This window comes from Zosterops lateralis, assembly GCF_965231275.1.
Source record: "Zosterops lateralis genome assembly, chromosome: Z".
Taxonomy (NCBI): Eukaryota; Metazoa; Chordata; class Aves; order Passeriformes; family Zosteropidae; genus Zosterops; species Zosterops lateralis.
In genome coordinates this window covers 69,692,131-69,764,219 of record NC_139800.1, presented here as the reverse complement: position 1 = coordinate 69,764,219, position 72,089 = coordinate 69,692,131, and the positions used below count along the sequence as shown (strand labels likewise).

Genomic DNA, 72,089 nt, shown 5'->3' with positions numbered 1-72,089 from the left:
TGGTACATTAGCTGCTTGTAAGAACATAGAATTAAAAATATGATAGGTTTGTGTGGTACTTTTTGAAAGTGTGAGGTAGATATATAGCAGGTTTAGGTTACTAGAGACAAGACTTCCTGATCATTAACTTTGTCCTGCTGTCCTTCCACCGCTTAATTAGGGAACAATCACTGCAAATCAGAATTTTCAAAACAGACCTTAGACTGTAATCTCAAACCACAGTCCTGTTGCTGATACAGAAAACATCCTTTTCTTGATGTTTTATTAAGGTAATAGGTCTAGACAAAAGACAAGCTGTTTTCTTTCAGAAAATAAGATGGCAGCAAAATGGAGCTCTGTGATGCAGCAAATATTTACAAGCCTTCTCCAAGTCACAGTCTCCTCTCACAAAGTGGGTCAAAGCTACTAAAGAACATACCTGATGATAATTAAAAAATTATAAGCCTACTAATAAAGGCGTATTTGATATGAATGGGCAACTTCCACCTCCAATGTGCTCTGACAGTTCACCCCTTGAAGACAATGTAGTGTCTCATTCCCAGTGAAAAGGCAGATGAAGCTTAAAGCTTTCATGGTTTAGACAACTGGTTCTGCCATCAGTATGGTGAGGGAAGAATATATATATATATATATATAAATCCTAAAATATCCTCTTTTTTTTTCTGCAAACTTGCCTGAAAAACAGGGCATTTTTTAAAAATTGTAACATCAGAACAAGGAATTTGGAGGACACCTGTCCATATAGTTGAAAACAGCATTTTCTCACCATATGTTTTCCAAGCAATATTCTCATATTCTTTAAATGGTCCTTTGTCAGTATCAGGAAAAATTAAATCACAAGGCAGAGGTTCAGCTCTAGATCAGACAAAATTCCATGCCGAGCAAATACCAGTCCAGAAGGTCTGCACATAAATTAAAACAATATGATGTTCTTTTTCTAGAATCATCTTCATCAACACCAGCAACACTCAAGTGCTGGCAGACCAGCACTTGATCTCAGGATTATCTTCTGCTAGCTGTTCCTGAGGAGTGCACACTACAAATCCTGGGCACTTCAGAGCTCAGCCCCTAACAGTCCCTAGGAAGGATGTGAAAACACCTAGTGATAGAAGCAGATACAGGGCAAGACTCAAGAGCTACCAAGTGGTCAGGGATTTATCAGAGCTTTCCCCTAAAAGGTAGTATATATCACTCTTTCCAGAATTTATCAGAATATTGCTGCATACTTAAGGACAGTTTATTTTAATTAAAAAAAAAAAAAAAAAAAAAAAAAAAAAAAAAAACCCTCTCACATCTAAAAAAAAACCCCAAACACACAAAAAACATTAATAATAATAATAAAATAAAAATAATTTAAAAAAACCCTGCAACACCCACACAAAAAACCCCCAACCAAAGAAACAAAAAAAACCCCATTGAAACATTCAAATAAAGCAAAACCTGGTGATAGAATGGAATGTGTGGGGAGCTTGCAGGGAGGAGGGAGGCTCTTGTTTTGTTTCTCTGTTTCATAACTCCTGGCACTGATGTGATGATTTCTGTTGATCTGCTGTCTTCAGATCTTGACTCCTTAGTCATCACAAACACAGTGAAAAGACATCACTGCTTCTGCCCAGAATGCTTCAAGAAATTTATATTGAATGAGGCTGAGAATCTGGTGCATGAATTCAGCCATGCAAACCATTACTAATACAAAGAAGTTATTGTGGTTCTGCTACCATTTTACAAAAGAAACCTATACTCACAGCTGTGACCTGCCAGCTGTAATGTCTGCAACCTATAGACCTCTAACTTGAATGATGAAATAATTGATTTTCAGATGGCAGTGGGGCCTTTAAAAATCCATAAAATGCAAAAACATTTCATGTTACAACCTAACTATTTATATATTATTTGACATACATTATAGCCAACTGCTTTTAAAATGTGCTAAGTACTTATGCTGTAACGTTTATAGAGGAGTTCAGTTAAGTTGTAATTAGGAGCACTGTAACAGCTCTATCTTGAGACGGCCTGAATAAACTGCTTGGAGCTGAGCCAGCTGCCAGCTTGCAGTGGTATCTATTAGACCTAGCTTCATTATTGCATTTCTGTTTAACTGCATGGTAGAGAATGCAGAATAGCTCACAAGACCCATAATTTCACTCAACTACCTGTGCAATCCATCTTCACTAGAGACCTTCCTGTGCTTTAAACTAAATTTTATGGGACCATAGAATCATTTAAGTTGCACGAGACCTTTAAATGATCAGGTCGAATTGGTAACCTAGTACACTGTGTTCATCACTAAATAATATGCTCAGGTGCCACATCTACACGCTTTTTTAACACTTCCCAGGATGGTGATTCTACCACTTCTCTAAGCAGCCTGTTCCAATTCCTGACTACCCTTTCAGTGAAGAAACTTCTCCTAATGTATAATCTATACATCTTCTGACACAATTTAAGACCATTTCTTCTCATCATGGAATGCTCTTTTGAGTAACTGCTTAAAAATGTATTTGTTGAGTTCATAAAATACCATTGGCTTCTGCTTATAATTTTTTTTTAAAAAAATAACTCCTCAGACAAATTTTCTATAGTTTTCTATTAGTGTTTCTCCCAACACTTGCTTTATTAATTAAGTTACAAGGTCTTTGGATCATTTCAGGTCAGTAAATGAAACCATTGCCAACAAAAGAGTGATCAGACTCTGCTTAAGCTGTGTTTCAACATTTATTCTGTTATCATTTTATCTTGAGGCCAATTCTGTGTTTTTAATTCAGTGGTTTTATGGTCTCTGGATATGATGGACATGTCAGCTTGCTAGGTTTTGCAGTGTGTTACTTAATAATATATAATTCTGTACAACAAAAATAATAGTATAAACCCTGTTTCTGGGAAGTTTACACACTTAAAAACATAAAAACCATGCATCATTGCCCTTTTAAAAATTAATTTACTTCTGTGCATTTGTACAAGACTTCAGCCTATAAATCTAGTCTCAGTTTGATGCCAAATTGATTGTTGCCTTTTTTGCTTTTATATATTCTCCATATTCTTTACACATACATTTGTAGCTCTGTGGCCTATGGCTGTATTCATTGCTAGCCCCAGTACTTTTCCCTAGCTTCCCCCTCCCCTGATTGGCAGAAGGACAAAACACAGTCCAGAGGCTCCAAGCTGGAGGTCCAAAGCCCCTATCCTGCCTAGGTTCTTCCTGGAAGCCAAAGTTGAAACCAGCTCTTCAAGACACATATCCATAAAAAGTTTAGTTCCTTTCTGAGGGGTGAGGATTTAGAAGAGGGTTGAACTGGGTCAACATACCACTTATGTCTCTAACTGGGGATTTTTGTCAGTTATGCTAATTCGCTAAATTTATAAAACCGTATTCACCCTGTGCAGGGGTGGGCATTTTCCATATCTGCCCCTTGGAGGCCTCCAATAAAGACCAGCCTTAATATTAGCTCCTATATTAATATTATCTTGAAGGTGTGTTGTTTCATTCCTAGGTTCTTTAAGGCATCAAGTTACTCTAAAAAGCCACTCCCTCAATAGACTGCAAAAACTATTTCAGTATATAAATTATGGCTAAACCCTAAATGTGGAAGTTCATTCTTTATTGGTACTGCCTGAAAATGAAAACTTTATTATAAAATTTTCCTTTTTAGAGAAAGCCAAGACAATTATGGCATAGCTTTTTTTTTCCAGAACAGACATGCAGTCACTCTGCTGCTATGGACTGAATGAAGAGTGGAAATCCAGGCTTCTCTACAATTCTTTTTTTCTAAGTAAAAAGGACTAAAGGATTAGTTTAATTTATTTAGGAGTGAATAAGGGAATTTTATTTCCATTTTCTGTGGAAATATCAGTGTGTTATATCACAATATAACAGATGAACATCTAAAGTCTTGTAACACTGGAAGGATAAAGAGTTTAAAAACTAAAACTAATTTTCTTATTAAAACCAAAGGCAGATGAACAAAGGTAAAAAAATGCTGATATTTCTCTTCTGCCTGGAAGCAAGAGAAAATTTATGGATTGTGCAGTTTTTCTCTCAACAGAAACAATGTTTTCTTTTCCCAGTGAGTGAACACTAGCTAGAAATTGCAGATTTAAAATTGCCAAGGAAACAAATGGGAAAACAAAACTCCAAAGGATAAAAAGTCAATCTGGTTCCATTATCGTGTTCAAAAATACAATTTAAAATAGACTTCAAAGATAGATTGCTTTACCAATACAGGCATCTAAGGTGAACAGCCTGATGCTTTCCAGAACAGCAATAAACCATGGGAAAATTCTGTCAAACTTTGAATCAGAATTTTGTTTAATTATAATTTAATATAATGTAATTATAATAATACAAGCTGCATTTGTATTTACAATAATAAAAGGCAGAGAAGCAAATGGGCAGGAAACCTTTCTCCCATTGGATGTTCATAGAATCATAGGATGGTTTGGGTTTGAAGAGACCTTAAATACTATCTTGCTCCAACCCACTGCCACTGGCCACTGGCCAGGTTGCTCAAAGCACCACCCAACTCAGCGCTGAGCATTTCCAGGGATGGGACTGCCACGGGCTCTCTAGGCAGCCTATGCCAGGGCCTCATCACCCTCACGGGGAAGAACTTCTTCCCAGTATCTAAAGCTACTCTTTTTCAGTTTGAAGCCATTTCCCCTTGTCCTGTCACTGTGTACTCCTATAAAAAGCCCCTCTCCATGTTTTCTGTAGGCTTCTGTCATGTATTGCCAGGCTGCAGTTAGGTCATCCAGAAGCATTCTCCAGGCTGAACATCCAAATTCTCTCAGTCTTTCCTCCCTCAGAGGAGCTCCATCCCTCTGATCACCTTGGTGTCCCTCCTCTGGCCTCTCCCCAACAGCTCCATGTCCCTGCAGTGCTGGGAGCCCAGGGCTGGAGGCAGCTCTGCAGGTGGGGTCTCACCAGAGCGGGGCAGAGGGGCAGAATCCCCTCCCTCCCCTGCTGCCCACGGGGCTTTGGATGCAGCCCAGGACACACTTGGCTTTCTGGGCTGGCAGTGCCCATGGCTGGCTCATGTCCAGCTCTCAGCCCCAGCACCCCCAAGTCCTTCTGGGCAGGGCTGCTCTGGCTCTGTCCATGCCCAGCCTGGGCTGGCACTGGGGGTTTCTCTGATCCATGTGCAGCACTAGTACTTGGCCTTGTTTAATCTCATGAGATTCAAGGAAAAAATAAAGTGGTATATCTACCTTACAAAACTCTGCCCAATAACTTATCCTAACCACAGGGAATATCCTCCTCCAGCTCAGATGGTAAACATGTCATAGTGGCAAGAGCTGCTTTGCAAGATACATTTATAGGTATTAACAGCTATGTAAACACATACATAAATAGAAAGCAAAACTTATCAGCCTGTTAACATTTTGGTTGAAGTAGTAATATTCTGTATTATTAAACTTTTCCCCAAAATGCTACTTGTTACTTTCTCATAGAATATAGCAGCTCTCCTTGATGCATAGTGTTCTTTAGAAGACAGGGTCTGTGAGATATGTGCTCCAGCACTGCAGTTACAGTCCAGAAAACTGAAAACAGATCTAAATTTTCCTACACCAAAATAAGGTATTTGTATTTCAATTATTTCAAAAATTATTTCAATTATTCCAAAATCTTGGAAATTGTTCTTTAAAGTGTTATTGATAGGAAAAAGTGAATGCTGTAGAGAAGCTTAAGTTTACTTTTGATGTGTAAAGTCCTGTATACAAGATATATACATTAACTTAATGCATTATATGTAAAAAAAACCAAAGCTCTGTGAACATAACACATTTGAAATGTATTTGTGGTCACATTACAGAAATAATATTTTTCAGTACAGCCCAGGGTACAACAATCTGAGCTTATATAGTGTACACAAATTACTTATTTTACAGAAGTATCTCCAGTAGTGCCATTTGAGTGTTTACTTATTAAATTCCATGCTATGTAATAAAATTAAGCACCAGTTCTAGTGGATAAACACCATGGTACCACAAGTGGGTTTGGAGAATTAACAGTCCATTGCTGGGTTTTTATTATCATCTTAGTGTCTTATCTCCATAAGTCTTGTATACTTAGTGTGAACATGAAACTAGCAAAGTTTATAGAATGTATAAAATATAAAACATAATATGGTCATTATGTTTTATTATAATTAATTTTAAAAATAAGTAAAAAAAAATCTAACAGGAAACACTAATTCTAGAACTGAAGTCAGATAATCTGACAGGCAATAATTAACATTTTATCCCTTTAAAGGATATAAAGGTCAGTCTGAATTACCTCAGTGCCAGGGAAGGCTATGGAGATTATCTCAAGTGCTATCATACAGTGCATAGAGAACAGCCAGGAGATCAGGATTTGTGGAAAGCACATTCTGTTTGATTGGCCTGGTCCTATGACAAGAGGACCCATTTGGTGGATGAGGGAAAGGCTGTGGGTGTTTTTTGCCTGGACTTAATAAACTCTTCGACACTCATCAAAGCAGTAAAAAAAAATCCAACACTTTAAAGTGTATATATAGAGATATAGATATAGATATAGATGATATAGATATAGATATAGATATAGATATATAGATATAGATATAGATAGATATAGATAGATAGATATGGATATATATGGATATGTCCACACACATGTCTGGGTCCTGGCTGATGGCAAGTTGAACATGAGTCACGAGTGCATTGAGCCCAGCATTGCTCACCAAGTGAGGGAGGGGATTGTCCTGCTCTGCTCTGCACTGGTGCAGCCTCACCTCGAGTGCTGGGGGAAGTCTTGGGTGCCACATATGAGATGTACATCAAACTCTTAGAGTGTGCCCAGAGGAGGGAGATCAAGATGGCAAAAGGTCTTAGAGGCAGAGCTTACAAGGGTGAGATCACTTGGTTTGTTCTTCCTGGACAGGAGAAGGCTGAGGGTGACCCCACCATGGACTACACAGCAGAGGTACTGGTATCCTCTCTCTAGGAGCACGCAAGGATAGGGAATGAAGAGCACACAGAGAAAGGGAAGGAAGTTTAGAGTGGATGTTGGGAAATGGTCTTCACTGAGTCAGTGGTAGGTCACTGGAACACATTTCCCACTAAAGTGGTCATGGCATCAAGCCTGTAAGAGCTAGAGTGTCTGGATGATGGCCTTAGTCATAAGGTGCAGTTTTAGGTAGTCCTGTGAGGAGCAGGGAATTGCACTGAGTGATTCTTATGGGTCCCTTCCAATGTAAGATGTTCTATGACTCTCTCTATATATAGCCTAATATTGAAAATGTTTTATTAAAATCAGTAACAAACTCAATCTAGTCCTATCAGAAAAGCCTATGACACAAGGTTAGAGATTGTTAGAGACACAGGGTAAAAGTAGCAACTCATGCAAAAATAATTTAGTTTGAAGCAAAATAAAGTGACACAGAGCAAAGAAAAGAGCATTTAGAGATACATATATGAAAAAAATATTTTTTTAAAAAAAGTGGAGGAGGTGAAACATTCTGTTCTATCAGTCATAACATGATAAGAAATCAACATTATCTGAAATTCAAGAATGGTGACTACAGAATTCATTGCCAAAATAGAGGAACCACCCTAGTGAGATTCAAAATAAACTAGGTACTAATACTGAATCATAGATTTATTTAGATTGGAAAAGACCTCTAGGATTATCAGCTTCAACCATTCAGTAGCATGTCCACCAGTAAATTATGCCACTAGATGCCACATCTACATGTCGTTTCAATAAATACGGGGATTAAAAAAAAATCTCAGTTAGAAAATTGCCAGGAACAGTTGATAGGAAGCATTATTGTTGACTGTACTTTGTTTTTCCATTTGTTTTTCCATATGTTGATCCTGTCTAGATTTCCACTCTTAAACCATAACAGAAGAAAGCAGAGGGAACACAGCTGGACCTAGAACGGCTGTCTAAAAATATTTTTTGTGTTCTCTTGCTTACAGACATAATAAGGAAATTAATGATATTACTTCATCATAGCAGTAAAATAAATGTCTTTGAAAAGAGTTGCAATGCCCATGGTATATTCTTAATAAGTTCTTTACTCTGTCCTTCAAATAGCACAATATGGTACATTGTGGTACAATGGGATGAAGTGTCATCAGGTGGGTCCAGGTACAACATATTGGTAAGTCCCTAAACGTCCCACTCCAACCTTTCAGGTCCATTCTGTGACTTTCTGCCTCATTTTCCTTTGAATGTTTGCTATTTAATGAAAGATCACAAAAGAATCTCTTGTGACTGTCTAAATTTCTGTCTCTTTATCTATGGCGGCAGAGAAGTCCATTGATTCACTTAACAGTTCTGAAGCTGTCCTTCAGCAACAATGTGCCTTTCTTTATCAATCTTTTGTTTAGTAGTTCCAATCAATTTTGACATTTTAGCAGAAAATATTAATTCCACCTCCTTCTTTCTAGATTTATCTTTGCTATTTGAACACCAAATACTGCTTGAACACAGTGTTCAGCTTCAACCCCAAATAGCAGAAGCAGAACAGACTGAAGAGATCTTCTCTTAATTTGAAGCAACTCTCTTGAACAGGACTTGTTAGATCTCATAGCAAAAGAAAAGCAATTGCTTTAATTATACCTTCCTCCTAGCCAGGGCAGAAGTGCTCAAAAATATCTTTTCCTCTTTTACATATCGAGCTAGCATAGAATTCCTACTGCAGAGCTGTTGTTCACTGTATTTTGTTTGTCAGAAACCATCATTTGTTCGGGTCATCTATGAAGATTAAGTGAGAAGAATGTACATTTTTGCCATGGAATTTTCAAAATTTACATAAGAAATCTGAAATATGGAAGCTGTTTTCATTAGGAATGCTGCTACAAGTAGACTTAATTGTTATGGGGCAGGAATACTACCTCATGTACTAATAGGAAGAGAAGGGCCGAGGATTTTTAAATCATAATTATGAAAAAAAAAGGATAAAAACATGGGGAATTTCTAGACCATTTGTAATTTCCAGACTCAGTAGCTAGAAATATTAAAGGTAAAAAAGAAAACAAAAAGAATAATAATAATACTAATAAAAGAAAGCATAAAAAATATCTCTCATACTCACTTGTAAAACATAGTTTCCCTAGGAGATATTGAGGATCAGGATATCCTCCTGCATAGGAGGAACACAGACTGCAGGTTGCTCAGAGAACTAGTTAGTGAGGTCCCCAAGAAAATGTTTCAGAAGGTGCTGGGGCCCATCACTGCTGGTCACTTTTTAAGCACCATCTTCTAGTAGCACAGGATTTGGCAATTCCAAAATCCTGGAAGTTAAGCAGGTGACAGAGAAGGTCAGCTTGGCTGAGCAGGGATCATTGGAGCTAAGGTGACTAAAAGGAAAGTGAAAGCTAAGTTGGGTGACATGGGAGGAATACAGAGATGCTGCTCACCACTATAGCAAAAAAATTGTGTATCCAAAGTTCAGTTGGAGTTGAAGTTGGTTAGGTCTGTGGCAACAATAAAGAGAGCTTTTAAAAACATGTTAACAGTAAAGGCAGTGTAGAAATAACTATTAGAAATAAAATTGGCCAGTCACATCATGGGTAGGGTCACCTGATTGGATAGGGACATACACAAAGCCAAGATGTTTAAAGCCTTTTTTGCTTTGGAACCAAGGGAATGACACAAAGCTGTCTCAAGGGAGGGTTAAGCTGTGCAGGACCAGGAGTTAGATTCAATGATCCTTGTGGGTCAATTCCAGTTCAGCATATTCTGTGATTCTGTGATTCTTTAATTCTATGAAAATCACAGTTAAGAACTAAGGATTAAGCAAAGATCATGATTAAGATGAGAATGATAAATGAGTAAGTTTACATCTTGACTCAGTGGGATACAGCATTAATACTCATCAGACTTCCACCCTCCAAGGCAGGGTGGATATCATTCCACTAATGTGTAACTCTGAACTCACACTAAATCCACCAAATACCAGAAGATCATCCCTTCATCCCCCTCCTAACTAAAACCCCTTGCCCACCACCTTTTTTAGAATTCCAACAACCACTTATTTTTGCCAGCATAATATTTTGGTCAGGAAATCAAGCTGGAAAGGTGACCAAGTTAAAGCTATTTCTGAGAGGCAGTTAAAGATTTGAAGAATGTGATGACTGCAGGCTGAAGTTACTGAAAAACTCCAGTTGTGTCCTATATGTCCTGTGTGGGCTGTTCTGCTCTCATCTGGAAGCTTAAACAAAACAAAACAAAACAAAACAAAACAAAACCAAAAACAAAAACAAAAAAAACAACCCCACAACAACAACAACCAAAAAAAAAAAAAAAAAAAAAAAAAAACCACACACACAATAAATGGAATGCCAAGATATCATTTTCATAGAAACATTTTTCCAACTTTGTTTTACATTGTTGTTTTACAGCCATGTTTTAGAATCATGTTTATTGTCTATTTTATTACGAGTTACTGTATGTATTGTATTTTCTCCTACTAGTAAAGTCGCTTCCTCATTTATGGAATACGAAGAGAAAAAATGTAAGAAGGGAAGCTTGCAGCAGATGGTGCATAAACAGCCTTTTCTGTTCAGCACAAGGTATGGAACCATTCAGTATTTGCTGCTCATGGAAATTGCAGATACCAGGACTGTGTCAGGTGCTTCCTGTGTACTGAGCTATGCAGTCACAATTGACATGGTGGTGAACTTGGATTACAAAGTCTTTTCTTTCAGCATTATCAATTTTTGCCTTATTATCACATTCATGTCAGATGTATTTTTTTGTTAAACAGAGCAAGAAAAACAGATCTTATTTCCAGCTGCTTGCTACACAGCATGACAATGCATTCATTAAATCTTTTGTTAGGACCATTAGCTGGAAGGTAGGATGTTTATTCTGACTCCAGTTAGCACAGAAATAATACTAGTTCAAACACAACTAATAAGATTTACCCGGAGACACATCTTTAAGCATCTGTAGAAGCTTACAAACAGAAACTGAGGTTATGCTCTAGACTTTGGGCGTTTCCTGAGATAGACACCAACCACTTGGGGATGTACATATTCTAAAATCTGGACTTCTGTCCCAAACACAACTGTCCCAAACGCAACTTTCTTCCTGTGGGTCCTTCCTCTGTCTCAGTCTTATCAGCCTTGTGATGATACTCTATTCTTCTGAGACTGAGTGTGGCTCCCCCTGTGTTCTCAATCCCTTTATGAAACAGGAATTATGCCATTATGGCATTAGAAATCATTACAGCATTAGAAAAGCTGAACTAGTGTTTTTATTATTTTTCCTTGACGAAAGTGAGTATCTTCATCAACAGCTTCTTCATAGCTGTGATATCTACACCTGGCATGAAAGCATGAAATTAAAACAGACCATCACTGAACAAAGACAAGCACTGACCCATGGCAGCCCCCATCACGTTGGAAGCCCAGATAGTATTTCCAGAAGCAAAACATGAGATGTTTGAATGAGTTGCACTAAAGAATGAAGAAAAGAATACTCAATCAAAACACAAAAATCTCTCCTATAACTTTGTCTTGTAATGTGAAAACATAGTGTGTCTACTGTAAAATGTAGGTACTATAAACTTGTCTGTGGTGAAAGTATAAAATTATGCCTCAATGGATGACTTAAATCAGCCAGAAATTAGGGTGGTCACTAGTGGAAGAAAAAAAGACATCCAAGACCATATCCTTTTCTTTAACCTCAGTCTGCAATCATGTTATTTCACAGGAAAATGCAGGACCAAGCAAAAATGAAAATACTTCCAATAGTACCCAGAGGTTGTTCCAACCTTTCCAAAAAAACTGATAATAATAAAAAAATTGAATACATTTGCAGTAATCTGAAGATAATACTGTGATAATATAAAAGTAATGGGAGGGAAGAACTAAGTGAGGGGAGAAAAGAAAGAACAAATATGATTTCAGCCTAAAGGATAAAGTGGTTCAACTCACTATTTTGAGCATGGTAGGAACAGCTACAGATTGGTATTTTCTTGTCCACTTAAGGCTTGTTATTGGGACTTCAACAATAATTTGAATGGACTGCAACTCTGAATACAAAGGCATATAGTAGCCTATAAAAGGATGTTTATAGCCTGTTCCCAGCAGATTTTTTTTTAATATCTTTTGCATGTGTTTCCAGTGTTCAAACTCATGTTTTTATAAAAGCAGCATTTTTAGAAAGCAGGAGTTTGCTATCTTTTGTCCCAAGACCCGAAACAGGCTTACGAGTTACCTGACATTCTGAAAGATTTGCCCTTCTCTGAAATTAACTCCAATACTATGTAAGAAACAACAACAACAAAACCAACAAAAAACCAAACCAAAAACCCCCCAAAAAACCAAAACACTCCCCCACCCCCTACCCCCGAACATAGCATAGAACTTGTGTTACTTAAACTTTTATACTGCTGGGCCCTTGAAAAATTCATCTTCCCAGTTTCCTCTGTTAATGCAGAACACCAAACCTTTTGAGGCCCTGCCAGGCATGTAGCATTAAGATGTGATGCTTTCCACAGCTCTTCAAGAGCCATTTGGATCTACTACATACACTGTACCCAGCAGCAACTCAGCTTCCTGCTGGGAATGGGGACACGGCTACTGCACGGTACTACACCTGTCAAGAGTTCTGGCACTGGTGAACTGTATGCCACTACAGTGTTTTACTTTATCAAGGAAAAAAAAGTATGCTGACATGCCATGTTTCACATTTTATTGCTTTTTAGCCTGTGAAAACAATAAATCTGATTTGCAAGTAGCTTCATGGAGGGAAAATCTGAGGCTAATACCGTAGAAAGAAAAGTGAATTTTGTTCAAGCACATAATTTTTTTAAAATGAACAGGTAACAGCGTTGAACTGAAAGTATTGAAAGAAGCAGTCTTCATCATCCTTTTCCCTCTGCAGAGAAAACAAGATTTTATGGTTACTGGTATATTGTTCTGCATCAGATGCTGACAGTTATAATTTTGTTTCCATTTTAATTTTCTGCTATGAATATGCTGATCTCAGCAAAAGAATTTACTGCTTGAAGAAATAAATTCCCATTAGGATCATATTTTAAGAGAGCAGCAACTGCATTTCTTGTATTATTAGACCATGAAGTCACTACAGTCTAGTTAATTTAATATTCAGAAGTATATGGAGGGGAAGGGGAAGAAGGGGATCTCAGTGCCCCAGTTTGTCCATCTCAATTACTCTTACTCTCTGAAGTAAGAGAAGAATATCCTTCTTTAAGAATTTACTTACTTAACACAACTAGACCTGGCTCCCTGTGATAATAACAAATAAACACTTCAAATGCCAGATAGAGGAATCACAGAAGACTGTGCTTTTTAATGCAAGTTAAAGGTCAGGATTACCTGAGATCTGCATTGAAGACTTCACCTCAAATTGCCTGAACAAGCGCAAGTTGTTGGATAAATGCAATTACTTCTACCTTGAGTATTTAAAATGGAGCTCAGGAACCTCTACATTGTACTCCAGTTGGACACACACATGGATAGTCCCTTCAGATATCTCATTGAGTGAACTTATTTTTCAGATTGCTGAGGACCTAAGTCTTTCATTAGAAAGACTCTGAAGAATCTCCACAGTAAAACATATGGCTCATGTTGAAAAAAGCAATATGCCATTTTCCTAATAATGTTATTTTACCATCTACAAGTGATATTAAGCACTTTTCTAAAAGGATGTTATTGTTCAGATAAATAATAATGAGCCTAATGAGCACATTTTTCTAATGCTTTTCTTCCTCACCCCAAAAAGTTAATCTTCCTTATTTCTAATTTCATATAACACATTACAAATACCACTTTCTAAGCCAAATCATAAAATAGAAATGCAAGGAAGTACTTTTTCTAACATACATAATTTGAAAAAGTTATGAGATAAAACTAATAGCTAGCACTTTGCTAGTTTCAATAGGAAAGTGAAGAACAACAGAATACATACTGGGTCCACCAGGCAATCCATGCAAACCACTATGGAATTCAGGATAAATGAAATGCCTTCAAAGTAAGTCTAAACTATTCAAAGAGCAGAGTCATATAAACAAGACACTACCTATCACTCACTGTGTATAAGATTTCACACTTTCTCCACAGAGCACAGAATAACAGCATTCAGCCCTGTTGAGCCCAGGTCAGTTCTGCTGCTGTTTTAAAAAACACAGTACTGGAAGACTACATCTAAACAAAGTACACAGACCAACAAATGGAAGAATTAACTACATCACTGTTGTCATTCTGGTTTAGCTGGATAATTTTTCACAATGAAGCAAACCTAGTTACTCTGACCATACCAACTTTAATATTGCTCTCCATGTATGCAAGGGATGCAACCTTGAATTGAGAATTGTTTAAGTCTCAAATGCCATCACAAAACAACGTGCAAAACACAAGCTTCCTCAAACACTGAAATTGTAGAGTAAGTTCCAAAGGACCCATTAATATGCAATTATAAAGATGTAAGGTACTACATAGAATGTCTGCCAAACCTATCACACATTTTTTTCCATGATCAGTCCTGCACCAATTTAATTTCTTCTTTACATGACTTCTCTTGAAATTGACTTTGTGGTACAATCATCTTCATTAGCACATAGCAAATAATAACAATATATTCTAGCAGAATAGGAAAAACGCTAGTGCAAAGCTAATTGAATATAAAAACACCAACTGGAATGTGTAAATAATTTCCCCTTTTTATTCAGTTTTATTATCATGGGAATATACTTCTTGTATTCATGGACACTAAGTACTTTGAGTAAGTAACAATGTAATAAAACTTACCTATGTGTTCCAATTCTCCATTATTTATGTAGATTTTGTATGTAGCTGACAAATATGTCTTAACTCCAGCATTTGGGACAGGTGTTCTACTAGATCAAATTCTATCCAGTCCACATTAATTTCCATCAAAGTTTATTGCCAGCAAACTGTTGCTCTGTACCTTAAGGGCTTCAACATGCATATCAACAATCCCATTATATGATACAATTTCTGGCCCAGTAGTGAAATCTCTGTAAATATTTCATGCAGTGATCATACCAGCTGCTCATTATGGTTCGTGAGATTTACATAAATTTTATTTAGAAGTTACCAGAACACCTGCTTGGTGTTCCAAGCAGTTTTATATTTGTTATTTTAATTAAAAGGGGGAGGGAAATAAGTGAAGTTTTTTTTTTCTCAAGTAATGCATGCAGCCTCCAGCAAAAGGAATCTTTCCTGCTACAAGAATCCTGAAAAAACAAAGCCTCAAAAAGCCCAAACTGAGATAAAAGCCATGCATAGCAAAGAATACAAAAAAAATCATAAAGCTCAGTCACATTAGTAAGTGAAACCATTATTTAACAACATGCATTTGTGCTGAAAACAGTGTTGATAAGATGTTTCAGCTATTACAGAGCAGGGCTTGCACTGAGCCCAGGGTGGTTTGCTTCTCACTCCACCAATGAGCAGCCTGGTGGTGCACAAGGAGTTGGGAGGGGACACAGCAGGACAGGTAACGCCAGATGACCAAAGGGGTATTCCAGACCATATGGCATCATGCTTTACATATAAAGTTTAGGGAAGAAGAAGGAAGGGTAGGATGTTTGGAGTGTTTGGCTTCTCTTCCCAAGTGATTATTACACGTGATGTAAACCTGTTTTCCTGGGGATCGCTGAACAGCTGCCTGCCCATGGGAACCGGGTGAATGAATTCCCTGATTTGCTTTCTTTGCACGTGTAGCTTTTGCTTTGCTTATTAAACAGTAGTTATCTCAATCCTAAGGTTCCAATTTGCTCCACTGTCCCACCAGAAGGGAGTAAAAAAGGGGCCCTATGTGGCTTAGTTGCCAGATGAGGTTAAACCACAACGCCTACTACATACTGCAATGTTCCCGCTACTGGATTTGTTTCCAGGAGATTTTGTGCCTATGCATCAACTGTATGCCCTTGTGTTCTGGTAGACATAAATAACTGATTTATAAAGCTCTTCAAATGTAGGTCATTAACTTGACTAGAATAAAATATATCAGCAGTGTAATCTTCTTTATCTCCTATATGAATTCGTCTGTGTCACATTTTCAGCCTGCATTTGTTTTGTTTCATTTCATATCTCCTGATTTAGCTGTTTAAGCTTGTTTATTTGCCAATATCCTGCATGAACTGCTTCAGCTCACTTATTGCAGGTAATTACTTCAGTTTTGGAGCCTCCATTATCCGTAGCCTGACAGCTTGCCATTTGAGGGAATGGCAACAGATGCTTGAGAAATGTGAAGTGCAAAGGTGGAGATGTGGATTTGCATTAATCAGCAGGCTTTTCCTAATCTTTGAAACCAAACTCTGCATCAAGCCAATTAAAACGTGACAACCAAGACAATTTTAAAAAGTGACAGAGTAGGAAAAAAATTCTGAAAAGCACTGATTTTCTATGTCTAGCTTGCATTTCTATCATAGCCCAGTTATTTTTTACTGGGTGTATTTATAGGTTACCAAATCCTTTCTATTTTGTGTCAGAAACTTTCTCCAACTAGATACACGGTATGCATATCACATATCAAACAACTATTTTGCAGTTTGTCTAAGCACCCTGATTCCCTTTAAATAAACAGCAGAATTTTCACTGACTTCGGACCTCTACTTTATGATTTTAATTCCATACAAATGAAATACTTCCTTAATTTTGTACCTTTAAAGACAATGTCAGAATAAAATATTGGGGGAAAAACAGGTATCAATTGAGCCCAGCAACTTTTTGAGGTATCTGAATAACTTGGAGATAATGATGATTTTTCTGGTTTATAGTTCACCTTTGCTCAAGAACTCCATTTTATACTAAAAATTAAAATATTCATATAGGAAAGCTCAAAGATTAATAATGATCAGAAAGAAACTTTACACGTGCCACTTGTACTTCCATTTTGAGCATTTACTAAGGTATTCTGTAGCCTGGAAAGGCATGGGTGTTACCAGTTACTACCACTCCCATAATGCCGATCTTGAAAGGCATACACATGAGTAGGCTACCCACATTCATAAGACTCCTCTGTATACCAGATCCATTCTTCTGCTATATTTTCCATGGAAGCAGCACACAAATAATTTATTTCCAATTTTTTTCATCATATATTACTGAGATACAGTAACAATTTTCCTCTGTAGTTTTGTAAAGCTTCTTCAACACTGATCTTTTTTGCCCGTGTATTTCTGTCTTTTGGGGGAAAAAAATCTCCACCTATATAAAAACAAAGCTGCATAGTGTGCTTCACAGACATGTCATGAAAAGATAACAAGTCATAAACAAGCATATTCGTTTATTTACCACAAAAACTAAGTCACTGGCACTGCAAAATCAGAAATCAAGCTGACAAAAGGCACTTTCATTAACTGAGTATTTTTGCAAAAGCTGCGTATTCTCTGCTCTGAATTCTAAGAATTGTAATCTTGCATGCAAAACCAACAAAATTAGCTATTTTTTAGCAGAAACAGAACCATCTGCTGAGGAGGGAAAAAAGCACACACACACACACAACCTCCACAACAAATAAATAAAACAAAAAACACCTACAAACAAACAACATAATTCTAAAGTTTTAATGTCTTACTGAATGTTCTAATGTAACCAGAGATTAAGATAGTCTTTTATAGTCATTAATTCATAAAACGAAGTATTACTTAACCTATAGCCCTTTTCAAAGCTTTCAGATTCAGATGTTTTTCAGTAATTTTCTTACAGTAGCTTACACCTGAACCTACCTTTAACAAGGTAACTGCTTTAACAAGTCATCATCTCAGTAATGGTCAGCAACTGACAAACATGTGAAAACAGCTAACAAGCTGCAGCATTGCTAAGGTTCCCATGTTTCTGTCCGTAATCTGTCAGTAGATGTACTTCGGTCTACTCTGTTTACAACCAACATATTTCAGGTTGTTTTGTTCAGATACTTCTAATCACGTGCAAAGACACCTTACAAACCAGGTGTGTATACAAAATACTCTGAAGTTTTAAGTAATGATATTTATGGCAGCTACATGCAAAACAAAATTCCTATGTTCCCCATTTTCTATATTCATGACATCAGAAAGAATGTACTCTTGCCATTGCAAGTAAATTTTGGTGTTATGCCATTAAATTTGGAGAAGTTCTCAAACAAAAATAATTAGCTTTTTTAACAGTGGCTTACTTTCACTGTCCAGACAGAGGTTGAGGTTACCTTATGATCATCATTCCTCTTCAAATGAGAGAAAATGTAGTTTGCAGTCTTGGCTTTGAGATTAAAAAACATACAACAACCAAGAAAGTTTAGATCAGTTTAGCCTCACCAGTAACAGTTAATTACAGTCACTCTCTTCTAAGACTCATGGAATCCTATATATTTACTGGGCAGAAGCTCCAATAAAGTTTTGTATAATACATTTGCACTAGCCATATACAGCAATACATTTAGTTTTAAAAACTTACTTCTGATTCACAGATGAATTACAACATTTGTTCTACTACAACATTTATTCGGACAGTCTTGTTTACAGTAGGGTATGTTTCCAACAGTAATCATGCTTGTTAGAAGACATAACTTTCAAAATGTCTTAAATAATCCTGATTTTGGACAATACTTGAATTTTTTAAACCCAGATCTGTGGTAATTCATGATCATTCAACCTAGAAGATCAGAGTCCATGCATTTAGCAGTCCAACCACTCTAAACAGCAGTTCCTAGAGCATGTAAAAATCACAACTTCTATTTGAAATGTTTTACCACTGTTAGCATGAAAAGAACTATAATCACCCAGTGAGACATACACAGAATATTACTTGCTAAGTATTGTTTAATATTAATATATGAGCTGATATTGAACAAACAAAAACAGCAACAAAACCCAAGAAAAGAAACCAGAAAACACTGTGCAAAACCAGATAGGTCTGCCCTTGTAAGAACACATATAGAAGTTACACATGATGTCCCACTGATGACCATCTCACAGAAACACAGAACCATTTAGGGGGGAACACTTGAGATCATCTAGTTCAAACCCTCTGGTCAAGCAAGGTCAGCCAGAATAGATCATTCAGGATCATGTCCAGTCAGATTTTAAATGCCACAAAGAATAGCTTCACAAATTCCTGAGAAACTTATTCCAATGTCTGACAACCTTCACAGTTCAAAAAAATGTTCTTGTGTTCGAAGGAAATTTCAGGTGTTCACTTTATGTGCACTGCCTCCAAACTGACCAGAAAGTTAAGAATTAATAATGATTAATTATTAATTAGTGTAGTTTCTACCTCTTCAAGGCTCAGAACTCTCTTGAGTCTAATCTGCTGGGCAGAAGGAACTTCCCTAGCTCTTGGAACTCCTGTCACTTAATCTTCTCTGTAGTCCTGCACCAAGTCATTCCAGTGAGTCTGTACACCCTTGTATAGAAGAGCCCAGAACTGTCCCAGCACTTCAGATGTGATCAGACTAGCATTGAGTAAGGACAAGACAGCATCACTTCCCTAGGTCTGTTCACAGTGCTTTGCCTAATGCAGATTAAAGACACTCTCAGCCTTTTTTGCAGAAAGTGTGTATTGCTGCCTTGTGGTCAGCTTGTCCACGGTGAACTCTTGGGCCTTCCCTGAAGGGCTGCTTTCCATCGGGGCGGTCCCCTATATATTATTGGTGCATGGCATTATTTTTCCCCTTGGGTGTGGCATTTATACTTTGTTGAAATTCATGAGGTCTCTGTTAGCCCCTTTCTCAGTCTTGTAAAGGTCTCTCCCAATGGCAGCAACCAGCCACTCTCTCAGCCCCTTGTCCTGAGCACAATATATCCCATTATTCAGGTCATTAAAAAAGGAGTTGAATTTTACTAGCTGTAGTATTGTCTGTGGGGTTCAGCACTAGTGACTTGACTCAGCCTGGACTTAGTGCTTTGACACGGTTATTGGGCCAGTTTTTAGCTTACCCTCCCTGTCCAGATCTATACATGTGCTGGTTTTGCATTGATTGACATTTGGTGAGGAAAGGAGCTACCCACAGAAGTTGCTTTTTCCAAGAAAAGCTGTGATTAAACCAATCAGCGATTAGTTTTGAATATTGACATCTTGTTATACCACTGGAAAGTTGGATACGCCTCTGTGAATACCCATGTTAAAGATCGGGAAACCCTAGGAAAAGTTCTCATTTTTTTCAGCCTGGGAAGAAGAAGCAGCTGGCTCAGCTTCCTCCTTGCTGTGGGGACGAGGAGAGGAGAGGAGAGGAGAGGAGAGGAGAGGAGAGGAGAGGAGAGGAGAGGAGAGGAGAGGAGAGGAGAGGAGAGGAGAGGAGAGGAGAGGAGAGGAGAGGAGAGGAGAGGAGAGGAGAGGAGAGGAGAGGAGAGGAGAGGAGAGGAGAGGAGAGGAGAGGAGAGGAGAGGAGAGGAGAGGAGAGGAGAGGAGAGGAGAGGAGAGGAGAGGAGAGGAGAGGAGAGGAGAGGAGAGGAGAGGAGAGGAGAGGAGAGGAGAGGAGAGGAGAGGAGAGGAGAGGAGAGGAGAGGAGAGGAGAGGAGAGGAGAGGAGAGGCTCCGTGCCAGCCGGGCCAGGCCCCCAGCAGTGGGAAACATCCCGTCACTAAACTGCTTTTTCCCTCCATTGTGGCCGGGCAGAGGGTGAGGGGAGCCCCAGCCACGGGCAGGCTGCTGCTGCTGATGAGATCTGAGCCACTCCTCTCCACCAGGCCCAGCTCTGCAGCCATGCAGACCAACCCCTCAGGTGGAACTGAAAGCAGCCAGAGCCCTGAGATCCTGGCACAGCCTGGTGCAGCCTCCGTACTGTAAACAGCTCCGGCCGCTGCTGCCGAGTTGTCTTGTTGAGAGACCGTTCCAGCACCATGAGAGATCAGAGGCTAAAGACCATCATGACCCTCTGCAGGCCCAGGCGAGAATATTAGCTCTTTCCTTGCTCAGATGAAACTTGCGAAACATTGAATCCTCTCTGAGTGAGAGAAAAGGATAGAGCGAAAACATGTAGAGACAATATGAAGATATTTAAGGTCATGAAGGACAAGTCATGACCTTAGAGAAGAACGAGGAAAGAGAACAAGAAGATGCCTTGGTTTTAGGCTGAAATTCTTTTGTAAAGCCATGGTAATGGACTGTGATATACTAGCATATCCCTTTAAGTTGTGAAAAACATGAATGGGAAGATGAAGTATTCAGAATTGCAGATATGAGCAAAGGCATTTATGGTGAATATTGAAGTACTTGCGATCTTATGAGAAGCTTGAACTCATGAGGAGCTTGAACCTTAGAGAGAGAGATGAGATGAAGATCTGCTGCAAGGAAAAGACAACCTCTGTTCCCAGAGATAAAATTGTCTCAGAGAGAGATAAAGAGAACATTTGCTTTTGAACTGCTCATCCTTAAAATGGTAACTCATGAGTTTATGTGCCCTATAATGCAGCTGTGGGGAGGCTGCATGATATGGGAGGCTGCTATTTGTGAGAATTGAAGGCATAAGAGAACTATTTTTCTTGAGGACAAGTTTCCATGGCATGAAAAAAGAGACTTCTCTCTCCAAAAGAAGTGATTAAAGACTATTTCAGAGGTGATCAACTGACCCAAGTTTTGTCTCTGTATTTGTCAGTGAGAAGAGAAAGAAAAGTTTTGGGGGAGGAGAGGTGTTTTGAAAGTTTTATTCCAATTCCTATTAACTTTTCCTCTCTTGTAGTTTTGTTAATAAAGCCTTCTTTATACCCTTTGAACCTGCTTTTCTTTTTTTTGTAATCCCATCTCACAGCAGAAAAAGAGTAAATAATGCTAGTGGGCACTCAACCCACTACAATACAAAACACTTACCTGTGATGTTTACATTTGTAAAACCTCTGACACAACATCTGCTTGCCTCCACTGTGTATTGCTGTGAAACAAGGTAAATGGATAAACTTATATTTGGGCTATCTTCTAGTCACCGTGATATTCCGAAACCAGCAAGGAAAATCTTTAATGAGTCATAAAGCTAGATTATAAATTACAAGAGCAATTCTTCTTTCCTTCTCCCCCCAGACAGGCATTCCAGTGCAAGAAAGATTGCTGATAACTTCTTCAGAAGAGAAAGCTCTCATCGGTCTGCCCGACAAGTTTTTTAATCTATGCAACCACATTAAGCAGCAGAAACTGTAAACTATGATTTCAGACTCTATAACAGAACAAAAGAAGCAAGTTTACCAGTTGAGCTACAATACTATGTGCCTTTTAGTGATCTGCTGCACCCCACACAAACCATGGCAGAGCTGGAAAATTAATTCAGAGTTTTAGGTCACATTGCCAAACATTATGGAGGATCAGTGTAGTGCATCTAATGCTGGCCAAATGCTGATGCACTTACTAGAATTATTTGCTCATTTTCTGCTGCAAGATAAGACTTAGGAGAGCAAAGCAGGCTCAAACTTTAAAGGGTAAAAAGAAAACTTTACTAACAGAATTAAAAGAAAAATACTAAGAATTAGAATAAAACCTTCAGAACACTTCTCTTCCCACAACTTTCTTTTCTTTTCCACTGAGAACATACAGAGACAAAACCGGGGACTTTCAGTCAGTTTATTACCTCTAGAACAGTCTTTCATCACTTTTAGGGAGAAAAGTCTCTCTTGCCATACTATGGAGACTTCTGCACAAGAAACAGTGCTTTTGTGGCTTCAATGTTATGAACCAGCTGCCTGGGAAAATGGAAATCTGATCACTGTATAAAAGTCCATCCCTTCAACTTACAGCTTTTCCCACAACTGTTTTCAAGAGCTCAATCTTTGACTAATGAGTAAAAGTACACTTTTACTCCTGAGCTGTTCAAGAGCAAAGATTCTCTTAATCTAAGATCATCTTCATCTCTGGTAACAGACGTCTTCTTCCTGTCTGGGGGCAAAGGGTCTTCATCACTCTTGTCTTCCTCTGTTCAAATTATTCATTAGATCACAGCTACTTTAACATCTGCTTGCCTCAAGCATGGGTGCATTTGTTCATATCTACACAGTTTGAACACTCTATCTTCCCATATTTTTTCATTAATTACAGTGATATTCTAGTATATCATAGTGCATCACTATGACCTTGCAAAAGAATTAAGGTATCTCTTCATTTTCTTCCCATCTGAGATTTGATTCCTTCTTTACTGACCTTGGTGTCTTCGTGTTGTTTCTCTACGTGTCTTCACTCTTTCCTTTTCTCCTACTTGAGAACCGATTGATGATTCCAAGTTTCATCTGTGCAGCAAAAGAGTTAATCTTGCTGGGGCTTGCAGACGGCCATGTGATCTCTGCTGGGCGGCAGCCAGAGCTGTCAAAGTGAAGTATTTCAGGCCACACTGGGAGAGGGGCTCTGCCAAAATCTCAGGGGCCAGGCCAGAACCGTGGCTGGAGCTGTTTATGGCAGAAGATTTTTCGGCGGCCGTACTGGGAGAGGGGACAGCCAAGATCTCAGCAGCCAGGCCAGAACTCAGCTGCAGCAGCCCAAGGGCTGATGGCCTCTCCCCTCTCTGCCCGATGGTGGCTGCAGCAGAGTCAAGCTGGACCCCACAGCAGAGCCCATCCAGGCTACGCGGAGGGGAGCAGGCTGGGACAGCTGGTTACCCGTTCCAAGGCCAGAACAGAGATTCCCAGACTTTGTTTGGTTTAAAATATGAATCTCACAGAGGCGTGTTCAGCTCTTTAATTGGCTTATCAGCATGCCTGTTCTCAAAGCCAACCAGCAACTGGTTTTTCCAGGCAAGGGAGACGCTCTTAGCAGCTTCCTCTTAAAAAATTACTTCTGTGGCTGGCTCTTTCCCTCCTCACCAGAAATCAGTTAATGCAAAACTAGCACAATCAGTATTCCATTCCTTCAGGGGTAGTTAATCTCTTGGTATGAGCCCATTCATCAGGAAACAAGCACAGAACTTATCAGGAAACATTTATCTATATGAAGCAAGCAAATCCTGCCCCTTTCCTCCTCTCCCTCAAAAGCCATCAAGTTTTGTGTTTTCACAAGAGGATGTACTCTATTTTGCTTTATTTCCTGAATTGTTATTTACAAATAGAGGATCTTGAGTTGGATACTTATCCTCTACCTAATTTAACAGCTACATTTAAAGAATTAGATGAAGCTTGAGAAACTTAGATGGAAACATATGCCATAATCCTTTGCACTAGTACTTGTTTAAAAATCTTGGCAGAGTCACTGAGCACAGCCCTTGTAACCCAAGGAAGAGGGCACACAGCTTCCTAAGAGTGACATGAATTCTTGAATTTTCTTGAAAGAAAAAAATGCAACAGGAAAAAAAATTATTACCGAAGTGTAGAGGGTATCTTACTCATTAAGATCTTCCTTTCAATATTGAACGATATTTCAGTAGTAGGCAATATAGTTTAATGTCTGATAACAGTGGCTAACTTGTGACCACATGAATTGTGCTATACAAATATGGCTTTAATAACATGACTCATAACATAAGTCAAAAGGAAAATAAAGCTATACTTTAATTCTGATGCTTCCATACACATTCTTGCTAGCGTTCAGCATTGTGTTTCTTGGAGTCAAGAAAAACTCAGTCACATTTGGAAATAACAAAGCATATACAGATGTAGTAAGAAAATAGGTTTTATTTTCAAATATTATAGAAACATTTTAAGAATGCTTAAATAAAACAGCTGGACAGCACGTTTCTGTATATATTCCAGATAGAAACTCAAGTACTTAAATTAACAAGTATTTTGATTTTGCAACCCAGTTATTCCATCATAACTATTTACATTTTCCTACAAATACTAGAAAGTAAACTTACGCCATTAAGATAACATGTAAATATCTTTCTAAACCACAGCGAAACTCACACATTTCCAAGTGTTCCTACAGACATATCCCCAAAGGCACTAGGCCAGATTATGTGCACATTAAAATCCTTTTTAAGCATACACAGTTCCCTTCAATAGACCAAATTACTTGTTTTCTCCCATTACAGTAACATTTAGGGATAAATGGGGCCCAGTCAGATCAGTTTATTTTTCCTGTTTTATGATCAGAGTATTCCATCTTGTTTCAATTAAGTTACATACAAAACTTTTAAAATTAGACTGAAAATTTCAGTGTAACTTCTTTGGATAGCCACAATGGAATACTAAACAATGTTTAGCAAATTAGAGAATAGTACAGATTGAAAATACTTCAGGTTGTTCAAATGTTGAATATGATCATTTATATTTAGGCAACAGTGTACAACAACTTTGGTACGAGTGTTGTAATAATGTTTATTTTTACAGTTTTCTTTCAAAAGTCCCTGATTTGCTAATAATTTATGTGCATATAACAGATACCCGTTCTGAAGTGTTTTGTGGCAGGGCTTTAGGTAATGCTGGAGGCTTGTAGAAATGCACTGCCATGACCACAAAGACGATCGTGATGATTTTGCAAGCAGCACCTGAATGCAAAGAACAGGAGAGTCTTTATCACACTCACTTTCAGTATCAGACACGGTGTTTCACTCCTTTATAAAGCCTCATATGGTGAGCTACATACACCCTGTAAGACCAAAATTCATAGCCTCCATTTAAATGTATTTTACATGAATGGCAAAGGGCAGATAAAGACAGTCATCCAGCTGAACTGACCCCTCACCTGCCTGCCAATTTTTCCGTGCAGCAGCTATTGCTCCAGTTCTGCATTTCTTCACCCCATTCTAGTCTGAAGTGCAAGTCTTTCTTATTTCTTGTTTCAATACTGGCATTCATTGTATCAATATTCTCCAGAAACTAAAACTTGCCACATAGAATGCCTGTTAAATATTCTCTCATCAGCTGTCTTAAAAGGTTATGGAAAGGTATTTGTGCAACTTGGAAGGCCAAGGAGAAGGGCGAAAAAGGAGAGATTTTATCTGATCACAAATATGCCATGAGATCCTTAACCTCAAGTTGTGACTACTGTTTTTTCAGTTTCAGGATTAGACATCATTACTTCAGTTTATGAATTGTAAATATCACAGTTTCTAGAAGACAGGACAATCAAATGCTAGACTGATTTATCTCAGATGCAAGCCTACCCTCTCTCCCACTGGCATATATACCTCATATTTGAAGGGAACAGATTGTTAAACAAGTCAGGAATTTTTCTGACTAGCATTCAGAGACATTTTCAAGAATTTTATATAAGTTATGGAAAAGAACTGAAAAACAAAAAGAGGAAGAAAGCTCCCCAGACCTTAACTGCCAACACACCAACCCAGATAATCACAGAATGGTTTGAGTTGAAAAGGAACCTAAAGACAGTCTACTTCCAACTCTCTGCTGGGGACAGCAACACCTTCCACTAGATCAGATTGCACAGGGCCCCATACCTTGAACCCAGGCATGGGGCATCCATAACTTGTCTGTGCAACCTGTTTCAGTGCTTGGCCACCCTCTCAGTAAACAGCTTCTTCCCAATATCTAACCAAAACCTACCCTTTGAGTTTCAATCTATTACCCCTTGATCCATCACTATTCTCTCCTGTGGAGTCCTCCTCTATCTATCTTGTTTGTAAGCTCCCCTTCAGGTACTGAAAGGCCTCAAAGTCAGCTTAGAGACTTCACTTTCCCAGGCTGAACAAACCAAATTCTCTCAGCCTTTTCCTGATAGGAGAGGTACTCCATCCCTCTAATCTTCTTCACCCCCTAATCATGCTCACTGCCCTGCAGACAGACTGAAGTGTCAGCCAGTCTCTTAAAAAATCTAGTAAATAAAGTGTGAGAATGAAGCAAGATCAAAGACCAAAACTATTTTGTGTTATCATTAAAAGAGTTTTAAAAGTAACCTTTAAGGTTTACTTACTGTGATGATTCTCTTTCCATAATATTTTGCTGATCATTTATGAAAAAAAAGTTAAAAAACACTGCTGCTAAAAATGAAAAGTGCAAGGTTTTATTTCAAAAAATTCCCATGTAGCAGTCAGGGTCAGTGTATATATATATTACCTAGAATATGTATTTAATATAAAAGACTTACTTATGCCCATCAGCAAAAATGCCATTCTTTCATTGTCATATACCCAGCAAGCTCCTTTAATATCACATTCATTAATGTCCCACAGAGTACAACTCTTGTCTATAGCAACACCAAACAAAATTGGTCCAGGAATAGTGCCTAAAAAACAGAGTAACATGTTAGAATGTTTGAGTTACACAGCATACCTGGTTTTCATGCATACAGTGAAATGCCAAGCTGATGGGGCAGATAAAATGGGAGAACAAAACACTAAACACTTTAATCAAATTCATGGGGCTCATATTACATAGTAAGTCTGCACCTAACTACTCTCAGTTAATAGGGAGGATGCAGAGTTAATTCATTATACAGTTTTCACTTTGTTAAGCAAGACATTTATTCAAAGATTTGAGCTTCTTAACTTCCTCAGTCTTCAGTGGGAAAAAAATAACTAAAATCAGTGGTGAAAACAACTAATCAAGCAACCAGGAATTTAACTGAAAGGAAAAAAAGTCCCTTTCTTCTAATCACATACACTAATCTGTTCCAAATTAAGAGAACTAAAACATCATTATGTTAAATGTTCAGTTACTCATTTCTCCCCATTCCTCAGATTCCTCAGCAAAGCTTACAGTAAAAATTTCACCAAAACTCCCAGTGTTTAAAATTATTCTTCCATAGATTTCATTACCTCCGTGTGATTTTTGTGTGTTATAATGCACAAGTGTCTTGCATCCAGGTATAGATAATTTTAGAATAAACACACGAGGTACATCACTGCATGTCTACCCAACCCACCCAATGCCTAAGCTCTCCTAGAGCTAACCAAGTAGCTATGTCCCTCACTAGGTCTTCAGCCTAAAACCCCTAAAGCCTATAGCAAAAATATGTTGCTGGTAAGTAGTTTATTATAATTTAAGCTGTTAATTGCTGCCTTCTTCACTCATAGTATAGGTAGTGCAAAAATTCTATCACTCCACAGTGAATTAGAGGTCTAGCATAAATACCTGAACTCTGAGTTAAGTGAAACAGAGAGAGCCTCATAGAACACTGAGCATAGTCTTCTAGCTAATTTCTGCCTGTGAGAATGTTTGCTTTTATTACAATTTTTCAGTAGAAGGACTTAGATTAATCACAGTTTGAATACAGCAAAGCAGAACTCACACTGTTAGATATGTGATCACAAAGGAGAGAGAAGGGCTGCAGTACTAAATCTTGGTATAAAAGTCCAATCAGCAACAGTGTCTTGTCCCAGCCTTAAATTAAATATGCCATTTCAAAACAGTCTACTACTAAAACAAGAATTTTAATTATGCTTGAGAAAATTCAAATGCACGTGGATCAGAAAATACCTACACTTAGCTTTGTTTTACTTAAGAAGATTCATTTGTCTTACTGAAATGCTGGAGATACTTAGATTCAGAATTTAAGTATTAGATTTCCATATTACACTCTATAATTATTTATGTACAATTATCTGCAATTTCAACAAATGCTACAATTAGACAGCCATTTTAAAGGAAGGAAGAAGAGGAAAGGCTCCACATATTCACTTTTCTTTCAACTTCTGGATTTCAAATTGTACGTGAAACTGTTTTCTATTGATGCCATAAATTTTAGCTTTCATGTGTTCCAGATTCTGTGTTGCCTAGGGCTGTAGCTCTGAGCCTCATATGAATTGCTAGCTAGTAAGCTCTCTTCACAGAGTAGTAGACAAAACAAATCCTTTTCCTGCTGAAGACCAAGGACAATGGGTACAGCTTTCAGGCTCAAAATCATAAACAGCATAAACAGTGGACCGAAGAGGTAAAACAAGAAGGATGAGACCTAACAACCTGAAGCTGTAATTGGACAATTAAACCCCAATATGCAAATGGACCAAAACTTATAAAGGTGTAAGACCTTGTCACTGGTCATCCATTTTTGACCATTCTAAGTCCACCTTGGGTGTAGCCCTGGTCAGGCTCTTGTCCTGCCCAAGGTGCCCCTAAAAGGCCTTTCAATAAAATTCTACTTTATTCTTTAAGCTCTGTCCAGTCTGTGTTTCAGGACAGCCTTTCCAAGGCATCACTATTACATCAGTTTTTTTCTTATCTCAGCTTTCAGAATAGGCCTTCTTCTGGAGAAAGTACCAGCAGATGCCTTTTACTGAAAGAATGACAGTTTACCTGTATTTGGTTTGTGCTCTTAAGAATGAGAGAGGCTACAAAGAGCATGAATGCCCTTTTAACAAGGAATCTGAATCCAGATGCTACCTTACAAGTGTATCCTATAAGCCAGACTGCTTCAAGCTCCTCTGAAAGCTTCTTAATGCATTATTTAAAAGTCTAGAAAAAAAAGTCAAATACATAGATTATTCAGAGGCAAATGTTTCAACAAGGAAGCCATACCCAGTAGTCGCAGAAACACTAACTGTACTCCAAGAGCAAACGAGCGCTGTTTATCTGGAACACACCTGTAAACAAGATGTGCAGTTTAAAAGAGAGTAAACAAGTCCCACTTCTGTACTGTGTCCCTCAGTGAATATGCTTTTTTCTCCATATACTCTTTTAATCTGTTAATTGCTGAGGGGTTTAGAAATCCAGTGTGCAGAACAAGTAATCAATAGAACATAGAAAAAACACTAGTAGTCTATCAAAAAAATTTAGATTTAACTAGTTTAACAAACCAGTTTAAATAAAAAGGAAGCTTGCTTTCAGCACCCTGATATACTGTTGAACATTTTTTTCCATAGAACAATCAAGGAAATTAAAACAGTACTAGGATGCAATCCTGAGCTACTATGCCTAAAGAAGCAATACATGAATTAAGACTAGACTACAGCACAGCATGATGTATTTCCACAAGCTTTGCATATATTCACTTGACCTTATAAATAAACTATGCTGGCCCATGCTAAACAAAAATTAGCAGAATTTACCTCCTTAACTCTTACCTATTTTTTTTAAGATATTGTTCCAGGAACAAACATATTTTCTTGATAGGGTCTTGAAGGTGCTACCTTAAAGGTTAAATACAACCTAACTTGCCTAATTTATACAGTTTTGTTTCAGAACTGTTTTCTTTAATAAACTGTATCATGCCTTTTAATAAACTCCTAGTGTTGAAAAAGATCATATTGACACATTCAGAAGTTATTCTCCCATTCTGGAGTATGTGTGAGAATTAGCCACATCAAAACATCCAAGATGAGCACTTATCAGCAATGACTGTTAGGATTCTATTACCCATAAAGGCAATTAAGAAAAGGACAATGAATTTCACATCATGCAATCTTCTAGTATTAGGAGATTGTCATGAATATATGAGTTTGTTTGAAATTGCAAACAAAATAGGCTCACTGAAAAGATATCAGAATACACTGTAAAATTTACTGACATTTAGCCATTTAAATTAGTTTTTGAAAGATTAAATTACTTACAGTCCTTTTTTCCAGAAAACCTGTTCCACTATTTCAGCTGAATTATGTAAGGATTCAAATATCTAAATGCTACTGCTTACAATTATTAAATAAAACTGTGTCAGCTCAATTTTGAAGAAAATGTAGAACCTCATTTTATTCTGCCTCCCCATTTGTATCACAAGCTGTTAATTCCAGATTTACACAAAGCTTGGACATTAGGCTACCACAAAGCACTGTGGAAGGATGTTACTGATTTCCTCAGCCCCTTGCCAAAGGGCATCTAGCCAAATCCTCACAAAGCAACATGCTTATGCATCATGGTTACCTTTTTACCAGAAGTATGAGAAGTACAAGTCAAACTTCAACACAAAGCAAAACAGCTCTAAATTTAGAATGAGAAGCAGGTCTTTAAAATAAAAATGAAACAAAAAAATCCTCCAAACCCTAGCTTTCACACATGTAGGTTTCAGCAATTTGAAAGACAGCAAAACCACTGGTTAACTTGCTATCCCAATTTATATTAATGACCACCATACATCCGATATCAATATAAGGGGAATTTGTCTACAGTTCTTGACAGACTACAATTTTTCAAGTCAGAACTCTGAACTGAGACAGGAATTTAAGTTTAGAGTACAAGACTAATTGTTATTTTGTCCTTTTCCTGATACAATTTGAAATGCTAACACTATCAACAGACAAGCTAGCCAAGTATTTTCTTCATTAAAGCACACAGCACATTTATTCCTTTTTGCTTTAACTGTCAAGAATGTTCCCACAAAATAGATTTTGCTCTACACATTAAAAAAGATTTGTTTTTAATAGATTCAAAACTTACCTACTAACAAGAGCGCACAGTGGTATGACTGTGCTTTGCTTAAAGTACTGCTTGCTTACTAAAAGTACTGCTTGCTTACTACGAAACCTTGTTTAAAAAATGCCTTCTAAAGCAGAACAAATAAAAGTATTTCACTGACACTAGTTTTCAAAAGAACGTTACCTTTCTTTCAGATCAACAAACATACCTGAGAATGGCCACAGTTGTTGGAGTAGTAGCCATAAATGTAAAAACAACAGCAAAAAAGAAGAAGGTCAGGAATACAGGTAGAACTTGGCATTGTGTTGGACATTTCCCAGGGACAGCTTCAGAGAGAAAGTCTTCTGAACCTTTTTCTCTTTTTGCTTTCCCAATACAGGAACAGTTGTGGTATGTCTACAAATAATTTATAAAACAAAATTTAGCTCCACGAATGACACAAAATGACACCATTTTGGTTAATTTTCATTGCATTTGCATCACACAAGACAAGAATAAACATTGACTTTACCATATGGGAAACAGTCAATTTCCTGATGAGTACATCATACTTAATGCTAATTTATAAACCTGGTTCATCAGAACTTGACAGATCCACCTCACCTGAGCAAAAGGTATTTTTGGCTTTTTAACCAAAAAAAGACAGTGATAGTCTCCATTTTCATATGGAGCAAGATTTTAGCTACGAGTATAAAAAACTTGCAGATGTTAGAGGCAAACCATACGCAAAGAGGCAAGCTCAACTCTCAAGACCTAAGCAGGAAAGAATAGAAGCAGTATAGGATCACTTCTATAAGCAGATGATCAAATGGAATATGCTCTTCATCTAAATCCACATAAGTTTGTTTTCAAAGAAAAATACATGTCAGTGAAGTTTTGACAGCAAGAAGTACTTAGTCTCCTACATTTTCTCGTAGATAATATTTCCACTCATTTTCCAGTATAAAAAGTATAAAGGCCTTTCCTGAGTCAGCTTGCTTTTTGGATCTCTCTATACTGCTCCCACAGCCCTGCTCAAGTGTTTACTGTATTAGTAGAGACAAGCACAGAAAGCCCCTCAGTTCCCAGAAGGCTTGATAATAACCCAGCACTGTCACGGCTTACCATTCCTGCATCAGGGGCTACTGACATTCAAGTTTTCAAAACTCATGGAAGCAGTACTTGGTTGTCATGTGTACAGTAAACATTGCATTTTGCTCGAAGATTTAGATGAGAACTTAAGGTAATGTCAAACAATACCAAATTGATAACTTTTCTGATTGTCAATTCTATTTAAAGTACATTTAGATTTAACTTATTTTCACCATTAGAAAGTCCAGTAGAACTACATTGGCAGAATGCCATCACACAAGGGAGAAACACTATAGCCAACCAGTAAACCCTTACAAGGAAAGAAGGCCCAGAGATGGGAAAGAGGGATGTGCTCAGAAAGCTCACAGAACAATGCAGGCTGTGAATGACCAGAATGGTTGCACAGAAAGCTATACAGAAAAGAAACAACTATACCAGTTCTGTGAATCAGCAGTGGTGTAAACGCATCTCTCTGAGTTCATTAAGAGAGTGGAAACATTTTCCTAAGTTAGCCACACCAGCATCAACAGTGGAGTGAGGGGCAGGGAGTATGGCTCCACCTCAACATGGAGTATAAAAAGCCAGACAACTACCAGAGACATTTCAGAGCAATGAAACCCACGTATGCCTTCCCATCAACTGGGGAAGCCCAGCACTCTGACAGTGAACATGTTAAGAGACCAGCAGCGGGAGTCACACTGTGACATGAGTGAACTGTGCATTGCAATACCCGATTTTGCTAAATACAACCTACATTTGTATTGTAGGGAAGGACATTTTGAAATATAGTGCATTTTACAGGAAACCAGAACAAACCATGCCAGCTATCTTCACTGCATAAAGTACCTTTTTCATGTTGTTAACAATATATGAGGTACATCCAGCAAAACAGGGAGAGAAGTACTGGACTTGATCACTGCCACAAACTGGGTAGTACATGGAGCGCGAACACTTGCAGTTAGCATTGCATGGTGCTGTTAAGTTATATAGAGTGCCTGTTCTGAAAAGCAGAAGTTAATAGGCTTTTAATAAAGCAATTGAAAAACGGAAGATATGTAAGCATAATAATTTTTTAAAACACTCTACTCATGTTATTTATGCACTTAGTTGTTTAAAAATAAGCATAGTAGTTAGAGCTCTAGTTTTTCTATTTTTTATACACTTAGTTATTTTATGCTATTATTCCTTCCAAAGATTATACCTCCAACTTCCACCCTTCCAAAAGAGGTAACAAAATTCTGCATCTCAGCCTAACTCTTTTATTATAGTCTCCCTCCCACTAAAGTATTTGAATTTCTTCAATTTATAATTTCAAGAAAAAACCACAAGATTAAAACCAGTATTTGGAGGTGTTTATTCTACTGATCATACTCCAAGATTTTTCCCCTTTTTTGATTTGAGTCCAGTTGCAAATCCATCTCATTTTTACTATTTCTAACACTGCCATGCAGACATCTAAATTGTATGAGCACTAAGATGACTGCACATGTCTGTGCATGTCTCCTCTGTCTGTTTAAGGAATAGCTAATAACTAACAGAGTTTACTTTAACTCTTGCATACTATATTTACTTTCAATTCAGGCATTTACATTTACTTCCAATACAGGTCATCATATGGTTTTATTTTATTTCATGCTGTATTATTAGCATGAAAAATCACTTTGGTGTGTGTGAGGACTATCCTAAGACATAACTAGAGAGAATAAAAACATCCTTTGATTTTCTAATAGTACTTCATTAATAAGTAAATTTTCACAGGTTAAAAGTTCAGTCAGCTAAAACCAGGTTACTGACACTGCCAGTAGAGTTTAAATATTGTACTGTAAAATTAAAGTTCCACATTCATTATCTAAAAGGTATTTTTCTTCATGAGAATTTGAGATGGCAAAAAATACTAATAGGAGAAATAGTTTATCTAGGAATTAACTTGCATACATTCAAACTTTGAATAGAATATTAGTGGCATCATACTTATATATAAAATCCATTTTGTTGTTGTACAGCAGAATCCCACTAAATTAATTTGTGCTATAAGCCTAAGCAAACTAACTTCAATTCTTTTATATATGAAGAATGAGCCACAGTGCACCCTAAGCAAATCCACTAATCACAGATTTGTACATTAAGAAGTGCCTTGCTAGCCTGTGAGACCTGCAAAGTCTAGAAATATTTAATCATTTATAATAATATTATTATATTAATTAACATAATGTTAATAATTTTAAGCATTTGTCCTGTTTACATGTCCAGCGTCTTTCCCCTGACCTCCAAAGAAAGACTGAACATTTAGTTATGCACAGTCAGATAAAAATAATAGAAAAGATACCCTTGGCTTTTCTAAAACATCTAGCAGACAAGGCCATCAATTTCCCCTTAAAAAACTCTTTAGGAGTTTTTAAAGAAGAGTCCCAGAGACATGCAGAAATTAACAAAGTACGGAAATAGCCACTGAATTTCTGGTCCTTCAAGTTTTCAAGGAAGCACTGGGCAAGAGAGTTTGGCAAAACCCATTCCTTGAAGTGTCTATTAGACAAAATAAACCGTGTTATTTCTCCTGATAGCCTGATTTAGTACTAGTGTTACTAAAAGTAAGATGCTGTTTTCATTAACACAAACAAGTGATCTTGTACTCACGTAATTCTGAGACTAAACCTACAAAAGCTTCCCTCACCTTTCCAGGCTATTTTTCAATAGGAAGATAATGCTTGCCATAAGGATTTTTTGAAATTCTCCACAAAAATCTACATCAAATTCCAAATCAACTCAGAGCAGTCCCATAATTTATTCCTTCAGAAGTAGCATAGGCAGAAGGCAAACACCTGGCTGTTCTTCCACAAGTTTATAAATCTATTATTTTTTTAAAGCTACTGCTATATATTTTATTTCTTCATGGAAAACAAGTTCAAGAACTGGCACTGTATTAGTGCCAATAACTATTCTGATGCACACATCCAGTAAAATATAATCCAACAAGTTACACAGAAAAAGGTAGAACTGAGCCATTTTTTATAATGGATACCGAGGGAAGAGGTATACTTCAGTACTTATTAACTTCAATTTCTGTAGATAAGCAGTCTTCAGCAACAGTTAAGCTACATAACTGATAAAGTTACACAAAACTATAAAATGCAAGTTGGCTGTATTTAACTTAGGATGAAAATCACTTCAGCTGTAACATTTGCCAGTTGCTTGTTATCATAGGACCTGATATAAAAATATAGATAATTTCATAAACCATTTTCTATACTATATCTTCAGCATTTTATTTATGAATACAGATTCTTTCGCTCAATATGTAACTATAAGCTTTCTACAACCAAAATCTGAATTCTGATTCACAGTTCTGAGTTGTCCAAGTCATCTGTCTGCTAGAATCTTTTCAGACACTGAAGCAAAGCCATATTTTAGTCATCAAATTTCAACAATGGCCTTTAAATATACTGTCAATTTATACAGCAAGTTGTAAAGATAAAATTGGAATGAGTGGTAAGTTGGGCTTTAGGGGTTTTTATTTTCTTTCAGTCACCAGTGTATGGAACTTTGCACACCTTCTGGAAAAGGAAATACAAATGAATAGTAAAACTGTATCATAGCAGTAAATTTCTACTTTCCACCAACTTGCATGGGCATTAGAGGCTACAAAACCAATTCCCTCCCTAACCTATCTTCTGCATTTTCATGGTCCATATCATGTGTCAGTAACTGACATATCATTGTGTCAGTAAACTGCACCACTCCTCTTCATCATCTTATTTACCTTCAACTGCCTTTTTATCCATTAGATAAAAACTATCATATCATGCTTTTATAAAAGATAGTGGTACCCAGCCTTAGTATAAAATGGGGGATTTGAGAAAACAAAAGGTATTGGTAAGTTATTTTCCAATTTTCAAAACACGCAATTCATGCCTATAATTTTTTTCAGACAGCACCTAGCAGTCCTAAGGTACCAGCCTACTAGAGTTATTTTGCACAGCACCATCTGGCTCTTTGGCAGACTCTCAAACAGCTGGTGTTGCCTCTGGCTCTGTTAATTCATGGCAGAATAACTGACCACTTGAGAGCAGACTTTTGAAGTAGCTAGTTGCCTTCCTTCCACTTCTAAACACTGCTGGTGTATACTATTTGAAACTATGGGATCAAATGAATATTAACATTAAACCCAAGAGTGCATTAAAATATATTTACCCATTATATGTTTCAGAGACACCTGCAAAAGGTTCATTCCCGCATTTAGCAAATAAAAAGACAGTGTTTAATATTAGGGCCACTGAACAGGTGCTTATCATGAACTTGATTATGCCTTTGCAACTCATTTTGCACTTGGAAACCAAGACACCACTTATGACTTGGCCTAGCGCTGCTCCTGGAATTAGTACAAGTCCTAGAGGAAAACAAGACAAGGAGCAGTTACATAAAAATGCAAGACAGTTGTGAAACAATTAAGAGTGCAGTTTTATGCTAAGAAAAAAATCAAAATAGTTACCTGCAAAACGCAGCTTGCGTGATATTGTTTTCAAACCATACTACTCATCACTGCATGAGTAATTTATTCTACTGTTACATCACCTTTAGCCTTTCCAGAATTTTAACTGGACAGTGTAATTCAGAGTTGTCCAAAACCCAACTTCAACATAGCCAAACTAGATGACTTAGGAGCACTGTGGGGCATGAATCTCTGAACATCATTAGGCATCTCCATGAATATAGAAAAACCTCATTCTTTCAGTTTTTTTGACATGTCTCTATTCTTTATTATACATCTGTTATGAACTTTTTAATAAGAGAAAATTACTACTATTATACAAGAGACAGCACAAGATGCAAGACGACATCTATTGAAAGATTCAAAGAAGTCTAGATTAGCGGGTCAGTTTTGCTGTCATAGTCCATACAGTCCACAATGATTTATCCTCTTTGCACTCCAGATAAGTAACAGGGCTTTTTTTATATGGCTAATCTACAATACAATATAGAACTCAGTATAACTTACACCAACCTGAGAAAGCTAACTTTAGAGACAGTTCAGGTACAGTGACAAAACTGCCCAGGTCACAGACCTGGGCATTCCACAAACCACAATCATAGTTTAAACAGTTTCCACGATCATTGGTAATGCTTAGACTAATTAGCTCAGTTTGGGTGCAGCAAGCTTTCAACACTCAGTTTTCCACTTTCCTTCTAGCTTTTGGTTAAAAACTGAGCATGTATTCCAATGTGTTTTTATGTAAAACTTGCAGATGCTTTGTTTTGATGCAACAATACTATCTAGTATTGCCCAGAGAAGTAATTCAGAAAGTCTTTCCCAAACATATTTCCGTTGTAGAAAGAGCAGCTCAACTAACAGAGTTATACTGCAGCAGTCTTCAGCTTAGCAAGACACTTTCTAGAAATATTAAATCTGCATATTGCAAGCATCTGTTGGCATTATGGACATTTCTACCTTAATCTGGTTGCTGTTCTTCAAGATTAATTGTGTCAAAGTTAATCATGTGAGCCTACTGAGAACAGCTCTTCCATCTGATGTCTTCTGTTTCTCCAATACTCAGTTTTTCACAGCTCTCTCCTGTTCTACCCTATTACTTCTGCATATTAGATATTAAGTAGGTTACAGTAAGCCACCTATAGAACCAGTTAGATAATGGATTTATTACATATTCTGATTAGTCATTTCATTGCAAACTCATTGTAATGTCAGTGTAGAATTAAAGAAGATAAAGGCAAAGTCAACTTACTTTTGATAAGTACTGCTTTTTTTCTAGCTGCCCTTCATCTTGATTGTTTTAGTAGGGACTAAGATACTAATGTTTCTTTAGCCAATTTTAAATAGGGAAAATTAAACATTTTTCACCAAGAATAAGAAAGGATGCAGTTTCATCAGCACACAAAATCCTCAGTCGACTTTGACTATGAGAATCAAGTCAGAATCTACAAACAACAAGTAGAGCTATTCCCTTGATGTATTAAGTACTAGAGTACTTATGGGCAGGCAAGGATAACAAAAATAATGTTCTGATTAGTGCATTCCAGCTAAGTACATTCACAAATATCTCAAATAAAAAAGATACCCATATAATCTCCCACCTCTAATGTTAATGAAGTGTTCAACAGTATATTTAAGATTTAAAAATAAAAAGTCATATTACCTCCAAGAGTTGCTGAAAAACTTGATGTCTTTCCAAACTGATTTTCTATGAACTTTGGTAGAAATGTGGCAAATCCAGTGGCAACTAAAGCTTCTGAGGAACTGGCTACTATTAGACTCATAAGCACTGGATTCCTCAACAGTATCTATGGGGAAAAATCATCATAATGTTCTCAAAATTATTTGATTTTGATACCAACTAAAGTAGAAGTCACTCTATTTTAAAAATAGATTCTCTGAAATGGAACTTCAGTAATATGCTTTTCTAACAATCTCAAGCATCAACAAAATCAATGTGCATTAAATTATCAGTAACATTGCAGTCTTTCCCATCACAACACATTTTTAAAGACCTCTAACATGTAAAAAAGAACTACATTTTTCAGAATATATTCAGTTTCAGCAAGTTTGAGATTTTTCTTACCATGAGAGCCATAGGAAAGTCTTTAAAACTTTGTCCAATATTGTTGGCTTGAACCAGTATCTGGCTTCCATCATCATGAGTTTCAGAGATTTTTTCAGCCTGAATTTTTGCAGTTCCTACAAATGGTCGTATTTATTGACAATGAAAACATTGAATACCTGCATTCTTAGAAAATGTCAAAAAACTACCAAAATTTGTGTTTCCTTTAGTTGGGAAAGCTCTCCCAGATATTACAGGTCTTCTTGCCTGTTTTATTGGTATGTATTTTTAAAGAGATCAATAATGTATTGTTGAAAGAAGATTTTTGGTAAAAGCATCACACTTGAGTTAGAAGGTTTTGGCTGCAGTAAGATATTATCAGGGTCATCCTAAAAACTTCAGAGTATGCTGAAGACTTTTTTTTTTTTAAATCATCCTCAATTTCTCCCGTTTCCTACTTCATTTTTTCTTTTCCTCCATTTCTCCTTCAATATAAGTATAGTATGTCCCTTTGGATGATCATGGAATTTTTACATTACTCTTGATAGGTAACAGAGAAGCTTTAAATATAGTCCTGGGTGCTTATCTACAAGCATCTTTGACCACTGGTCTCCATGCTTAGGTATAAGTCCTACTGTACATCATTATAGAGAATCATAGAATGGTTTGAGATGAAAGAGGACCTTGAAGATCATCTACACCCACCCCCTGTCCATGGGCAAGAGCACCATACACAAGATCCTCCCTCCAGCTGATTTGCCTTGTTTTAAAGGCTGCATATTCGAGGGAGAAACAAAAAAACAAAAATCCCTTGTCCTCAGACTTTAGTCAAAGACAATTAACTGAGAAAAAAAATCAAAGAAGAAACATTCAGTCCAGTCCGCAAATATGAACAAAATTTTCTTCCAAAGTAGCCAAGTATTGCTAAACCTTTACCTGGTAGGTGCTTTGGAAAGCATGAAAACGGTATTACAAGAAGCCAAATTGCAAAAAAGCATGCAAGAAATCCTATCCACCATGCTCCAAGCCAATGTGGGTCATCTTGATCCACCTTTGTACTGGAAAAGTAATTTAGAAAAAGCAGGTTTACCTTTCTGAATTTCAGATTTCACTGACCTAGAATATTTCCTTTTAATACTTATTAAACAGAGAGCCTTGTAATATTGCTATTTTCTTAGTTTTATATGTATTAAGTTTATTTTTGCTTGTTTAAACCAACTCCCCCGGATAATTATAAAAATATTGAATTCTACCAAATTCTTCCCTAGGAGTTAAGGAACAACATCCTAACCCTCATATTCCAAGTCAAGGAAAACAGTTTGACAAGAAATCAGGAGGTGCACCTTAACCCCAAATAAACAACTAAAGGAAATGCATTTTTTGCTACTGAGGTTTAAAATATCTAACATTTAAATGCTAGAACTAACTATCTGCACTACAGAGAAACTTCCACGCACAATGGAGTCACTCTGGGAAATAACTCACTCAAAGCCTTTTTAAGTGCAACTTCAAAACAAGTTAATGAAGCTCTTGAAAATACAGCGTTTTCTGAAAACTTTTCTCCTTACAGGGAGAAAAGCCTAATATTTTAATTAAAAAATATTAGGATAAGAAAATAGGAAGCAATAAACTAAGTCATATCTTGCCTTTTTGGCATCTGGATATCAATATAAATGTTAAGCAGCTGCCCTCCTAAGACATAGCCAATAGCAGGACCCAGCAGAGACATGGCATAGCCAATTCCTAGAAGAGAAAATATATCAAGTTCACCATAACTTCTTTATTTTTTTTTTTGAGCATTCTTGTAATAAAATTCTTAAATCAACTTCAGACCAAAAGGTTTCTGTAAGTCGACCTGTTTTTTCACTCTCACTACTTCAGTTATAGCATACAGAAGACAAAATCTGTAATTATGCCTTAACAAGAAAATCTGCAGCTATCAAAAGCTTCAAATAAGAGGTTCAGCAAAAGGCATTTCACTAACTGCACCTTTAAGAATTATTAGATTGCTTTTTGCCCATTTTGTGCCTTATTTAAAAGATAACGTGAAAAAAATTAATGAAATTATGAACATTGGTTATTAACTGTCTTAACCACAATCTTTAAGAACTTGTTTTATTTGAATCTTAAGTTAGTAAGAGTATTATTTGAATCTTAAGTTACTTTCTAGATCTTTTAAAACCAGAAGACAGCATTACTTTAAAGTATCTCACTGGATAGTATCTGCCTTAAAATGCAAAGCCAAGGCTCTTAACAGCTCCTGACAGCTGAAACAAAAAAAACCCAAACAAACAAAACCCTCTCCCCAAAACAGAAAACATCAACCTGCAAAGTTGCTAGTGTAACCATACCCTACAAAACACAAGACTTTTTTTGATGTCACAATAGTGTTCCTGGTCTACCAGACAGAGTTCTGTTGCACTTCAGCACTCCCTGATAGCAGGAACACTGTGTCTGAAGAATAAGGCTTGCAATTAATAGCAATTAGATCCATCTTCAATTAGTAAACATGCATTCCTACTGTTTCCCCAGGTGGAATAATGTGGATTTCTCATTTGCTTCTGAAGTGCATGGATCACAAGCACTTAATTTCCCTCTAGTAAGAGAAAATGATGGGGGAGTCAGGAGGGTGAGAGGGGTGCAAGAGGGTACAGCAATGCAAAATGTGGCAGTCAAGTCAAAATAAATATGGAGTAGATATATCCCACGTTTTCTCACATTTCGGAAATAGTGACATGGTCACAGGAACTGAGTTGAGTTCATATTCATCCTACAGAACTTCATACTGAGCTCAGAAAGTGCTTATCATCTTCCAAACACTCAATTTAAATATCACCTGGAATTGTTTGGCTTCAGTGGCTTTAGTTGTAGATGTCCCAGTCCTCATGAAAATGCACCCAGTGTAGAAGAAAAACGCCAACTTACGCATTGCAGGCTTGCAGTAAAAGCTGCTAGCAGCTATTTATGGACAATTTCAGGGGTGGCTTCTGGGTTTATTTTCATTTTGTTTTGTGGGTTGTTTTTTGGGGTTTTGGTTTTTATCCTGCATTGCATAAGGCTTCTTATGTAAGATAAAGCAACATAACATACTTTAACACTTAATACATTGCACGAAGCAAGATTCAGGGCTTAGTTACCTACTCACCCACTTGCATTCCAGTGCAAGTGGAATATATTTGCTATATTAGGCAGAATACACTGCTCTTCTGAACTCAACTCAGTTGCCTGAAGACTGCATGCATTACTTATTGTCTTTTTTAAAAAGTATGAACACTGACACCATTCTCCTGAGTTCTCAGATCACTTCTTGTTCCCCCAATCATACAGACAACCCTAATTCTGCTCCATTTATTTCACTGGTTTCAGGAGAGGGGGCAGGGGAGAAAGAAAAAATGTAATATCTCTCTCAAAATAAAGAAACAGCAAAAACAAAACTTGTCTTTGTCATCTAAGATTTATCATATGCACCTATCCTATTTGTTGGCATCAAATGGAGTAGCTTGCTTGGAAAAACTGTGCAAAAATTGCATGCATACAGATAATGATTTCAAATTTGCCCCTTAAAATATTGATTTAGTCTGAAAACAGTCCTGGAATCTGAGATGCTTTGAATTCCTCCTGAAAGTTACAAGCACAGGTAATATGCTTTTACTCAGCTTACATATGAAAAAGAGGAAACAAATATCTTCATACCCACACTAAACACACTTAGACTGCAATGAACTTGGCAATAAAAATGGCACATAACCTAGAAAACGGTGACTGAAAAAGATGAAAAATCATCGTTAAATATTAGTCCTCCTTAGCTTTTAAAACAGACCCAGTGAAAAGATCTCTGTACGTCCAGTACAGCCAAGTGTCAAATTCGTATGTGGCTAGAAAACAGGAATGATCACGAGGCACACCAGTGCTTATGCACTGAGTGGACAGCCTACTATTAGAAGGTAAATAAATAAAACTATTAAAGGATACAATATGATCTAGCTACTGACCTGACTGATACACAGTATGTTTCAAAACCCATGACTAAAAAGTAAGCTTTTGCTGCAACTTATTTGGTTGTTAACAGATAAGACACATTAACCATTTAACAATTTTCAATTACTGACATGAAAAGGTGACAGGAGAAGTACTCAAAGTAGCTTTACCATGCTTTACAAAATAAAAAATTGAAAAGACTTGGTACTCAGAGCAGACTAATATCTAAACTGCACAGTAACTAATGTAGAAATACTTTATGCACATAAATAATAATTACAAGATTGTTTAATTCAAGGAATTCATTAGAACATTTGGAATGTATTGCAGTCTATGATCTATCTAGACAACGTGTTATAAAGAGTTTTGAAGTTACCTATATAAACAGAAGACATGTGTTTTGGGACACTATCATCAATAAAAGCTGTCCCTAAAGTATACAGAGGAGTTCCTCCAACTCCCAGCAGCAGCTGTCCAAGCATGAAGACATACAGATACTTGTGAAGTGAAGAGTTTCTGCTGGCACTGCAAGTGGCATTAGTAAAGGTGGTTTCTGCAGTTTGACATGTATCTGAAAAACAGAGACAGCAAGCCTTTACAATTCTGTTACCCAAATCATCACAGTCCGGTTTGAAGAATGATCTGTACTGAAAGCTAAACTACAAAAGAAGGCTGTTATGTCAGGCTCCCATTTTAATTTTCACACCTAGTAATATATCCAATATGGCAGTGCCAAGCCTTCTCTGATACCATATTCCACGAAAGATATAGTAGCAGGGCTTTGTTTTTGTTTCCTCTCCAGAAAGGCAACAGAAATGAAACAGCCTTATAGCTATGTGTTGGCTTGTTGAAGCATTATTGGCCAGAAGAATGAAAAAACCAACCAACCACCTGTCAGATGGTCATCACACAGGTTATGAATACTCCTATATAACAGACCCTTCACTGCATTCTTGTACCTTATAACAATTCTGAGGAGCACTAACAACTTCCACTCTTACATGACAGAGCAGCCTGAGCAACCTGAGGAAATCTGGGCCTGATGGAAAGTGCAGTCTCTGTCATTGGCAAAGATGATCTTCCCTTTACATTCACTCTTTTGAGAAGTGTTTGCCTGTGAAAAAGTTAAAAACCTTAAAAACCTACATCACTATCTCTCCTAGAACACACACTGCCGTGTCTCTAAAAGGAGAAGTTAACGTAAAGCCTCTGTACTTGTGCACACACAGAAAGAGGAAAGTAGTGGTACAGCAGTGTAAGGTTGTGTCTGCTGCTGAAGTAGTTGGCACTACAAGGAGGGAAGAGAAAAGAGGAACTGAAAATGGGGAGTATTATGTTGTCTTCTCCTTTCTCTTGCTATCATCGCATTTTCTGGTAACAGAATACCACAAGACAAGAAACATTTCCATGTTTCTCCACATAAGAGCATAAAACTCTAAAAAAAAAAAAGGATAAACCCATCAGTTTGGTAGTAATGAGCCCCACTGAACTAATATATGAAAATGGCCTCCAGATCAGATAAGTGGACTGATTAATTCACACTATTCAACTACAAAATTATTACAGCCTTTATTTTCCTTAGGCCCTTTAACATCTGAGAACACTTTTTACTTATGCAAAGAAGGGGCAAGATCAATCCACACTATGGGCTCACAAAACAAAATAAAACAAAGTGCTGGCCACACTCCAGGTATTTAAAGAAAACTTATCTTAATCATTATTTTCTGTAGCACACAATAGGTGTTAAAGTGCCATTGCACAGAAACAGGCCAACATGCAGGATAAGAAAATCTCACTTTAAAAGAAAGAGTCTTTAAAGTTTTTCTTCCTTTCAATGTAGGAAATATCCTGGGTAATCTGTTCCAATGTTTGACTGTCTTCACAAAGAAGTTATTTTTCTTGTGTCAGGTAAGAAACTATGATTCGCATTTTCTGTCACAGACATATTGAAATACTTTTAATTTTTAAAAATAAAATCCGAGACTGAAGTTTAAAGCTACACTGCTTATAATATTTGGAGTTTTCACAGTGCTCGGCGCCACCCGATTAATCGAACGGAATTTATTCTGTTCGGGAGGCACCAGCAGGGGGAGCCCCCGACTGCTCACACCGAAGCCAACTGAGGCACCTGGGAAAGTTACCAGAGCAAACAGCTGGTCACACCTGGGTTACAAATTGGGAGTCTAAAACCTTTCTGGAGAATAGAAAACACATTTTACGGTGGCTTAAAAAAAAAAAAAAAAAAAAAAAAAAAAAAAAAAAAAAAAAAAAAAAAAAAAAGTCACTAATAAGCAGACCACTGATTAGCAAAATTTTCAATATTAAATGGATTAAACTATTTCTAGGAAGTGGTATTATGATAAATAAATGATCAAATAGATTTGTAGAGTAGGATATGTGTATATGCAGAACAAAAGTAAATTATTATCCCAACATAAAGCAGTAAGTTCCGGGAAGTCTGTAAGACTTATGCTGGAGGCTAGATGTATTCTGTATTTCAGACTAGATTTATTAATTAATATGGCAGCCACATTAAATATTGCATTGAACTCTAAAGTTATCCTGCACGTAAAAGGCACTGTACTGACATATAACAGACAAGCACTAATAATTAAGTAACCAACTAATAACAAGACCTGTTCAGAAATAAAATAAGGGGTAGATATTAATAGAAGCTTAACCAAAAAATTAGGATTTCTACAAGCGACTCACACAAATAATTCAAAAGGAAGGCTTCTGGGCTGCGGTGCTATTAAATTCTGCAATTAATTGTATAGTTAAAGTGTTCCATCAACCTCAGAACTAATTAAACCATAATCCTGTGCTGTGGGTTTACTTGACAGTTAAGAGATGCTGTTGCACTGCACCTGAAGATTTATGTTGACTGCCATGGTGCAGATATTCCCTGCACTTTCAGTCATTTATTTTTGATAGTGTTTTGTTTAAGTCAGCTTAAGATCTTAAGTGTGCTCACCACAGGCACAGCATAGGCACCTGCATTACAACAGTCAAAGCAGCAGGCAAGCTGAAAGCTGATGGTGCTATGGTGAAGAAAACACATTCCAATTCAAAAATTCCCCACTGCTTTTTGGCTTTAAAAGTCCATGTAGAACATACTAATTCCTAATAAAGTTATCAATATCTACAGCCATCTTCAATGATAATTGTTGGGCAAAACGGTAACATGCTCTTTGGGATTTCAATCAAAATTGTTTGAAAGGGGAAAGATCAGTTGCAATAGTTGGTAATCTGCTCTCCCACACTGTCAGTTTCTTGTTCCAAATGAAAAAAAAACAAAAAAAAAAAACAAAAAAAAAAACACAACACAATCAGATTTAAACTTTTATGTATTAAATTCAGCTTCCCTTTCACCCTACTGAAGTAGAGAGGTCAAAACTGAAACCAAAATTGTAGGGAAATACAATTGCAACAGAGCCAGGAGCAAGTAATCTGTTGTCCTCCTCCCAAGAGCTAACAAGCTTATCCCCAAAACACTAAAGATGTTTTCTTTTCAACTTGTTCAGTTGAAAGTTCAGTTAATTTCTATATCAGATCCTCATTTATTAGATAGGAAAAAACAGCTTGTCCAACCTTTTTAACTAACATCTAGACAGCTCATAGAAGTGGACAAAAATTACTAAAGAAATTAATTTGAGAATCAACAACCTTTTATCACGTTCCTTAATAGCTACTGATTTTCTTTTAGCGAGCACTCTAATATGCTTAATCATTGACGGCATAAATTTGATTAAAGACTGCAGTAACAAGACAACCCTAAAAGATTAGGTCATCTTGCTTTCAAACATACCTGAGCATTTCTGTGTTACAGGTGTGCCACTAAATTGAAATACAGATTGTTGGCATTAATCACATTGTGCTGTCTTGTTTTGTGAAAGACATTTAAGAACTGAGAGATAGCTACACCCATGATTTAAGTACTCCTTTATTCAGTACTGCTTATTTCCTCTTTATTTCAAATAAATCCGCAAGCTAAAGCCAACATATTTTAAAAGGACATAGAGAAACTTGTTGAATTAAGCAACATGCCTTTAAGAGTTCAAAACCACAAAGAAATGCAAGAAGTAGTCACCTTCCAGGTAAGATGCTAAGTCTAACAGCTTTAACATTTCTCCTGCATTGGTGACTTAACTTGATTCCTAGTCACAAAGACATGCCAGGTAAGTTTTCTTTAAAGTGAATTTTAATTACATTCATCAAAGCAAGAAAAAAATAATTTTATTCAAATGTTGCTTAAGAGTAAGAACTGATATTGACGCTCAGATTGCCTCTGGAAAAATAAAGTTCACTGTGCAGATGAACTTACAGATTTCAAAGCATCAATTTTCAGTCACAGATAGCACCCTTTTTTAGGACATTGACAGAGATTGACTATGTTATGCCAAATTAGGAATTGCACCATGTTGATACAGAGATTTTGTTTTTTTAGAGTAATTTCCAAAATAACCAAAAACTTACCTTCAAGTTTACTTCCACCATATTCGTATTTTCCACTACTGAAGTGTGGTAAGGAAAATATAAGTGAGCCCAGTCCCAGCATAAATGCTGAGAAAGCAAGCCACCTTGGTTTGTGCCCTCTTTCTCCCAAGTAAGATACAAACAGTGCCAGTACACAAAAAGCAATGTCATAGCTTGCTGAGATTAATCCAGTGAGAGAACTGTTCAACTCGTAACGCTTCTCAATTGTAGAAATACTAATGTTAACCAGGCCATTTACCACAATACCTACAAAAATAAAAATAAAAGGAGATAATTAGTCAGAGATACTTTAATTCAATAGAGCTGCAGAGGTAAACTTACCCTTGTGTGATGGAAAGATTAAAATTAATGTATATTTATACAAGGCTCCTTTATAAAGTATTTGTTAGGTACAGAGTGGATCAATACAGTGCCAGCTTAGCCAGCCAAATTGCACAGGCCCTACACAGTTGTCTGAAGTACAGATTTCAAACAGAATGCCTTATGGCATCATAAGATACTTTAAAAATTAAAGGTAATTTAGTCAAGGTTAAAACTCACATTAGGATACATGCTATAGCTGAAGCAAGTTTTGAAAATTATTGCAAACAACCAAATCCCTGCCTCCACAAAAAGAAGATAAAAGAAGGCTTTTCAATGAACATGCATCCTGTATAATATAAAAAATTGTAAAGCTATTTAAAAATTCTTTGCAACTGTTTCAGAGAAAAGAGGTGATTTACTCAACTGAGCAAAACAGGTTTGCCCCTTGAACCTGTAACTTCCCTGAAGAAAAAGTATCAAACAACATGGAAAAAAGTCATTGCACAAGCTGCCCTACTGAAGCACAGATGAACTGCAAAAGAATTAACTAAAAGTAGAAGTAAGCTACAATTGCCAGCACATGCCTAGACACTCAGTCCACAGACAATGCTTTTGTAAAAAATGGACAAACTTCAATCTTCTACCCTGCTTCGTATTCTGTTTCTGTGAAAAAGATGAGAGTTCAGTTTTAGCAGTCCCAAAATAGGATTCAGTTACAAGAAAAATAGCTCTAATTATGACACTGTCAGCTAACCTTATCATAGTCTAATTAAATTGTGCCTATAATAAAATATATACCTGAAAAAAAGGTTGTGATGTCTTAGAGTCAGAGGCACAAGTATGTTTGAGTTCTGTAACCTTACAGATGACTGATGAGGATCTCCCCTGACACAGATCCTACAGTTACTCTTACTCTAAAATTAAAACGTGATTTTCTACTGTCATTCTAAGAAGAGAACACAAGACTAGTGACAGAAATGTGTTTAAGTTAGCGTTCAACAAGCATTGCACCATCCATAAGTACAACTACTTGAGCCAAACTTCAGCATTTCCTTAGAGCACTCTAATGCGTAAAAAAAAATTACTCCAAATAAACCAGCTGTTTTCTAACAGCCAAACTTCAGCTTTCTATATGGAAACATCTCTTGGCACAGTATTAGTTCCAATACCCTACTATGGCCACTTCATTAAGGCTGACAATTTCACTTATTAGTTTAGTCACCACATTTAAATTCATACGGGATTGTACACTTGTACACAAGTACAGAGGAATCTTTCCAGTGCCAATAGTTACACATTCAGCAACTTCATTTTCCTCTTAAGAAACATTAACCAAAGAACAATGAATGCTAGCATGAAGGAATGAACAAGTTTTTCCCATCTGCCAGAACTTCAAACATTTAATAAGGTTTTAAAACACCTTCATGAAGGTGTGCTACACGGCAAGTGGAAAGGTAGAACCTGGCTGGTACCAACTTGATCTGAAAAACAAGTTCTGTAAGGACATCCCGACACTTAAAATTGTAGCACAGAAATTAGTTTAACTATTCTCAACCAAAATCTTCTTGTCCTACCACATCTGTTAAGAGATTTAGGCAGTGTGTACTGACACATAAAATCCAGATTAATTATAAAACAACCCTATTTGATACCACAAAACACAGTATTTTTTTCTTCATCCATTCAACAAAAACACATGTTTTGCAGTTGTTATAAGAATGGTGGCTTTAACAACAGGCACACAAAAGTAACAATTAAAAAGGCCTTGGTAAAAGTACCATGTCTGATCAGCCTATAAAATACTACTGATTTTCAAAGATTTTTTGGTAGATTAGACTGGAGAATCAACTGTGTTTCTGTTGCTTTATTTACTAAAAACTATTAATGACATGAGAAATAAACAGTCCTTGTACTCAAAATAGTGAGATAACCTCTATCTTGTTTTCCATTACAGCTATGAACTGCAGCATATCCAGTTACTGTATTATTAGATGCAATCATACATTCAGGCAACTCTAAGTGCCATACAGAAAGCAATTATTAGTCATGTAAAAACATTCTAGGCAAAGAAGTGTTTTGTATTCTGGAAATACAGGTTTCACATGTACCTGAAACAGAAAGGGCAAGAAATTAGAGTTAAGTTTCTTTCCCCTGAAATCTTCTGAGAAGCTGCAACACAGCATATGATGTGGTAATGGAAACAATCTATTTTCAAGAGCAGCTAGAAAATATTCTGACAAATACATGCCTTCAGTTAGATTCACAACATACCAGGTCACTGCAGATAATCATCCACTATGTTCACACCTTTAAAAAGTCTAGTATAACAACTTACATTCATAAAAAGTGTGTTATGTAGTACTTCATTAATCTTCAACACACGAAGAAATAATCTTTTCTAGAGGTGCATTAGGTGATTTTAATAGATATATCTTATCTTTCTCAGTGATGGCTTCTGTAATTTGGAGGGTAAATCAAATGATTAGACCTGTCCTGGGGCGACTTTATGAACCTTGTATCCCCAATCCTCTCTTCTGTTTATGCTGGGTATTAAGTTCTGCATCTTTAAGCTTGGTTCCAACAGCAAAGAGGGAGAAGAAGCACAGAGTTTACCTTCAAAATCTGCACTCGCTCCCCTGCATCCTCTCACACGGACAGTGTCACCAGGAGCACGGACACGCCGGAGGGACCTCTCCTCTGCTTTTTAGTTAGCTTTAGCAAGCTGACTAAAGAGAAGTTCCCTGCACTTGGAAATGACCAGCCCTGCTCTGGACTGAAAACCCAGAAAACCCCCAGGAGCTCACACCTGTGGCCCACTGGGGCCGGGATGTGGCATTTCCTGGTGCAGGAGGGACTGATAAGAGACTGAGTGAGCTGAGCTACACCCCGTGAACAGGATTTTCTGAATTTGCCATTTCTTCACAACAGCAAGAAATTTTATTGTTTAATATTATTCCTTTTTTTATGCTTGCGAATACTTTGGTTGTTAAATAAACAGTTTGTTCCACTTTTCTCTAAGGAAATCTCTTCCCAAACCAGCAGGGGGAGGGGTCGCTGGAATCTGTTTTCTAGAGGGACACTTTTGGCAGTTTCCTCCCAAGTTTGCCTTAAACCAGGACAGACCCAAATTGTATATACTTATATACACAGTACATGTAAGTACAGTATAAGGTCACATAACTTCAAAATTCTAGTTGTGTCTGAAGCTGCAAGACCTGAATATTTTCACTGAGTTTCACACACAACCCTGAAATTCTTGCTGATGACCCTGATTCTTCCCGCATCTCAAAAAGAATTGGAGCTTGTCTTCAACATCCAGTTTCCTTTATGTTCTAACCAAAGTAAAGGTTCTTGTCAGAAAATCCACCTAACACATCAAGTATGTCACAAGATCTGCAATAGCCACGCCTACACACCGGCTTCCAAAACAAACATCATAAGTTTCCCTCCTTTAAGGCCCTAAACCTGAACTAGATTCATTAGGTGGCTGGCATAAATACACAGTTTGATAACAGAAGGAGTAGTAGCTGGATGAGTGGCACAAGCAACACCCACAACCTCTGAAGGAGACAGAGATTCTTATGATAAAAGTTGTTTTTATGAGTGGGAGCCAGACTACAACCAAGATTTTAAAGTATGACGAGTTTGTTGTTCAGCTCAACAAACAGATCAGAACAGGACTGATTTGAAGAAATTTAGACACGTTAGAAATATTCAAGACACTTTGTTTAGTTTAACAATCTTTTCAGTGTCATATTCAGGGCATTTTCAATTGCCTATCCATATTCCCATGCCACTCAAAAAATTTATATGTGTATTCTAAAAGTCTTCTACTGCTCAGCTATTGAAACCTATGATGTAAGAAGTTCTTCCACAGACACATTCCCCTTCTTTTTATTTATAGGGAAAACAAATTTGGCAGGACAATTGCAACAGTAATCATCTTCTGATCCTACCAGCTGTAGCATGACTTTTCAAATTCAAGCAAGAAACAACAAGCTTATCCTAAAACTTTCTAAATACTTCTTTTCTAACACTAAACCTATATAGTAAGAAAATATCAAAATCTGAAGGGGCTAAAATGGAAAAAGTTCACAGAAACACATGCTTAGACTCTAGTTCACGGACTAGAGTCAAGGACTCTCCAAGCATCACGAGTAGCATTAAAATCCTTCTAGGTTTTAAGCAGAGCTTCCAATTCTTTTCTCCTCATACTATTCTAGTTGCCTTAGTGTGGTTCCAGGTGGAATGGAGCCATTCAAACCCAGTATTTCTTTCGTGCAGACTGCTCTCTGCTCTAACATCAAACACCCAACACTCCACCTCTTTATAGAAGTCCCTGAATGAGTAACAACAAGGATCCTTACAGCAAATTGTTCAGGAAACACCTTTCTCTTTTCTAGCTAGTCAAACAAACTTTAAAGGCTATGAATACTGACCCACTCACTCCTTCTGGGATACAAATATCTGAGTTTCACAGACCTCAATTTTTAATATTTTTTACAGTAATTCTTCTCCTCCCCAACATTTCTACTTTCTAAATCCAAAGCTTGCTAAGGCCCTAAGCAATTATCACAGAAAACCGAAAACACAGACAAGAATCTCTGAAGCCAAACAACAGGAATTCAGGCCAAGCTAAACTTCAGGTTATTCCCAAGGTTAACTTCTGGTTAAATTTTAGGGAGATGGCTGCACTGGTATTCACAGAATGAAAATCACATGTTTTTGCTGCTTTCAAATTCACCCAAAGTTCCACCCAACCAGGCCAGGACAGTGTTCCAGTTAGCAAAAGCAGGTAAGAAAGCAGTGGGGGTACTACGATTTTATATTTATATTGGTGTTTTAATCCCTGGTTTGTAAATCTCTGCCCGTGCGAGCACAGGAGGCACTGTTTTCCTGTGATCCATGGGAATGCAGCATTGACAAGGGCATGAAGCAAAGAGCTGGTAGGACCCTAGACTTTGCAGTGGTCAATAAAGTACATGGGGAAAGAGGAGAGGAGAAACAGAGTGAAATACAAAAAGTAACACTATGCAACTTCCCCATCCCGGGCACAAGTGTACTTTCCCCCCCAGCCAAACCATTACTGGCACTGTTCAGTTCTGGAGGAGCCCTGTCTCCCCTCCCCCCCCCACCCAGAACACTCCCTATCCTCCTTCCCCGCCTTCTCCCGCCCAGGCTCCCCCCGGCCCGGGACGGGGCAGGCACAGGTTACCTTGGAAGATGGCCAGCAGGCTATAGGCGGCCAGGTACCCCTCGGGGTTGTTGCAGAGCTGCAGCGCCCGGGGGTTGCAGGTTCCCCAGCCGCAGGGCCCCTCCTCGGGGCCGGGCCCGGGCTCTGCGGGGGCCGCACCGGGGTCTGGGCAGCGCTGCGGGTCCGGGGCGGCGCCGGGCGCCTCGAAGGCCGGGTTCTCGATGCCGCCGCCCCTCATGGCGCCCCAGACCGTTGCCTGCCTCGGCACCCGCCCCAACGCTCCGCTAAATACCCCCAGGGCGGCCCGGCCCCCGCAGGTGGCGGCGCTTCCCGCCGGGCCCGGCCCGCCCCGCCTGCCCCACCGCGGCCCGGCCCGGTGTGCCAGGCCACAGCCCTGCCCAGGGGAAAGGAGCACAGATATAAATCATAGTCATATTAATAATCGTAACTGAGAAAAAGTCATCAGGAATGTTTCTTTTCGAGAAACTGAAATAAAACAAACGCATTAAAATGTTCTGTGTGAGTGTTGCAAGAGGGAAAAGCAGTTGCAAAACGCGCCAGGATATAGCGCGTTCCCACTTGAGGCAATACGAGCTGCCCACAGCAAAAGGCTCTGGACACTTGCAGAGGCCCATCCGTTTGAAATATTGTTCTCCTCCCGTGCCTCGGGAAGTTTCCACATGCTGGAGTTTCCAGCCATTAAACGCGTTGCAGACATCAATCATGAGGATTTGTTAAGGGCATAAGAAAGTCTGAGTTTGTTTGCATTTGGTATAAATTATTAGACTCCTCTGCAGGAGAATAACTGTGGGAGAGCCTGGGAGCTGTCACTGCTGTGGGCAGAAACAGTCAGTCCTGAAAAGTCCATCCCTTTAAAGACTCCAAGACATCTTAGAGTCAAGAGAAAGAGCTGAAACTGGAGACATCAGCAGTGACTTTGTTTTCACAGTGAAAGCCAGGGCATCGTCTCGAATCCCCAACCATCTGTTCTTAGAGACAAGCACACATTTCCCAGTATTCATATAATAGTACAGAAACTAAATGGAGACGTTCTTCTATAAAAAGAAAACAAGTAAGTTAGACAGGAGAATATGTTTCTATTTATTCAAATTGATAAGTTATCTATTTATTCAAATAGATAAGTTTTCTTATCTGTTCAAATAGATAAGAAAGTGGAAAATCGGCTGGTTTCTACAGCATCTTGTAGGGTCAGTGTGTGGTGACCATGGACTTCCCTGGATCTTCTCCACCCTCTTCCTTGCCACCTCAGGGTCCCTCCAAAGTGCTGTCCCATCCCCACAGCCAGAAGTGACCTCTCCAAGCCCACAGGACTGCAGAAAGCTGCTTTCCAGTGAAGCGTTCCTCTGCTGGTCACTGATGATCCCAAGCCCTGAAATTAATTATAATTTCAGGCTTTAATCCAGAATGTTTTTTCCTCAAGATATATCCCAGTTAACAGCTTGATGAGAGGTCTAAGAATATGCATAAGCCAGCTGGCATGCCAGTCTGTTTAAAGGAAGAATATAGTAAAAACTTCTTTTTGTGTTTCCATTTTTTTGGTTTTCTTTTATATTCTCCTAATTATAGTACAGTAGGACATGTAATTTGAAATAACATGCTGAGGTAACTGCCTACATGCTTGTATAGCAAGAATAACCCATGAAATTGCTAAATTATTATACTGGTAATAAGGCATGAAGACCTTCCTTGGTCTACCAGATCAGCTAGGTTTGTTGTTATCTATGTCTAGTTGTCACTCTACCAACTGGTGGTTTTGTTTTATCACCACAGGAAGGGGGCAGAACGGAAGGCAAAAAGAGAAGCTAGAGGAGCTTGGTATGAAAGAAAGTGTGTTCAGATGAAGCCAACAACATTCTTAAGAAAACTGGGGAGGAGGGTGGCATTGTGGTGTCCAGTGTAGGCCTAATCTGGAAATTAAAGAGGGAATTGAATAATCGCAGAAATTAAATTGGATTGAATTTTTGAGAATTTATACCGTGCTAGTAAGAGTACAGATTTTAGGAGAAAGCTACAGGGACAGGAAGAGAGAGACACAGAAAAAAAAATGTGTTTTTGATCTGGTTATGTCCCCAAAAGCTATTTACAAATAAATGCAGGAGATTTAACCAGCTTTTATAAACTGCTTTATTCTGAGACAGTATCTAAAGCCATTATAGAAGTTTAAGTTCCTGGTATTTAAGACTGGATACAAAACCTACCTGAAAATGGCAAAATATAAGTGGTTTCTAGGAGAGTATCTAGTGTGCCCAGATAAAAAGTAGTAAAAGACTGTGAGCTGAATTTGGTGAGGTATTTGCCTAGACCAAAGATGCTCATCAAAAGGGCAAATATGACCAACAGTTTATGTGTATATTACAGTCAGAAGTACCCACTAAAGTTCTTTTCTATGTTATTTTATATAGTGTATCACTTGTGTCCTCAGCTCCAGAAGAAATCACTTTTGAAGGATAAAATGTGCAGAAATGTGCCAGAGAAGTTTGTTTTCTACAAAAAGGTGAATAAAATAAGCTCGTTCAATCTAAAAAGTTGAAGCGCTTCATGAAATATGCAACCATAAATAAAAAGAGAAAATGCAACAAAAGCTTTCAGAACAAATGAGCAAACTGACTACAATTAATTTTCTCTTTGACATTGGAAGGCTTTCAATCTTCAGTAGAGGTGAGTTGTTGGAACAACGAACTAGTAATGGATTTACTGAATTCTAAAATTCCAAATGGAGGTTGATCAAGTTGTGACCAGGATAAAGACATGAGAACTGATTGACTAGGAAGTCCTGTTCTGATCCTAAGTGTAAAGGAGGAATGGGAAGCTGTATTCTAGGGGAAAAATAAGAATGTTTATTACAGAAGACTATAATAAAATTAATACTGGAATACCTTGCAGAGACATTATTTTAAAGAAAACAACTATTTTAAAGTAAAATATTGATAAATTTGTGGAAGAATTATGAAATTCTGGCCCTTCTAACTTCACAGTATTGTGTTTGATCAGCAACTGAGTCTTCAACCTCACTAGTTATAGTTGTCCAGTTGTATGTTATCATGCCATGTCCAATTTCTTGCACTCATGGGAATGCTAGATAATACCTGGTCTTGTTTGAGAAATACAGTTGCATTATGAAGTCTCACAACTGTAATTCTCTGACTTTTGAGTGATTGAGTTTTTGCAATCAGACAAGGCAGATGGGGGAAAATGCATATTCAAAATATTTTTTTCAAAGATCTCAGAGCCATCCCCTCTCATATAAAGGCCAAGTGGAGCACAGACCCACTCTTATATTACAAGAAGGTTATCTCCAAGAAACCCAGTAAAACATTTTGTCAGTACAGTATTCCCTTTGATTCTGCCAGCTATAAAATAAGATGCAAAACAGATTACCTGGGATCCTTAGAACCCAATTTTCAGGCAGCTTTTCGGTGTTTGTGGTGTTTGAAATGTTTCAGATTTCAATGCTTGCACAATTTATTTTTCATACCTTGCCACCGACAAAAATCCTTCTCTTTTAGGTATTTCATCTCTCTGCATAATTTTCTATTATTTGGGCTAGGTCAGAATTCATCCAAAGAATACTATAAAAGACCAATATTACTTTTTTTAAAAAAATGAAGAATCTTCTTTTAAACATTCTTTTTTTTTTTCCAGTTACAAAAATTGGTCTTGAATTTTTACATATTTTTTTGCTATTTAAAGATGCAACTAACACTTTTACCAAATGCGTTTCCCTGTTTTGAAGCGGAATGTTCGTAACCAGAGAGAGTCAGAATAAAGTAGAAACTAGCCAGCCTGATTGGCTTGTAGAACTAGGAATTTCATATATTAGTTTTGTTTTTTTTTTCTCTAGATTATCTTCATTGTTTTATATTACTAGTAAGATCTTAATCATTTGCCAGTCCTGATGCTGTGTTTGTTCTGGAAATAATGTAAAACCAAGCATTTTTATTGCCTATGTAAAGTTTTCTTTAAATTCATGTAAAAATCATCTGCTTTTGTCTCCTTTTGAATATTTTTTAAAGTGAAAAAAGCAAACCTACAGCTACATACACTTTTCCTGTAGGATCTAACTAGCTGACAGTATCTCCAAATCCCATTGTCCCTCAGGGAAATCATGTTCCTCTATCACCACAGTAGGGCTTGTTTAGAACTTTGTACCTACTTAAATTACAGTAATGTAGCTTTTCGTTTGGACTGTGCCTTATTGTGACATTAGTATGGTCCCGAAGAGCAATATGAACTTTCCTCCTGTTTTAAATATATGAGAAAGGAGATATTTTCTTGAATAATGATCTTTTTAAGGCATGCCATTTTAATTCTTGGGAAGTCCAACTGACATATCCTGAAGTGAAACACATTTAAGTGTATCTTGTTTGATTACTAGGTTAGTGATGCTCTGAGGGTTAAAGTGATACTCTACAATCGATATCTATAGTTATTCCCATCATTTATTAGGCTGCATAACAAATATGCCTCAATGTGGAAACTTGAGATTTCTCCTGGTTTTGTCTCAATACCATAATCTTTTACTTTCAGCCACACCTCACCTGCTTTCTGTAACCTTCATGTTGTTTCACCTGTAAACATACTCAGAGGTAATGCCATTACCAGAGTAATTGATTTTTGTCAAAGTTCCATGTATTTTTCCTACCCTTGGAATTTAATGAGCAGATCAATAGAGAAGAACTAATTATTTCTTTTCAGAAACACTAGTTTCAGTGTTTTCTAAAACTGGGAAGTCTCTTCTATTTTCTTTTTGTCTGGTTCACAGATTGAACAAAACTAAATTAAATTGGATCTGCTTCATTGTTTCCTTCATCAGCAAATAGATGGCATCTTGTGGCAGGCAGCTAGTAAAGTTTAATGATATACAGAGCAGGAACATTCACAAAATTTCTATCTTGTATACTATGTTTACCATAATGGCAGTTTGGTTTTTCTTAGCGGTGAATTTAGTGAATTTAGTCTATGTATAACGTTGATACTGCAGGTGAAAATACACAGCCCCTCTGTGCTAAATCTGCTTCACTGGTTTCATCCTCAGGTAAGTTCTACTCATCATGGGTGGGGCCACACCTGGAGCTATGTGTCCGGTTCTCACCAAAGCAAGGGAGAAACAGAGCTGAAAATCGTGCACTGAAGGCCCGCTGCAATGCTGAAGAAACTGGAGAGTGTCTCTTATATGGAAAGGCTGAGAAAGACAGGATCCCTCAGCCAGGAGAGGAGTAGGGATCTCACCAATGTACCTGAAGAGAAGATGCAGAGAAATCAGAGCCAGACTCTTCCGTGGTCCAGTGACAGGATCAAAGGCAATGGGCACAAACTGAAACACAGGATGTTCAGTCAGAACATTGGGAAATTCTTTACCATTTTGACGATGCTCAAGCACCATTGCAGGTTGCTCAGATAGGTTGTGGAATTTCCATACATACACATGTTAAAATGATGACTGGATATGGTCCTGGCACCTGGCTGTAGGTGATGGTTGGAGCAGGCTGTTAGACCTGGCTGGTTCCAGAGGTCCCTGCCACCTCTGACCACTCTACAATTCTGTACTTCGCTGCATAAACAAATATTTCAAGAGCAGAAAACAAATGTGTTTATTTTGGTTTGGCATGGAATTATTATCTTCTGTCAGAGTTCTAGTTATTAGTCTAGAAGTAGTCTAGTTGACTTTTCATCTTTATTAACTGAGAACACTGCTGTGAACATGCGTGTAGAATGAGAATTTATCAATTTCTCCATTTGGGCTATTAAAAAATATTCTTGAGAAAAAAGTGTACAAAAAGAAACTTGCTAATATCTTAGAAATACCACTACTAAATAAGTTCAATTGGCATTATGTAAGTCCTTAGAGTTAGCATTTCAAAAGCAGATGATAAAATCAATTGCTTGTAAGATTTGAGTTCTAAATTAAATTTGCAGAGACTTGATGTCTCTGGTCTTAAAAACTCAGACCATTTTTTTTTTCTGAATCTCACATTTTTCTAAGAAATTTATGGTTTCAGTTTTGGAAAATTCATTATTTTTTAAGGGATCAATCAATTGATACGACATTCTTTGTAATTCAAGTGACCAAGATTATATGGGGGGTTGTAGCAGTTTTGCAAATTATAACCACACACTGCATGAAAACTTCTTACTAGCTAGATATTTGTGTCCAGATGTTAATTATATATCCAGATAAAGTATAAATTCTAAGTTTGTTGCTTTGATTTTCCACATGTCAAATATTTCCAACTGTTCTAGCATTTTACAGGAAAACTTTAATATAAGGTATAATAAAATTAAAATTACACAATTCTGTCCCATGATTTTCTTGGCGCAACATAAACTTGCCTGGGTTTTTTCAGGGATTTTCCCTTTTTCTAAAAAAAAAAGCTTCTGTTTGTTCAGGAGATTTTCGTATGATTTCATTCACGAACATTAAACAAACTAAGCTTTCAAAATTTTCCTTAAATACTCTACAATTTAAGCTTTGCAGGTGTTAACTACCTTTTTTTATTTCTTTTAAACCAGAAAACACAAAATACTGAAAATAACATTAAAAAGCAAATATATAAATTAAAAGCTGTAAATAGAAAAAAAAACAGAAATTGACAACTCAAAGTCAATTACACAATTGCAGTGGAGTGTAAAATAATTTTAGCTGTAAATTAAGCAATTAAACTACTCAGAAGCCCACTGAATAGCAGGTTCAGCTGGTAGATTTATTTCATGGAATGTATCAAACAAATATAAGTAAAGAAAGCCCTCAAACCCTTTGTATGTCAGCTCTTAACAAAGGCAGTAGCCAAATTATGAAGTTAAACAATGACAAGACTGTTTTCTTTTTTTTGCAAAGATGCCGAGTGACTTACTTGACTGGAGAAGAGTGTTGTTCTTCATTCAATGGTTTATTTTCAAGTACCACTTTAGAGGTCCATAACACAATAATTAAAATTGCATTTAATTTATGCATGAAATCATATAGTAGATGCTGTTCACAAGAAACCATAATAATACATTTCCATTTCTTTATTTCTGAATGAGAGATTGTATATACCAGATTTAAAATTTGGTCATATGCAGTCTAATTTTGTACTAGATTTTTTTTTTTATTTTCATAGTGACCAATGCAAAGGAATAACAAAATTTCTGTTTCAGATCATATAATTAAAATGTTCTGCTCATAGCTACCTAATTTGCTGAAGATGACTTAGTTGGGAAGCTGAAGCTTTGAGAAAACTGAAATAAGCCAAACTGATGGCCTTCTATCAAAACATATTCACATTTTTGCATCATGTACAGTTACTGATTCTGTTGGATCTAATCTCCAATAACAAAGAAGAAAACTAAAAAGTGTTCCACCAGTTTCTTATTCCATTATCAGTCTCAGTGAAAGTGGAAATATTAAAGATAGGAAAACTCATGCCATAACAACAGAAACCAAAATTCTCTCTGTTCCAAGATCTTTTCAAAGCTTTTTAGACAATAGGCTAATGCCAAAAACTTACAAGCATCTACTTAAACCAATCAATAAACTCTACGATACCCCTTACAGCATACAATACTTACTTCTTTTATATTTTTACAGCTCAAAAACTTTTTATGCTCCAAATATTTCAAGACCTAAAATTCAACCATATTTCAAACCTCTGTCTGTGTAAAGTTATTACAAAACTGTAAAAATCCTCTGCTTTTTCAGTTCTCACAATGTTCCCACATTGTTAAAGAATCTTGCAGAAAGAAAGGGCTGCATTCAACACAAGATTAAATAACCAAAACCTTACAATAAATCTAATTAACAGCCTGAACAGTGACAAAAGTGCAGTAGGGTGAAAAGGATTAGAGGATTTCCCACTAAAATGCAACAGGACAGGGTTATACCTACCCAGCAGAAGTGTCAGGAGACATGGCACCAACAGTAAGGCATAGGAAGATTTTGACACATCTACAGACACTTCTTGCTATCACCAGGTTATGGGATCCAAGTTGGATTGTTTGTTAAGCTCAGATTTCTTCTAGGTGAAAAAGCACACTCTCTTAGACCTCTAAGCAAGGAATATGTCCAATGACCATGTTTTAACATTTAGACTCCAATTGGTAAATATCTAAAATGACATGCAGAAACCTCATGTGTTCAGCCCTTCCTTCAGTTTTCTATTCATACTTCCACAAACCCTCTGAGACCCAAAGGTGACGGCTTCAGTTTGAGTAATGGCTGCTATCAGCTTTTCACCTATGCAACTTGGAAAGGAGCACTGTAAAGGGGGGCAGGAGAACAGCCTATGAACCTATCTGCTACTAGTCATCACCTCTCAATAGCTAAGGATCAGCTGAAAAGTAGCTTAGTCAAATTTCCCCATAAACACCCTGAATTCTCCAGATAGGAATTTCAGCACTGTCACACTGAGACTGAAATTTCAGGAGGTCGAGGGAGCAAAAATCACATCCAGCCTCGCAGAGAGTTTTGGAGTAATCAATGACTGTGTAAGGAGTAACAGCTGTTTGAGATACCAGGTAGCATAACCCCTAACCTGAAGTCAGGGAGCAACGAGGAACAGTGGCTGTGCCAGGGACTGGGAGCCAAGAGCAAAGGACAATAGCACGGCCAGGAAGGCAGGGCAGGGACCTCTCCCCTGTCCTCTCCTGAAGCCCCAGGCTGCAGGCAGAAGGGCAGAGGTGTGGATGCAGGTCCCATGTGAGGCTCTTCAAGGCCTCAGACCCAAAGTGCCTTGGGGTGTGTCACCAGAGGAAAGTCCAAACCTCAGGAATGATTTTGGGTATATTAAAAGTGAGAGCACAATCTGTAGTGTTTTTCCTCTCAGAAACACAGGGTGGACATTTGCAACCTGTCATAAGGAAAAGGATATTGAAGGAGATGTTACAGAAGGCAAACAAGTGAGCAGTGGTTGAGGTTTGGAGACAGTACAGCTACATCACTGTTAGACTTGTGAACATGATGGAAGTATGTTCCTGGCTGGTTGTGTCAAGTGGCAGGACTTGCTGCTGGGCAGTTTCTGGAGGGCCAGGCACAGAGGGCATCAACACCACAGGCAGGGGGCCCTGAGCATGATACAGCTCCCAGGGGAGGCAGGGACACCCCCTCACCAAAGTTCTCCCAGCTCGTGCTCATGCAGCTCTACTTCCTGATCCCTAATCCAGGGCAGCACGGCTGCACCATGTCAGGGCTTGTGTGAGCACATCCATGGAGACCTGAAGGAGAGATGGATGGGAGAAAAAAGTCTGGAGCACTAGACACCCTGATTGACCTGATTAACAAAGAACTCACATTATGAATATTTGTTCTAATTTTCTTGAACTACAGCACATCAAATAGCACCAGCTGTACATCTCTCCCATGTGTTATTTCTTTAATTACTATTGTGTGTTTTTCTTCTTTTCTTCCACACCCTTTTTTAGATGGAAACGGCAGACAGCTGGAAACACACACAATTTTTTTGTTGTGTCAATATCCTATTATTTTACCTCCAGCAAGAAGCTATTAGCAATCTTATTGGAACCTTAGATTGCCTTTTTCTTGCTCCAAGAATGCAGCTCACATCCATGAAGATGCAGAAGCCTTAAGTAGTTCTCAAAATTCATTCTGACCTTAGAAATTTTTTTCAGATTATTAGACTACAACCAAGGAGAAGGTGTACAATTGATTCTAGTTAGAATATCTTCTCTTTGGAAGAATGCTAATCATCTAAGGAAAACTTTGAGAAGTAATTGAACAGATTGGAAAGCATTCTAAATAAATGAAGACCAACAAGTAATCACTTGTGTGAGTAGGAACTGCAATGCATATTCACAGTCAAGGTTGTATGAACTTTCAATAACTGCAATATTCTTCCAAAAATGTAGATTAAACTGTTTAGGAAATATTTTTAGATAAAATTAGGAAGTAATTTTAGATAAAATTATTTTTACCACTATCTGCTGATACTGGTAAAAGACCTGTGTGCCTCTAGTAGTAGATGATGTAAGGAACACATTCTTCAAATGGGAACAGAAAAGTTGGTAATTTTCAGGATTTAAGTTTAAGCCAAGTAAAATGCAATAAAATATAATATAATAGTCAAGTATTTCAGTATAAACTATGACAAAATATAAAGTAATATCCAGTTATTAAATTAATATAAAATTATGTACCTTAAATAGACTCCTGTTGGTATGGCATTAAACATAAAATGGATTCTGGATTTTTTTTGAAACTTATTATGGCATATATTTTTCAGGGGCAGGATTACATTAAACTGTGTTACATAGGAAATATTTTGAAATTCATTTCATAAATTGTCTGCCCATTTTATAAGTTGTGTGGCAATATGTAAATTGTAATCTTACACATTTAATTGTTTAAGCCATAATCTTTAAGCTAAACTTCCAACACTAAATTCATCAATGCAGTGAATGTTTGAAATGTTTGTGAGACAACATGAACTAAATACTTGGCAGTTGTGAAAAATTACTTCTACCTACTCAGTCACCCACAGGTTTAATAGTAACATCTAGTCTGAGGAAGATGGTTGTCCATACATCATCCCTAGGCCAAAATTATTCCGCAGAGACTCAGGCTCTGTTTCAGAACCAAATGAAGCATTCCAAAATTCTAGTTTTAATCTTCAGAAATTAACTGATCAGTGAAATCTATAAAACACAGGCTGTCTTTCAGAAGCAGAATAAGCATTCCAAAATTCTGTCCTCGACCTTTAGAAATAATCTGATCTTGAGTCTGAGACCCACACTCTGCTGTAAATATGTGGAGAAGTTGAAGAAGCAGGCAGGAGAAAAAAAAGAAAAAAAAAAAAAAAAGAAAAAAAAAAAAAAAAAAAAAAAAAAAAAAAAGCTGTTTTAAAGAAAGAAATTATTCATATCCTTGTCATATATTTGTACTATTCTTAACTTTCTCAGTTCATCCTTTATGTTGAAGACTGGGCCAGCCACCTTTATCTGTTAAAGATTTTAATGTCTTTAAATATATGTTATTAACATAATTCACACAACATTTTTCTGTGTAATATTTCAAGTTCTCTTTAATTCACTTTTACTTAATTTTAAAAATCAGTTTTATTTCAAATCTGAGTATCTGTAATTTTAGAATCCATTTTGTAATTATCAATTTCAATTCAAATGTTGTAGCAATAAGATTTGGTCTTCAATGAATAAATATGTTAATACAATTGTGGCAACTATAAAATATTTGTAAGTGTGAGAAAGCGACTGCTGTTTTTCTATAATCTCATTTTTGTTCAAAAAATAAAATCAAAACTAAAATCATACTAATATTTATAGAATAATACTTTAAGAAATATTACTTAGTAGAATGTCTCAAGCTACTAAATAATACAACTGTTGTATGTCTGACTTTTTGAGATAGAAGACCTGATAAAAATAATGTGTCTCATATTGACTGAAATAACCCAAAGAAACAGAATGATTCTGTGAGGTAGAAGTGGCTGCCCAAGGTCTGAAATGTATGAAGTTAAATGAAATTTCACTTGGCCTTGTACTTAGAAGTTCCAGGAGAGGGCTCCAAATTGGACTGCTGAGATAACCAAAACATTTTGCCAGGGCTTGTTGTCATTTCCATATTCTGTGTGATAGCATGAATGCACTTTTCAAAGTAACTTGTTGATTTCAGTGATATTTTGTTTAGCATTGTTATTTACAAACATTGATAGACTCTGGAAATACCTAACTTTGCTTCTTCTGTGGTCTTCATCTGCTTGGAAATCAGTACTCGATTAGCCAGTTTGAGTTAGACCTCAACATGTTTCTTAATAATGTGCTTAGGGAAATGTTTATTTCATAAAACAAATACCTTAGAACCTATGTTTATCTTTTTCCAATTTTGTTTATTTGGGACCATTTTCTCAATAACAAAACTGAAAACGTGTGTTTGTCTTACAAAAGAAAGAAAGGACTTCAGTAAATAAGATGTTGTTTGGTTATCTATTAGAATGTAATTTCTGGCTTTTAATGTCCTAAGAACACCTAATAGCTAAAGGTAGATGGTGCATTCCATTATAGCAATGACTATGAGCCCATGATTTCATCATAATTTGAAAGCACAGGTGTCAGGTCTAATCTGTGCTATGAATCAATAGGGCTCAGATCAATATCCATGTTCCAGCTACTTGGAAAACAACAGGCCTGTTATACCAGCAGTGGTGTGTAAAGAACCTACCTGTGACCCAGAAATCTGAGTGATATTATCAACAGGAGAAACCAGCTTTTTAAAGGCATGTCTCTAAAGACAATTTCACCACAGCTTCAAAACATCTGCTACAGCAGGAAGAGATAGCAACCGAGGGTGAGTTGTCTAGTACATGCCAGTGGGAGCAGTCTGGGAGGTTCTGTTCTGATGCCCACAATGAGAAAAGGTTTGACCATGTTGCTGTATCATGTCACTGTGGGAGGACAGTGTTTGGTTGTTTGCATATTAGTATAGGTATTAAATCAGAAATAGATTTTAAAAAATTTGAATTGCTGTTAATGGTATTAGAACATACCTTTCATCATAGATTAAAAAAAAAAAAAAAAAATGGATGTAACAAACAATGGATGTGAGAAAATTTATCTGTGGCCAAATAACTGAAGAGGGAAGTGCATATTGCATTCTCATGGAATCACAGAATCAAAGACTTGTTAAAAGTAGAAGAGACCTTAAAGACTGCCTAGTTCCATCCCCCTTGCTGCAGGCAGGGACAGGTTTCACTAGACAAGGCTGCTCAGCTCCATCTGATCTGGTCCTGAACACTTCCAAGGATTTGGCATCTGCAGCTTCTCTGGGTAGCCTGGGCCAAGACCTCACCACCATCACAATAATTTTTACCCCTAATATCTTATCTAAACTGATTCTATTTTAAACCTGTTTCTGGAAGCCCTTTCCCCTTGTCCTATCACTATATGCAACTGTAAAAAGTCCATTTCCATCCTTCTTGTGGGCTCCCTGAAGGTACCAAAGGCTGCAGTTAGGTCACCCAGAAGCCTTCTCTTCTCCTGGCGGAACAATCCCACTTGTCTCAGTCTTCCCCCACAGGACAGGAGCTCCAGTCCTCTGATCACCCTGGTGCCTCCTCTGGCCTCTCCCCAACAGCTCCATGTCCCTGCAGTGCTGGGAGCCCAGGGCTGGAGGCAGCTCTGCAGGTGGGGTCTCACCAGAGCGGGGCAGAGGGGCAGAATCCCCTCCCTCCCCTGCTGCCCACGGGGCTTTGGATGCAGCCAATATTTTTAATAGAACATAAATGAATTTTTTTTTCTCAGCTTTTAAAGCAATCTACACAGTGGCTAGAAGTTCCATAATATTTTGCTTCAGCAAGCATTGCCACTCAAATTTGGAACATCAGGATCTGCTGTACACAGTGATAATCTGTTTTATGATAATTCTTTTATAACTGTGTTTCATAATTGATGTCTACATTGAAATTAGTCGTATTTTTCTGTCTTAATATTTTAATTCTAGAAGTTCAGAGCTATTCATTGTCGATTTGTGGTATGGGAGGTTTATTTGTGAGAGATGTGAATTATATTGCAACTGGCTGTAAGAATATCACTTTAAAAGTTATTATTTTGGAATTTGAAATAAGTAGTATGACTGAAACCTCTCACATAACAGAATACCTACAAAATTGATGTATTCATCTTGTTCAAATGAAACTAGTAGCTTCTCACTCTCAGCCGCATTTTGGGAGAGCACAGAGGAACTCTTTCACAAGAAACACAAAGGAATTCCTTGACAAGAAAGAATCATTTTCTTATAAATGATGTCTTTCTAGCATTATCTCTTTCTGTTAGTGTTTCATTCAGAGGGCTAAATGTGCCTTTATGACAGGACTCATGCTGCAGAAAAAGCAGATATCCACTACTGGTGATACTTCTTGAAGTGGATGATCTGATTTGCTACTGCAAACATAGAGAAGAAGCAGTGAGACTCTGAGTCACCTCTGCAGCAGTTTATTTTACAATTATTTATACATCTTGAACTAGCCCCTTTGTTTGCCCAGGGTTAGGCCATTACCATAAATAAACTATTTCACTGTCTGTTTGGCCACCGCACAAATATTTTAAAAGCTGTGTTTGTGCTTGTTAACAGGTATGGAAAAGCAGAGACTGGTTCTTTAGTTGTCATTGCATGGTGCTTTCAAGAGCTTAAATCAGTGATAAATTAGCCAGGGTGTCATTGGGCAAGTCCATAATACCTCTTTCTGTCTAGCCTATTCTATCTCTCATTTCTTCTTCCAGAGCTTGGTGGAATCTTTATCTTGGAAAAGGCAGAAATCAACTTTTCTGTAATAGCTGATAAAGGTGTAAATGCAGGAAAAGAAGAGTTAATCAGCACATTGTCCATGACTACTTTATCAAAGCAAATTCCTCAAAGGGCAAGCTGGATACAATTTTACTGCCAAGAAGGTATCTGAGATGTTAGGCATAGCAACTATTTAATGAGCACCAAATTTTCTCATCAGCAGCAGACATGGTATCATGACCCGCAACTGCCTACTGGCCTAATCCTTCAGGGCTTCTCATCTCTGCTCTGCCAGTTCCCTGACTCTGTACTCTTCTGATTTTTATGTCAGAAAAATTTTGAGCTCAATCTTGTCAACACTTGCTAACACTTAGAGAAATGTTGATTTTACTCCTTTCGTTGAATTCTCTTTTTGAGTGTGTACAAGCAATAAAGTCAGTAAAATATTGTAGAAAACATCCATTATGTTTTTACATGAATAGAAATTACTTTTTTTCACCAATACTAAAAACCAGTCATTACAACAAGTCTCAACAGTGTGGGGTTTTTTTGCTATTCTTGCCTCTGTCTTCAGATTTCCCAAATTATGACTAGTGCTGCTTAATTTCTTCCTTTTATACCAGTATTGGGTCAGCTAAATAATTTAACCACAAGGAAGTAATTTTCTCCTATTTCAACATTCCATGTCTGCTGACAGTAATCTCTTCAGCTTTCACTTGGCTCAAAACTGGAGGTGGGACTGAATAGTTTTGTTCCAAATTAGTCAGTGCAATTTCACAAGAGTTCTTTAGGCAGCTGCCAGAAGTGGAGAATGTAAATATAAAAAGATCTAGGCCACTGCTTGAAACACTGTTTTAAACTATGTTATTATGTTTGAGACCAGTTAAAAAATCCTGAATATTTAAAGGCAATAAACCATAGTAAAGTAAATCAATGGAGTATATAAATGTATATAAATCCTAATTTATATCATTTGACTCTGGCCAATGTCATCTTCCAAACAGATAATAAGCTAACTCAAGTTCAAAATAGGAGAAACTTAGTGTAGGTGTATAATTTACATATTTAATGTATTATTTTAGGATGAACTGGAATTGCTGGACTGTTGCTACATCATTTGTTAGTGAATTTAAGTTACTTATACTCTGAGTTCAAAAAACACAGTGAAACTTTGTTTTACCAAGAATTCATCATTAGCAAACATAAGGCTCTAAATAAACACACTGTAAGTCTGAATTCGGCTAAGTTTATGAAACTATTTCTCCTTTAGATCCTAAAGCAGATCAATTAGAGCCCATGGTCAAATCCAATGTGCTTTAAGCATTATGTTTACTTAACAGAACTGGAAGATTACCTGTAGAAATACTATCTCTATGGAAGATTCCTGTTCAATTTGATAGTTCTCAGGACAGGCATTATAATGAGACCAGCAATAGCTTTCTCCTCAGTACTCAGGCAATGTATTTATTAAAACACTTTTCTGCTGCTCCGTGGCAAATTAAGCTTGTAAAAAAGTTTTGTTAAGATGTTTGATATAAACTATTCAACAAAACAAATATTTTACATTTATTATTGCCATTGCTTCATTTGATATTTTGCATCCATTATTGTCATTGTTTCAATTGACAAGTGTTACTTTGCTGTTACTTTACTTTGTTATTTTGCATAAATAAGTTATGTCATAACTTAGCTAACAAATATTTTGCAAACATATAAACATCTGATTTTAGGTGGCCTAGTGGCAAAGGAAACCTTAATTTTTTATGTTGGCATTTGCACTGATGGAAATTAATTCTGTGAGTAGAATCATGTCCATTCACAAACAGAATTTCTATACTCAGTCATATCAGTAGCAAATGAGGAAATAATTTTAAAATATGAAAACAGAAAACATAAATACTAGATGTTATAAAGGTTTCCCAAATTTCTAGATTCTTCCACCCAGCTGTTATGTTTTCTTACCAATCTTTTAGCAAAATAAGATATTACTGTTTTCATTATGCAATTATTCATTGAGAAGCCTTTACTGCCATCATAAATTGTTTCTGGTTGCTGGCAGGATTAGGAGACAAGCCACTTAAGTCACTGGAAGACAGGTTACTTTTTGGGTATCTGTAAATGATGTATTGCTAAATTACTTGCACTTTAAACAGTATTTCAGTCCAGAACTAGGCAACCATATTCTTGCGCTTCATTTTGTACCTCCAGCATCACACTCCTGTATGTCTTCATTGCATGGACAAAACCAAATTCTCTGTTTTCTATAAAATCTTCTCTACTCCTATTCCAAGTTATGCCATCATTCTCACTTTCATCCAAAACTGCAAGGAAAATGTCATTTATTTATCTTCTTTTCTTATGTTCTTATGTCTATTGACTGTGGTCAAAAGGTCAAAATTGTTGTTGACAATTTTGTGATCTGTCAAATCACTATCTTTATTTGATCAGCTATGCTTGATTCTTCTTCTCTTCTCAACCAAATGGAAAAAATATTATTTTTTAAAATAGTTAATATTTTTAAATAGATACATTGTGTGTATTCCTTTTGTCTAAAGAAAAGTAAGGCATTGGTAAATTTTTCAATCATTATGTGAAGATTCTAAAACAATGCCCATGCAATTTTCTCAATCCTCACATAATGAAGTGGTAGAATTCAATAACACAGGAAAAAAAAGAGGCTAGAATACTCTACTTAAAGAGATACAAGAGAATACTGCTTGCCTTCCATAAGTCTAGATTTGAGATCTCAGAAGATTGCAAATATCATACCTTAAATATTGGTGAGCTAATAATGAATGTACCAAGTAAAACACAGTGTAAATACTAGATTTATATTTACAGTATTCTTTCTTTGAAACAACAAAAATGAAATTGCTGAGAATACTAATGGTTGAAAAAAGGAATGAGTGTTGTTAACATGTATTTCATTATTTTAGAACTGAAGTGCAAAATACAGGATACCATATATTTACATATACATTCATATTAATTCTGTTCTTCCTTTCATGTGAATGAATTCCTGCAAATAGAAACAGAAGAAGAGATCCCACAGATATTGCTAGAATGTACCAAAACCAGGATTGTTTTGAAAAGAATAATAAGGTGAATATTTCAGAATATATACCTTGCAGTATTGTAACAGAAGCTAACTTAATATTTATGACTCCCAAAGAAATAAATACTTTAATTTTTACAGTTAAATAATATTTTTTCAAAATTTAACATAAAATTAGAGAGAACAGTGACTCATCAAGTGCAAAATGATGGGCACATAACTGAAGAAGCTGCAGCTATGATGATCTGTTGTAAGAATCAAGTTATTAGAGGGAGTAATTCAATAACTGAAGCACTAAGAATCACTCATTCCTTTGGAATGTGGCCACATTATAAAGAAACTGACATTAATGCTAGGAATAAATTCTAAGTAATACATTTAGACAATGTAAATATAATATTGGAAAGGTCTCTGTACATGGCAGTTTGACCTTCTGCAGAGTTCAGGAATTGATTTTATGCTTTGTTAAGATCAGCATATGGGAGGGTGGCATCACAAGCAGAAAAGCTACCTTTTTCTTTCCCTAGATATCTTTCCCACCTGCCTATCTACTTGAAATCTCCCACTTTATTCATTTGTTGGCAATGCGATGAAGTCAGGCTAGAGATCTCTAGCCACACATTTATTCTGGTTTGCTGCCTGGGTGCCTTGATCTGTGTAAGGAGGTAAAGTCTCATATCACACTTATTTACATCTATCTGTTGGCTATTTGGTAATCATCATGAGATTTTAATGCCTGACCTAATCCCAGGAGAATTTGCTCCTTTTCCAAGAGCACTGACAAAGAATATTTGTAGGCAGTTACACCTTCAGTATTCCACAAGGCTCCGTCTTGTTCTTATCTAATTATAACATTAATTTGTTAAAGGCCATTTGGACAGACATTTTGATACTCTTGGATAAAAATGTTCTGTAGTACAACGGATTACAGGCAACCTTGCCCCTGATAAATCACAGCTGTGCTAATTACTGAAACAGGCTTGCCCTGAATAGGTCACAGCTATATGCAATAAGGATGAGTGTGATAAGAGTGGGTTAGGTGGGTGGGGGAGGACTGATCAAACAAGAGAGGGAATCGTTGCTGTGAGGGGTCTGCTTAAGGTCAGTTGGTCATTTCCTGCTGTCAGAGTCTGCAAGAGAAGCCTATAGTAGGAATCAGTTGTAGTCAGAATATGTGAGAGTTGGAGTCTGTTGACTGAACTGTGCAGAAGAATAAACTGGGATCTTTTCATGCTGTTGAACAAGACTGTATGTTTCCTCTCATTTCTATTTCTAATGTGAGGTCTGCTGCAACAATGTTCAACTCTGCATCATTATCGTACCAACTCTTTCCCCTCAGCATTGCCTAGCAAAAAATGTCTTGTGTTTGAAGACCTCAGTCCAGAGACAGTGAGTAAGTGAGCTGAATCACAGCAGAAGTGGCACCCTCTTTACTGAAGAAAAATATACGGAAGTTGTTTTTCACATTTGTTTGTAGTTCTTGTCACATAGAAAAGTTATTTGCAGCTAGATGCCACAGACAGGAATATATGGTGAAAAAATATGCTTTTTGCCTTATTTCAGGAAAAAAATTGCTGAAGTCATCAATGTTATCAATATCTAAGTAAAAAATTAAATTATACATGCAATGATACAATGCAGATGATACATGCAATGTTCTGGAATATATATTAAGAAAAATTATCTTCTTTTATCATATGATTATTTGCATCTGTTGTTCTGGATTTATCATTAAGACAGAGTTAGGAACAACCAATGTGTTGGCCATTTTTGAACAGTGAAGAGTGACAAGGATTTCTTTTTTTCGTTCTGCACTCCCCTCACTCAGTGACCAGGCTGGGAATGGGCAAGAGACTAGGAGGGGATGCAGCCAGGATAGCTGATGCCAGGCTCCACAATGAACACTGGAGGCAGAAGAAAGAAGGGGATGCTTTTGGATTCTGGAGTGTCCATCACTTAAAGAGTGGTAATGAGCATCAGTTTGCTTGTTGGAGGTGGTGAGGGATCACCATTCTGTCACACTTGTTTCATCCTTCTCTTCTCTTCACCTGTCAAATAATTTTTATCTTGATCCATCAAGTTTTCTTGTTTTTGTTCTT

The 72,089-nt window shown here is 37.2% G+C and overlaps 1 protein-coding gene and 1 long non-coding RNA gene across 2 annotated transcripts; one reads left to right on the top strand and one right to left on the bottom strand.

Moving 5' to 3' along the window:
• Positions 1–24,503: 24,503 nt before the first annotated feature.
• On the bottom strand, positions 24,504–52,925 carry SLCO4C1 (solute carrier organic anion transporter family member 4C1; the record flags this gene model as incomplete). Its single annotated transcript, XM_083883189.1, has 13 exons — positions 24,504–25,338; positions 26,898–27,035; positions 29,267–29,331; positions 31,305–31,492; positions 33,014–33,167; positions 36,356–36,551; positions 38,314–38,458; positions 38,737–38,852; positions 39,652–39,773; positions 40,362–40,458; positions 43,070–43,264; positions 47,170–47,436; positions 52,709–52,925. The coding sequence occupies 13 exons, from the start codon at positions 52,923–52,925 to the stop codon at positions 25,214–25,216; spliced, it is 2,025 nt and encodes a 674-aa protein (XP_083739315.1). The 3' UTR covers positions 24,504–25,213.
• A 1,550-nt stretch (positions 52,926–54,475) lies between these two features.
• On the top strand, positions 54,476–58,943 carry LOC310922395. Its single transcript, XR_014592416.1, has 3 exons — positions 54,476–54,523; positions 55,111–55,202; positions 57,690–58,943. It is a non-coding gene; the product is annotated as an uncharacterized lncRNA (long non-coding RNA).
• Positions 58,944–72,089: the final 13,146 nt, after the last annotated feature.